Genomic DNA, 72,089 nt, shown 5'->3' on the forward strand with positions numbered 1-72,089 from the left:
AAACTCATGGATAACAAGCCTGAGTGGAGACAGTATGAAGCAGCAGGTCTGGTACAGGCAGCCAATTGAACTCAATTTAAAAATAAAAAGGACATAGCTCTGTTATGATAACACAAAACAGCACTGGAGAGACCAAATCAAAAAAGGGCACCCATCCCAAACATAACTAAGTGCCATTTTTGTGGTAAGCCTGGGTACTTTAAATGGGAGTGTAGAAAATTCCTCCAGCAGAAGGGTGGTGAGCAACCCACAAAGGCCCGAGTCACCACAGGAGAGATAGAAAAACAAGATTGAATAGCTGGTGCCCTTCCCCCTGAACAATGCAAAATAGGGTGTGGCCATTTTTCTAAAAGGGGAAGTACTCAATAAGTAAATAGCTTTCCTTGTTGATACAGGAGCAGCAACTTCAGTCATCCAAAGCCACCTAATTCCTCCAGAATACCGGCAAAATATAGCTCAAACTGTTGTAGGTCTTAAAGGAGTTCCTAAGAAACTTCAGGAAACAGTCCCTCTCCCCATAAAAATCAGAGACCAGACAGTTTTAACAAAACTATTGGTGAGTGGTGATTCCACTGTCAGTTATGGGCACAGACATGCTCTCTGCCCTGTCAGCTTCCATTCAGTTTACTGAAGAAAGAACAGTGCAGATTGATTTTGCAAAAACAAAGAACAATTTTGCCAGATGCTTCTCTAGATGATCCACAACCAATTTTCCTCTTAACTCCAATAGAAGTAATATTACAGGAAGTTCCAAAGGAACTCTGGGCCAAGTCCAAAACCGATATTGGTCATATAAATGTGACACCCATGGTAGTCACACTAAAACCAGGATGCATAGCCCCCCAAGTAAAACAATATCCATTGGATAGGCCCACAAATGACAGACTTACTTCAAATGGGGGCATTACAGGAAATAACATCACCAGCTAATACTCCCCTCTTTCCAGTTAAAAAGAAAATGCAAAAAGGACAAGTACATGATCTTTGGGAAATTAATAAACTAACTGTACTTGATACCCCAGTAGTACCAAATCCACATACGCTTTTAGCACAAGTCCCGCCCACTGCAACATTTTTCACAGTGGTACATCTCACAAATGCGTTTTTCAGTGTACCGATCCATCCGGATTGCCAATACCTTTTACCCTTTAAGGGTAAACAATATGCTTGGACTGTCCTGCCACAAGGTGCGCAGAATTCTCCAAACATGTACACCCAGGCACTCCAGTCTGTCTTGCAGGCCTGGTCTCCGTCTGATAAAACTGTGCTGTTGCAATATGCTGATGACCTTTTACTTTGTGCTTAGGATCTGAAAGCATGTCAATCTGCATCCATTTCTCTTCTAAAATTTTTAGCAGAAAATGGCTGCAAGGCTTCAAAGAAAAAATTACAGCTTTGTAAACAAAAGGTTGTGTTTCTAGGCCATTGCCTAGCTCAAGGGACCAAACATCTCACAGACGAATGCAAAACTGCAATTCAAGCCATTTCTGTACCTTCTGCTGCCAAACTCTGCACCTTTTTGGGACTTGTCTCATACTGCCGTCCTTGGATCCATACTGCCTCATCCCTGATGCAAACACTCTATCCACTGTATGACTGTCTTCCAAGTGTTCCTTTCTCTCCCACTCCTGAAGCAACTAACAACTTCCATGCCCACTAACATCTCTTTCCAATGGTGCACAACCTTGAACCCGACTACAGAGCTGAAGGCCCTTACTGAGGCATGTAGAGTGGCAGAAGGTAAGACTGCAAACGTTTACACGGATTCCAGATATGGATTTCGCATAGCTCATAATTACGGCCCAATATGGAAGGCCAGACAATTTTTAACTTCTGTAGGACAACCCATTAAAAAGGGTATAGCAGTACAGAATCTTATGAAAGCCCTACTCCTACCAGACAAAGTAGCAATCCTAAAGGTGAAAGCTCATACCAAAGCTGACACTGCAGAAGCAAAAGGCAACACCCTAATAGACTTCACAGCAAAGGCAGCAGCCCTCAAGCTGTGGAAGAAAGAAGAAAAGAGGATACTGACTGCACAAGTCAGAAACTATGATTTGGACATTGATAAAAATTTGGACATTGATGTTCTAAAGACATTTCAGTCACAAGCCAGCAAAGAAAAACGGACAAATGGACTAATATCAGAGCAGCAGAACAGGATGGCGTATGGCAAACAGTCAGCACAACTTGCCTACCACAATCCCTGTACCCCATCATGGCCCAGCTTATCCATGGAAAGACTTACCTATTGAAGGCAGCTATGCTACTGACGCTTGAGAGAGAATGGGTGGCCCCTGGGTTCTCTGTAGCTGCTGCATCATTTGTCCAATCTTGCATGATCTATGCCATAAGCAATCCAGGACAGAAGGTAAAGGTCTCGCAAAAACACTTGCCCAGGCCACTCTAACCATTCAGAGATTGCAAATTAACTACATTCAGCTCCCACGTGTTGGGAAGTATGAATATGTGCTTGTTGTTGATATCTTCTCAGGTTGGGTTGATGCCTATGCCATCACCAATGCAACTGCTCAGGCAACTGCAAAGAAGCTCATGAATGAGGTAATCTGCAGGTATGGGGTACCAGAGGTAATCGAGTCAGACAGGGGTACACATTTCATGGGTGAAATAATGCAACACATCGTGTCTGCCCTGGGTATCTCCCAGGCATTTCACACCCCTTATCCACAAAGGATTTGGAAGATAGAAAGGATGAATGATACACTAAAGCTAAAATTACAGAAAGCAATGAAAGAAACAGGCAAACCATGGACTGAGTGCCTCCCATTGGCCCTTTTCTTAGTCAGATATGTGCCTAACAGAAAGACAGGGTTATCACCATATGAAATCTTGTTTTGGTGTGCACCCAGGTTGGGTCTGTACTTTACACAGCTGCTGCAGGCCCAGTATGGTACTCTGACTATGCTATATCCTTAAATGGCAACACACAACCAAGTGTTTTCTTCAATTCCAGATCCAAATTCTCTTGAAGGAATGCATGATCTTCAGCCCGGAGATTGGGTAGTGACAGAGACACATGAGGAGGACATTGGAACCAAGTTTTGATGGCCCGTATCAAGTGCTGCTTACAACCAGTACTGCCCTCAAACTAAAGGGTAAAACCAATTGGATACATGCCTCACATTACAAGAAGGTTAAGAGACCACAACCTGAGAGAAATGACTGTTCCTAGTGCTGGGAAATCTCCTGCTTATCGTCAGGGCCTGGACCCTGACACCAGGGGGAAGGTTGAAATGGACACAAGCTAAGGAAGGAGGTGTTGTTAAAAGCTACTGGGGATGGGTAAATAAAACTAAAGCCAGACAGCAAGATGAGTTCATATGTGAAAGCCATCATAGGTGCACAAAAGCTAACTTTACACTAGGAGAGACCAGTGGCTTATATGTCCCCTCTACTGAATTTAGAGGTCGTTCATATGTGATACAGGAAGGAGAGCATCCTTGGAAAAACATTATCAGTAGAGTAAATATCTCATGCTATTAACTAACCGAAGGATGTGTGGCTCATATAGATAAGCAGTTCACATATGAGCATCTTTCAAAGACGCTGATGTGCAAGGGTGAACAAGTTGGGAGAGGAGGCACAAAACAGACAATATCTTTTAAAAGATACATATACTCTCCTGTGCATAAATAGTACTCCTATAGCTAACACTCTAATGTGGTTAAACTTTTGGACCCTCCTGGAAACAACCCCTGTGGTACACACCCTCCCTCCCCCCCCTCCCCGGACGGCTCCGGTACCGCCAGTTACATTCTTTATATTTCCAGCCAACACATTAGCCTTTGGGTCGCTTGCGAACCCCGTGACCCTTGTGACGTCAACTCCAGCTCCTCCGAGCTTGGGAATACCCAAGACTCTGCCACCAGAACCCTTTCTGGCCTTGGAAATACCAGTACTCGCTTGTATGGTGCCAGAGGAAACTCGCCCCCACCAACCACCAAAATGCGATAACAGCCCGGCTTTCTGAGGGGCCTCTAGCTTCAGTTTCCTTAACACCTGCTGCAACTGACCAACATGCTGCGGCTGCTGTGACTGTTGTGTGCTCTACCCTGAGGTAGCAGGATCAACAACAGAACCTCTTCTCCTAGGGGACCCTGCTGGTAAAACTCTGTCACCACCGGCGATATAACAGGTGTTGCACTCTCGCTGCCTTCACCTTCCCCTGTCTCACTGTCCATAGCTGCAAAATGGTCAGGCTTTCCCCTCCAACTGTCATCTGAGGCTGTACTTACCTTTTCTCTTTTCTTGTCAATAAACTTCACCTTTTTCCTCGTTGAGCTTTTTAGGGCCTCCTTGCTACCCCACCACTACTAGGCCATTCATGACCAGTCGTTCCCTATCCTTCCTGGCTAATCTCCCCGGGGAGGTGATGGCTGCTCCAGGCTGGAGCTCCATACACAAGTTGCCTGCACTACCCCTGGAACAAGGGAGATGCGGCTCAGAGCTGCACTCACACGGACTAACCGAGACATGCCCACACACCAACAGCTGTGGAAATACCACTGCTGCTGGCACCAGACTTGGCCTCCAATGGATCTCCGTTAAAGGATTTAAAGTTTGCTCCTTCCAATTAAAGGGCCTCTAAAGAGTCCTGTATTGTTGTTTTCCATCATTACCTTGGAAGTGGTAGCTGTTTCTCAGGTTCCCTCTCCAGAATCGAACCCAGATTCCCTATTACCGGTGGTCACCATGGTAGGTGCAAAAAGTACCATTGAAAGTTAATAGAGCAGATGTCCGAATGGATTGACAGTGTGATGGGGACAGTGTGATCTGCTGAGGTTATCTTCTAGAGTTGCCAAGGCAGCTGTGGGGTGGTGGGCACCCGGGGGGGGGGGGGAAGACCCTTTTGACGGGGAAGACCCCCTCCCCCCTATCCTAGGAATGTGCCCATAGACCACCATGGGCCACACCCGGATTGGTTTTGGTCTGATAAAGGTACGCATCCCTGGGCGTCAGCACTCCTCAGCATGTATTAGCTCTATAATTACCACATTTATCTGAGTAAGTGGTTTGGAGCAATCAAAAGAACCATAACTAATTTAATGAGCTTTTCGTGGTTTCACTTTACCGGCCGTGTATACTTACATGTGCATGGCCTAACTTTTCAGACAAGCATATGCTTCTGGTAGGATCAACCAGGTAGATGCAGAGACTGGGTGTAACCATCTCTCTGTTTCTCACCATGGGGCCACAAGGTTCACAGATGAAAGGGACGCGCCTGAACAGGAACACAGCGGAGGCAGAGCCTCGCCCTGCCCGTGCAGAGCATTTCCCGGGGCTTCCGCCAGGGGCACCGATAAGGAGCAAGGGGGGCCTTTGTCAGGGGCCTCGTTCATCACGAGCCGTGAAGGACCAGACTCGATCCCGTAGCCTCCGGGGGGGACTGCATGCCATGCACCATTGACGGGCCGCCGTCCCCTTCCCCACTTGGGAACCCACCTCGGTCATGCCTGAGGGGACAGGCAAGGTTCTTTGCGCTTGGGAAAATGTAATACAGGGCCATGCGGCTCTCAGCTTCCCAAAGGCAGGAGAGTCTCTCTTTCTCTGCGTTGCCTCCTGTCGCCATCGCCGTGTTTTTTCCCAAGTGCTCCCGCTGCAGAGGGCTCCACGAGGCGCCCGGGCGCAGCTTCTTCCACCTAGGACTGTGTGTGTGAAGCCAGCCTCCCATGGGAGGGTAGGGGTCATGAATTGGCTGCCCTCACTCCCGTGGAAGTGCTGGAGCCGGACTTTGGATGGCTCCGCAACCGTGGCCAGTTGCTGGAGCCTGGGGGATGGGAGGAATGCCCGTGTGCCCCCATAGAGTCATACATGGGAGGGGACTGGCTCATCAGAGATGCACGGGGGGCTAGGCCCTTCAGGCCTGTCCCTGACCTGTGTGCAATGAGGGTCTCCCTCCATGCCTGCTCTCCTGTTAACCTCCTTGATTGCGTAGGATGGCACGCCTGCTCGGCTGCCTCATCCTTGCACCGCTGCATGGGAGAGGGACCTCCAGGGCTCATCTGGCGGTGGCAGGTGAGGGCACCTGCCTCCAGCTTGCCCAACTTCTCGGAGAGGGTGCCTGGGCGGGACAGCCACCTGTTGGCCTGACAGGCAGAGCAGGGACTCGAGGTGGCTCTGCCACAAGGGAAGCTGCTCCTTCTCTGCACTTTGAAAAAATAATTGTCAAAAACCACAGCTCTTACCTATTGGCCCTGACAAGGTGTTCATCGTGGCGTTTTGCAAACCCTTATTTTTACCCTTGTTGGTTCTATCGGGGAAAACCAGCCAACTCAGTCTTCCTTCCTGGAACCATCGGTCAGCCCAGACCGCAACAGATTTTCCTTATACCGGTTCTGTGACACCCACTAAGCCTCAGAGGCCAGGGGACGCTCCATCGAAATCGGCCCCAGGCACGACATTTCGGCGGCCCCTGGTGCATAGATTAAGCTTATCATAGGGTGTTAGTTGGGTTTTGTCCGTGTCCAGAACAGGCGGAGACATCATAGTGCCCAGCTGCTCAGAGGGGGTGCCTGAGCAGGCCTCCTGTCGGCCCCACAGCCAGACAGGCAGACTGGGGGCTCTGGGACTTTGCTCTCAACCAAGAGAGTCGGCAGAGGGGTGGCAGCATTGCGTTGACAAAGAGCATCCCCACTCCTTCTCAGTGCTTTGAGAAAAATTATCAAAGACCACAGCTCTTACCCAGTAGTCCCAACAAGCTGTGTGTCGTGACATTTTGCGAACCCTTATTTTACCCATATGGTTCTACCGGGATAAACGAACCAACTCTGTCCACCTTCCTGGAACAGTCGCTCAGCCTGCACCACCCAGGCTTCTCCCCATCCTGATTCTTTGACACCCACTGCGCCTCGCTGCCCTGCCGAGGACGCTCTGTCGAAATCTGCCTTGAGCTCGAGATTGACTCGGCCCCTGGCACAAAGAGGTCTGGAGCACAGCGGGGTGTTTGTCAGATGCTGTCCGCCTCTCTAACCGGCAGATGCATGCAGGTGCCAGGCTACTTCTCGCCCGGCTGCTCGGAGGGGGTGCCCGGGCGGGCTGGATGTCAGCGCCCCTAACCGACGGGCAGAGTGGGGCACTCGGTTGGCTCTGCCCCAAGGGAGGCAGCAGAGGGGTGGCTGGCATGCATTGACAGGCAGCATTTGCCCTCTCTCCTCAGCACTTTGAGAAAATCTGTTAAAGACCACAGCTCCTACCCAGTAGCCCCGACGAGCTTCTTCGTGACGTTTTGCAAGCCCTGATTATACATCTGTCTGTTCTACCGGGAAAAAAACAGCCAACTCTGTCCGCCTTCCTGGAACAGTCGCTCGGCCTGGACCGGCCAGGATTTTCCCCATCTTAGTTCTCTGGGACCCTACTTCACCTCAGCTCAGCCTAACCTCCTGAGACTCCCACCTGGTCATTGGGGCTTGGTCCCCACCTATCGCCCTACCAGCCCCACTCCTATGCCCACACTGCCGCATTGTAAGCCTGGGATAAGGAGCTCTTCAAGGACCACCGAGAAAAACTGATTCTCCTTCCGTCTTCCTGGAACCGCCGCACGGGTTGGCCAACCAGGTACGTGCCTGGAGCTTTGGGACTTTGAGATTTTTTCTTAGGTTTCTCTTGCGGTCCCTGGGTTAAGCCAGCAGGAGCAAATGGACTCCTGGTGCAGCTATTCTCTGGTCACAGTCCCTTGCTCCCTTCCACCCCCAGTAGTCTTGCCAAACTGCCCGTGGTGATGTTTCGTCAGCCCCACTTTTGGTCCTAGAGAGACTATCGGGGAAAAGCAGCCCCATTCAACCCGCCTCCCTGGAACCGCACCTTTCTCTGGATGCCCTGGATTTCCCTCATCCCTGTTCTCAGGCCCCCCCCCCCGCTTCACCTCACCTCTGCTGGCCTCCTGGATCTCCCACCTGGCTCCTGGGGCTGCAGGGGCCTGCTCCCATACCTGTACTGCCGCCACAGTAAGCCCAGAATAAGGAGCTCTTCCAGGACCGCTGGCAAAAGCTGATCCACTTTTCGACCTCCGGGAACTGCCACCCAGCATGGACACCCTGGATTTTTCCCATCCTGGTTCTCACAACCCTCATTTTCACTTGGCTCTAACCAACCTCCTGTAACTTAAATCGTCCACTCTTGCGGCTTTGTCCCGGTTTTCACTAAAGGCTGTGAGAAACTGAGAGGGGCTTGCCTGGCTGACCACCTGGAGCCCACAGCCATCGCCTAGTTAAAACCAAAGACTTCTTGGGACTTCCTCCACCATACCTCCCACCAAAGGCTCTTGAAACACTCAAAGTGGATTGCCGCTCATTTTACGCAGACTTCCTTGAATTCTGACATGGCCACTCTGACAGCTATCACCGGGTTTCCACCAAAGACTTGGGGAATGCCAGTGGGACTCGCTGCTCGCCCAAGCCGACCTCCTCGAACTCCAACCCGGGCACATGCAGGACTGTCACCCGGTTTCACCAAACACTAAGACGGATGACAGTGGGCTTGCTGCTCGCCCAGGCCGACAGCCTGGAGCCTAAATCACCCACTCTCATGGCCATCGCCCGGTTAAAATCAAATACTTGTTTGGACTTTGCCATTTCTCCACCATCCTTGCCCAAGGCAGCCCAGCAATTGCTTCCATGGGGAAACCATGTCTCTGCCAGAGGTGATTTTTTTTTTGTTGCTGACTCCCCCATTTTGGTAAATTGTCACTCTGAGGGGAAAGTCAGCAGATTCATGCCGAGCTCCTGGACCCCCAACCCAACTTGGGGACCTGGGATTTTTCCTATCCCAGTTTTTTAAACCCTCCGTGTCACTCGGCTATACCCGACCTCCTGGCAGTGCTTACAAAAACAGGAAAATACAGAAAGACAAAAGGACAGAAATACAAAACCATGGTTACATTTAGTAATCACTTAATGACAACAGGAGTGATGGGCTCCAACGAGCTTACATACTACAGATGATAGGGTGATACAGAAGGTATAGGGGCCGGGGATGTGCAAAGTAGATGTGCAAGATATGGCGAGGTGAAGAGTGAGTACATATAACCAATGGTCAGACATAAGCTGTGTGGTGGCTGAATCGGTATGACTTCAAGGAGAGATTAATGGTGGCTACCAGGGATTGCAGTCACTTGGACAGGGAGCATGTTATCAGGTAGAGTCAGGGATTGCCCGGATAGCTTGGGGTAGCTATTTTCCAGAGGACTGGTGCTGCTCTGGAGAAGTCTTGGAGGTGGAAAAAAGAGGTTCGAAATAAAGGGCCACTCAGTCTGATTTTGCTTCCCACATCTCAATCCATTAACCAGCCTGCACCCTCCGCTCCGCTAGCAATGTAGGGCGGTACGGTGCTATGAAAAGCTTTATGGATGAAGGTAGTTAGGTTAAATTGAATTCTGTATTTAACAGGCAGCCACTGCAGTGGCTGCTACATGGCAGAGGCATTCGAGTAGCGGCTGGACATGAACATGAGCCTTGGTTAGGTGGGAGGGTCTGGGAAGATACTAGGAAGCTTCACAGAGAAAGAAATGAGGTTATATTCTGAGAGTGGAAGAAGGTAATTAGTTAGGTGGGAAGCAGAGCAGAGCGGGAGGAAGACCAGATCAAGAGTATTGCAATCCTTGTGAGTATGAAAGGGAGGAGGTGAGCAATAGAAGCTGAGAGGAAGATGGGGTCCTTTATGGGGATGTTAAAATCACCTAAGATGAGGGTTGGAATTTTGCGGGATAGGAAGTGGGGGAGTCAGGTGGCAAAGGGGTCCAGAAACAGGCGAGAAGCACCTGGGGGTCCGTAGGTGACTGCTACTCGCATGGACAGCGGATGGAAAAGTCATAGCACATGTAACTCAAATGATGTAAAAGTGAGTGAAGGTACAGGGGAAATGACCTGGTAGGTACATTTTGGGGAGAGAAAAGCACCTACTCCTCCACGACGCCTGTTTTCTGGTCTCGGGGTATGGGATAACTGCAGGATGTTATAAGACAATGCAGCAGGGGAGGATGTTTCAGACTGCTGTATCCACGTTTCTGTGAGAGCTAGCAGTAAAAGAAAAGTCGTGTATGGTGGAAAGTTTGTTGCACGCTAACTGGCAGTTCCAGAGTGCACATTTAAAGGAGTCAGGATAGGGTATGCATTGGCTAGTAGTTGGGCATGAGGGGTGTCTTAAGTGAGGCAGATAGGGGGTGATGGTTAACAGCAGAGGAGAGATATCCCCAGCTGCTAGTAGTAGCAGGATAGAGAGGGTGAGCAGATAGTTAGGAGATTTTGAGGACAACTGTTATGTTTGTCAGTGGCATTAGGGGGGTTGAGGCTTAGTAAGAAAGTAAAGAGTACATGTGAATTGTGCATGGGTGAGGATAGGGGAGAGGGGCTGATGTGAATAGAAAGCCCCAGAGGTGGACATTGGAAGGAGCTTCTGAAACTCACAGCAAAGATGAGGACAGAGGTGACAGCACTAGTGATAGCTTTAAAGTGCAAGGCATTTAGGCAGAATTTGTGGCCTACCTGTCTCCAGCCCTGTTGAACTGCCATTTCTAACTGCGTAATGGAAGTGGAAAAAGTAGAGAGCGCCACAGGTGGATCCAATCCACACTAGCTCAGCTGTGTGGATGCGGTCACAAAATGTCTTTTCCTCAGTGCTCCAATCCTTCAATGTAAAGGAGAGCTGCAGATACAGGCTGGGGGGTCTAGATGAAGAACTCCCCCAGATGTAATAAAGAAAGAAAAAGAGAAAAAAAACGTCAGAAAAAAGAGATCCGCGCTCACAGGTGAAGTGCACTGAGGACAAATTCACGTGTAGACAGTGGTGAAATGAAACACTTACTTGGAAGGAGGGGGGTATGATGTACAGATGCCCCCTCCTCAGAGTGTCCACCACAAGGTATAGAGCTGTGCTCCAAGTAGCAAGATGCACAGCTCTATACCTTGTGGTGGACACTCTGAGGAGGGGGCATCTGTACATCATACCCCCCTCCTTCCAAGTAAGTGTTTCATTTCACCACTGTCTACACGTGAATTTGTCCTCAGTGCACTTCACCTGTGAGCGCGGATCTCTTTTTTCTGACGTTTTTTTTCTCTTTTTCTTTCATTTCTAACTGCGTGAGACTCTTGATCCAGCACACACTTTAGACAGCTTATACACGTGAGGCTGCCACACACGTGGCTATCATGCTTACACTGATTTTATAATGAAAGTTGAGATACAACAAGGAAACATCTTGGAGTGGCTATTTCAGTTACATTGACTAGGCAGCTGGAGTTAGCATTGCACACCTACTGACCAAAAGGGTAGTGGAGGAAGAATTTATTGCTCTCCTTAGATAAAGCAATACTGCATGAAGATGCCAGTGGAGGAGGTGAGTGGCAGAAATGACTAAAAAGTAAAGTTTTATTTAGCCAGGAGAGCGTACGAAATGCAGACAGAGTAAAAATGTAGTATACACAGGTCAAAGCACAACTGCAGCACAGAGGATTTAAGCAGAGTTTAGCAGAGTAGGTTCAGCTTGGAATGGGATGATACAGGGAGACGTACCAAATGCAGACTGAGAAATGACTTTACCCATCAAGAACAGAGCAGAGGAGAAAGAGGTACAGCAAGAAATGCCTCCACCCACCAAGAACTGTGTAATAAGCACAGTCCTCTTGAATAGAGAAAAAGTGCGGTTGTGTTGTCTGATACGCTGTCCTACAGAACACTATCCAACAAATGACACTGCAAAAAAGGACCTTGCAACTATCAGCAGAGACTTTGAAGACCTCGGAAAGAAGGTGAAGGAACTAAGAGCTCAGGTGGTCTTCTCATCCATCCTCCCAGTGTATGACCATGGAATAAGAAGATGGAATAGAGGAGAACTGGCTACGTCAATGATGCCATTAGCAAAGATTTGCTAAGGATAAAAAAGGTAATTGCGCACTTATCCCTAGACTAATGGAGTTACTGAGATCTTTTTATTGCATTCATATAACAAAAAACTGCAACTAGAACACTCATGCAGATAAAACCTACATGAAAAGAAAAATATATCTGGTAAAATGGATGCATTTCAGCACAACCTCATGCGCCTTCTTCAAGCATGCTTTTTACCTGCACTAGTTCTAATTAATTACAGTTTCACCATTAGTCTCAGGATAAGAGTGCAATGGCCTTTTTTACCTTTAGCATTTTCATACAGCACACTTTCTAAGTAAGAAATGGGCAATATGATCTATGCGCTCAACTTGTACTTTTAACTTGAATTCTCACAAGACCTTGGGCAACTGGATAAAAGAGCATCAAAGTAAACCGGAAGTCCAGGGTGCTAGTGAGTCAAGTCCTATACTAGGAACCCCACTTGGCTCTACATATCACTGTGCATATTATATATGTAGGCACTTTCCCACTCACTATTGTCAGCAAAGATTTGGATTTCTAGACCATGGAGTGAATTACCTATATAATGGACTGCTTGCTAGACAATGGTTGCACCTTACAAAAACAGGTAAGCATACATTTGGTGGGCACCTTGCTTCACTCATTAGGAGAGCTTTAAACTAGAACAATATGGGAATGGAAGTGAAAGGCCACGTAAAAATACACAGCCAATTAATAAATTTGAGAACCTTGTAAATAAACGTGGAAAGAAATAAGACAAAAAAATCAGAAGAAAAGTAGAGGAGCAAAAGACATCGATCACAAACTAAAATGTTTTTACATAAATGCACAGAGCATAGGAAACAAGGAGAATTGGAGCTCCTAACACAGGAAGAGATATGATGTCATCGGCATCACAGAAACTTGGTGGAATGATACACATGATTGGATACAAGGCTCGAAGGATACAATGTATTTAAAAGAAACAGACATAAAAAAGGGAAGGAGGTGGTGTGTTGTATGTTAGGAAAACTTTCATCTCCACTGACATTCAAGCTTCAGAGCTGGGAGTTCTGTAGGAACTGTTTGGGTAAGAGTACAAGGAGAGAACAACAGAAAGGACACCATTATAGGCATTTACAATAGGCCACCTAGACAAGCAGTCTGCAAATCATGTCCTATGAGGAATGATTAAAGGATCTGGGAATGTTTAGCTTGCAGGAGAAGGCTGAGAGGAGACTTAATAGCTGCCTACAAATATCTGAAGGGCTTTCACATTCTCATCTGAATAAGGAAAGATTTCACTGGTAGCAAACATAGTATCACATTTTATAAGGTGACCAGACATCCCAATTTAGGCAGGACAGTCCTACTTTGGGATCCTGCATCCTGCTTTTCAGCTGGACCCCAGCAGGACAGCCATTAGTCTGGCTTTCAGGACATTGGGTCACCAATAAAGTGATTACCAGCTGGAGAAAGGAGGAGGCGTTGCTGCCGGAGCACACTCTGATGCCAGCATCAGCGCTAAAGGTACTGGGGCTAATATGGGGTCACTTTTTGCTGGAGCTGGTATAGGGGAGCACTATTACTAGTGAGGTCACTCTGCATGTGGCAGCATACCTCAAGCTAAGTCAAAATCTCTACCATTGGTTCTGATTTTGACTGGAAATTAGCTGCATTTCCACAGCTGATTTCATACTTTGCGACACTCCCCCTCACCGCCTCCAATGGGTTCCTGCTGGCAGCACTCCCTGGCTTCTGTTTCCCAGTGGCCGGTAGTGGTCTCGCATGACCAGCATCACCTGACCAGTGGTGAAGGAAACTGGAAGCCAGAGAGTGCTGAAAGCAGCTGATTTCCAGTAAAAATCTGCAGCAATGGTAAATATTTGACTGTTTTTTGGATGCAGAATAGCTGCGGAATTTGCTCCGTCTTTATTTTTGAACCGGCCCTGTACTTTTTGTAACGACAGAAGAAAAATGATGCGTTTATAGGCCCCGCCCCGCAAACCTCTATGTCTCGCTTTGACCCTGGGAAAATCTGGTCACCTTACATTTTATCACGCAAAAGCCCCAGTACTAATGACATCAGCGGCTTTGGGTGTCCTTTAATGAAAGGAAGCACTTCCTACAGAGCATAAGGGACCAGTATAAAGATGGACAGTATTGTGAATGATGAAAAAGGCCCAAAAGTCATGCGACCTGCTGTGCGTCAGATTGAAGCAACAATTGGAAAAAGCCCCACTACTTATTAACCCCTTCGTTGCCAGAGGCTTTTGGACATTTTGTACCTCCAACAGGCGGGACAAGTCTCACACTATTGTAATTTAGGATTTATCTGTACATTTCAAAAGAAAAAAGTTATAATAATTCTCTGAACCGTATATGTTCTAATAATAGCCACCTTGCACATAGTATAAATGTCACTCACCACTTTAACTCCGTAGGAACCTCCATGCGTAAGTGTGATTTTAATAACATAAAAAAGTGCTAAAAATTGATATTAGCGGCTAAAAGTGTGACCCCACCCGCCAGTCTAGTGTCTACATAGACATATCTCCATAAAATCACTAGAACTTGAAGGACCAAAAATCTGATGTGAAGCTGGACATTTTAAAAACATAATCCATGAAATGGAAGAATTGCAGCACCTTGTAAAGTAAGTGCACCCATAAAACTCATATATTCCCAAAAGCAAACAATCTGATGATTGAAGTTGGATTAACAGGCTGCTCACTGCTATGTTCACCTTCATGTAACTTACAGCAAACAAACATATTTCTTAAATGCATTAAAAAAAACTTGTGCCTAAAGGCCCATTTAGATACAATTATCGCTCAAAAGATATTTTTTGATCGACTTTTGAGCAATAATCAGTGTCCATTTACAGCACAAGGTGATCGCTCAAACATTGTCTTCTGCATCCAGCTGTTCTCTGCTCAGACCGCCCGGCTGTTATACAGCTGAGTGCTCCGAGCGGGGTATGAAGAACGCACCTGTCTTCAGGGAGCGGGATACGGCTGAAACAATCGTATCAGTTGTATCCCGCTGTGAATTTACACAAACTGATTTCAAAGATGTTTTTATTAAATGGAAAGCAAATGAAAACCTTGACATTGGTGTCCTTTCTGTTTGGTTTCCATTTTTTGTACAGTTAGAAAAAGGAAAAGAAACAGAATAGAATCAAACAAATACGGAAAGCCTTAACGGAAGCAAAGCGTTATTGTGAAAAGGGTGTATATCTCACATCAACTTGCTGTATCTCAGGCTGTATTGCAGAACAAGCATTGATGTTGGCTCTGTTTCAAAACCAAGATTATTATCTTTAAAAGAGAACAAAATCAAAGCTTTATCTGAAAAATAGATTAACCCCTTAACGACGGCCCCATCGGGAAACTACGTCCTCAGAAAGTGGGCCTAAATCCTAGAGGACGTAGTTTTATGCATCCTCTTTGGATTGATGCCCACTGGCCTGAGGACGTGACAGCTCCATGCTGTTGGTGCCCGCAGGTAGCCGACAGCATGGAGCTGTCATCCCAGGATGCGGGCAGTCCCCCCCGGCATTGCGATCGGCGCTATAAAATGAATAGCGCCGATCGCAAAAAAGTTAATAAAACAGTGTAAAAAAAGTAGTAATTCAGCTGCTATGATGGATCGGATCCATCACGGCAGCTGAAAATACTCACACGGCTTGTCGGCGGTGTCCCCCGGAGATCTGGTCCTCCCGGACCCGCCGGCGGCCTTCTGCGCATGCGCGCCTGACGATGACGTCACGCGCACGCGCAGAAGCCCGGGTGTCCCCGGCAAATTTAAAATCTCCTGGCTCCCGGCTCCTGAAGGTAGCCGGGAACCAGGAGGTGTTACCGGGGACCACTGCGAGCGGTCCCCGGGCCCGCGATCACCGCTATCCATTGCGATAGCGGTGATCGCGAAAAAGTTTAAAAAGTAAAACAAAAGTAAAGTTTCACCTCCCCTCATGGATCGGATCCATGAGGGGAGGTGAAGATACTCACCCCCGGTCCTCTGCGATGTCCCGGTGTCCCGGGACCCGAAATCCCCGTCTGCGCATGCGCGCCCGATGATTGACATCGGGCGCGTGCACAGAGGGGCTCGAGCCCCGGGAAATTCAAAATTGCTCTGCTCCTGGCTGCCATGTGTAGCCAAGAGCAGAGGGATGTCACCAGGGACATGATCACTGTCATCCAATGGATGACAGTGATCATGTAAAGTAAAAAAAAAAGTGCAAAAAGTAAAAAAAAAAAAAAAAAAAAAAAAAGGGGTAAAAGGTAAAAAAAAAAAAAGTGCAAAAAGTAAAAAAAAAGTTTTAAAAAGTTAAAAAAAGCTTGTGTTTCATCTCCCCCCACGGATCATATCCGTGAGGGAGGATGAAATGACGTACCTAAGGCCTGCGGATTTATCCGCGGACCTCACCCCAGCTTCTGCGCACGCGCCCGTCACCAATGTGGCAGGCGCATGCGCAAAAGCTGTGGTTTTTTAAAATCTCCCTGCTCCTGGCTACAAAACTTAGCCGAGAGCCTGGAGATTTCACGGAGGGCCGCGGTGAGCGGTTCCTGGTCACGTGTTCGCCGTTATCCAAAGAATAATGGCGATCACGTAAAAGTTAAAAAAAGGTGAAGGTTCATCTCCCCTCACTGATGCGATCGGTGAGAGGAGATAAAAATTTTTACCGGAGGCCTCCATATTTGCACCCCGACGCAATCTTCTTCCGTGAACTTTCCCGTATTCTGCGCATGCGACCGCTGGCAAAACACCGGACACATGCGCAGGAGTCGGGGAGCCCAGGAAACTTAATATCTCCTTGCTCCCAGCGACCAACGGTCACCGAGAGCCTGGAGCAGTGACGGGTGGCCTCGTTGAGCGGTCCCCGGTCACGTGAAAAAATGGTAGCGATCTACCTTAGGCCGGTCTCACATGACCGGATAGGAATTACGGATTCCGCATGCGTCTGATCCGCGGTAATACGCAGATCAATCGCATTGGATTACACAATTCCGCTCACATTAGCGGGTTGGAATTGTGTAATCCACTCGCAGAAAAGAGAACGCAGCAGGTTCTATTTTACCGGGGATATCCGCAACATAGAGCCCATTGTGCTCCATGGTCGCGGATATACCCGCAGCCCATACGCAACTACGTTGCATACGGGCTGCGGGTACCCGCGTCATCGCTAAGCGACGGTGCGGGAAATACAAACAACAAAAAAAAAGTGTACTGCGCATGACCGCCCGTGTAAGTACGCAGTTATGCGCAGTACATTACGCGGCCGTACGCAGGGTCACAGCCGGGCTCACAGCCGGGATCCACCTACGGCTGTGTGAGCCCGGCGTTATTCAGACCGCTACCTGTAATACGCAATTTACAAGAAGCCCCGGGAACACTCGCCTTCATGCAGTTCCAGGAGCAGCTTGTTGAGCGCCTTCTGTGTGAGACCGCCGCACCTCGTCAAGCTTACGGAGACTCACCGAGCGCCACTTTTTACACCCCATCCCCGCCACTGAGGTCAAAAAATGACTCCCAAAAAGCATGAGAGGAGGGGGGATACCCGGTTTTATTGCCCCATGGGCCCATCCCAACCAGCCTCCATAATTACCCGTCTTTGGAAATACTACACAGTTCACATTATTACTTTTATCTAAGATTTGGGGAACGCCGAAAAGGGCGTGGAGGGGGGGGGGGATTTTAGGGAGTCAATTTTTATTCCGTACAAATGAGCAATGGGGCCTGGAATTTATTCAGTTGGGCCCTGCAATCCAACCGGTGTTCCCTCCATTACAGGCCTTGCCATGTTTCCTGTAAGTAGATTAGGGCCACAATGGGTATGTTTTTGAACACGGAACAAATGGGGGTATCCATTTGGGGGTGAACGTCTTCATTCCTATGTAAACTGTACAAAAAAAAAAGTTTTTAAATTGACAAAATTGCCAAAAAAATGAAAATTGTAATTTTTTTCTTCTGCTTTGCTGAAATTTATTCAAATACTGTGTGGTCAAAATACGCAGTACACCCCTAGATGAATTCGTTAAGGGGTCTAGTTTTTAAAATGGGGATATTTGTGGGGGTCTTTATAGTTTTGGACGCTCAATGACTCTATAAGTGGGCAATAGGGCCTGGAATTTATTCCGTTGTACCCTAAAATCCAACGGGTGCTCCTTCCATTATAGGCCTAGCCATGCGTCCTTTAAGTAGATTAGGGCCACAAGGGGTATGGTTCTGAACACGGGACAAACAGGGGTATCCATTTTGGGGTGAAAGTCTTCATCCCTATGTGTGCTGTACAAAAAAAACAGTTTTTAAATTGATACAACTGCCAAAAAAATGAAAATTGTAATTTTTTTCCTACTGCTTTGCTTAGATTTATTCAAAAATTGTAGGGTAAAAATACACAGTACACCCCTAGATAAATTCGTTAGGGGGTCTAGTTTTCAAAATGGGATCATTTGTGGGGGTTCTCTGTCATTTTGGCCGCTCAAGGGCTCTACAAGTGTGCAATGGGGTCTAAATCACCTTCATGCTAAATTTCTGTTCTGAAAGCCACCGACTACTCCTTTCATTTTGGGCCCCGTTGTGCATCCAGACAAAAGATTAGGGCCACAATGGGTATGTCTCTGAACAAGGGACAAACAGGGGTATCCACTTTGGGGTGCAAGTCTTCATTCATGTGTGTGCTGTACCAAAAAAGCAGTTTTTAAAACGACAGAATTGCCAAAAAAACGAAAATCACAATTTTTTCCTTTTGCTTTGCTTCAATTCATTCAAAAACTGTGGGCTCAAAATGGGCAGTACACCCCTAGATAAATTCATTAAGGGGTCTAGTTTTCAAAATGGGGTCATTTGTGAGGGTTCTCTTTGATTTTGGCCGCTCAAGAGCTCTACAAAAGTGCTATGGGCCTAAAACTCCTTCAAGGAAAATCTATGTTCTTAAAGCCACCGACTACTCCTTTCGTTTTGGGCCCCATTGTGCATCCAGACATAAGATTAGGGCCACAATGGGTATGTCTCTGAACACGGGAGAAACAGGGGTATCCATTTTGGGATGAAAGGCTTCATTCATGCGTGTGCTGTACAAAAAAAGCTGTTTTTAAAATGACAGAATTGACAAAAAAATGAAAATCACAATTTTTTCCTTTTGCTTGGCTTGAATTCATTCAAAAACTGTGGGGTCAAAATGGTCAGTACACCCCTAGATAAATTCGTTAAGGGGTCTAGTTTTCAAAATGGGGTCACTTGTGGGGGTTCTCTTTGGCTTTGGCCACTCAAGAGCTCTACAAAAGTGCTATGGGGCCTAAAACGCCTTCAAGCAAAATGTATGTTCTGAAAGACACCGACTACTCCTTTCATTTTGACTCCCGTTATGCATCCAGACATAAGATTAGGGCCACAATGGGTATGTTTCTGAACACGGGAGAAACGGGGGTATCCATTTTGGTGCGTAAATCCTCATTTTCATGGGCTCTATAGGAAAAAAATATGTCTTTAAAATGACATATTTGCAAAAATATGAAATTTTATTTTTTGTCCCCTAAATTGAACTAATTCCTGAAAAGAACTGGTGGTGTCAAAATACTCATGACACCCCTCAGTGAATACACTAAGGGGTGTAGTTTTTAAAATGGGGTCATTTGTGGGTGTATCTATTATTCTGACACTTATGAGCCTCTGCAAACTTGGCTTGGTGCAGGAAAACAAAGTGCTCCTCAAAATGCTGAAAAGTAATGTTAAATTTGTACGTCCTCTAAATGGTTAAAAAAAACACAAAAGTTTTTCAAGTGTGCATTCAGAATAAAGTAAACAGATGGAAATACATATCTTATCAAAAATTTGTAAAGTATGTTTGGACATATTTGAGATATTACGGTTGAAAATGTGAAAAAATGACAATTTTTTCAAAATTTTTCCAATATTGGTACTTTTAATAAATATACACAAATTATATCGGTCTCTTTTTACAATCTAAATGAAGTACAACATGTGGCAAAAAAACAATGTCAGAATCACTGGGATATGTAAAGCCTTTACGGAGTTATGCCACGTTGAACGACGCATGTCAGATTTCCAAAATTTGGCTCCGTCACTAAGGCGCAAACAGGCTTCGTCACTAAGGGGTTAAGATAAAAGCTGTAGAGATGCAGTTTGTAGTAAGAGCTGCAATGAGTACTGCAGATATACAAAATTCCCACTTCAAATGGCTCCATCTCAGACCATCTTTACTTGTAAGAACAATTCAGGAGTGTTAGGATATGATATGATCTGAGGAAGATGTATGCAGAAACGCAGTTATCTTGTTTGCCCCTAATGAATGTTGGACGTATGGTTTAATTTTTTTCTAAATGAACCAGAAGTTTTTTTATCCTGAAACCCCTGGATGCTGCATTGTTCTTACAATTGAAGTTTGCTGTTTATTCCTTGCACCTGGGATTGGATGTGTGCATGGAGTAGAGGAGGATACTTAGAAATCTATGAGCTGGTGAATTTGGATACTTGTTGATATATCTCTGACTATATTGCAGACAGATTCAAAACTAGATGGGACAATTATTGAACATGGGAGTTTGAACAATAATTGTCTTGCGTAAATGCATGCAACAAGAATTGTTCAACCATTCAGTTCCTGCATGTGCAAAACTGAAGAATGTGAAGAGCTCATCCTGTGTAAATGGACCTGAAGTATCCGTCTACACGGATACAGCCGGCAAGTCCTGGGTAAGGAAAGAGTTAGATCAATAGAAACATTTTCTCATTAGGCTAGTGAAATTGGAATCACTTACTGTTACTACGAAGGACATGGCTCAATATGTTGTCATGCATCAAATCTCAATCTCTGCTCCAACATGAAATGATTGATACTTTTTCATCCATCCTTCCAATCTTCTAGAGGAGTCTCACTATCATACTCAGAGCTGTCAGAAGCCAAATAGCCAGATATAGTACTTAGTAGAGAAGTCGTTGATATGCTGCTGTAGGAGACCTTTGATAGGGGACTTGCATGTGCGTCTTTCCAGATATCAGACTTTTGGTGACATTTCGAAAGCTCAAATTCGACAGATACATTTGTGGTATCTGCATCGCTTGAGGTTCCTTCAGAGGAGTCGATGATTTCTTGTTTCCAACATTCCTCCAAGAACAACAAAACTTCACCAGATTTACTCCTCTTACTACAGTCTATGGCTAAAAGACCATTGAACATCTTCAGAGCTCCAGGTGGAAATCTGCTCCATGGGGATGGCGGCTCAATATTCTCCATATTACATTGCCATTCAACAAAACTGCTATAATCTTTGTCTGTGGAAACTGCTGACTGCCAAGGAAATTCGCCTGTGAGCAAACAGTAGAGGACAATACCAAAGGACCATACATCCAGGGGGAAGTCTACAAGCAAAGAATCCTTATCGGTAACTGGGCTCATCTCTGGAGCCATGTATGAAACAGTGCCGATCCTGGTTTTAGCTATTGTTCCTTTAATACATGAAAGACCAAAGTCCGTAATTTTTATACAGTAGCAGTCCTCATCAAACACCAAAATGTTCTCTGGTTTGATATCCAAATGCACCAGCCCTTTACTGTCTATGAATTCTAGGGCACTGGAGATCTGCACCGCACACCTCTTTACTGTGTCTTCCGGGAGTCCATCCTGAAACAGGGAAATGCATGAAGTCAACAAAATGGAAATGTTTTTACAAGATGTAAGGCTATTGGCAATGTAGTTCTCAGGATAAATCAGGGATTTCTACTTACATGAGGTGTAATAAGAGAGCACAAATCGCCAATCGACAGTTCCTGGGCAAAGGCAAAGTAGTCCCAAGTCTTGAAGGCAGTGCCAAAGCTTCCAATAATATTGGGATGAGAGGAGAGGAAGAAGGACTTGCTGAACTCCATGAGGAAGGCAAATTCAGTTGTTTTGTTCCTGTCAAGCAGCTTTAATGCCATTTTCTGATCTGTTTATGTAGAGAACATTGTACTTTTATTACCTACAAGTAGTTATAGGATCATGTCTGGAAATATGGAAATACACAAAACTAAACCATAGACCCTTCCATCCTCTTACCCATCTGTTATCCCCCTGTGATTGCATCATATTAGGAAACAAAGACTATATTACGATATGTGAACTATTTTGTTGAATTTGTTCCTATTTGTATCATTTTGAAGATTCCCAAATATCGATATTCTGATAGTTATACAATATTCCCAAATCTCCCGCATTTAATCTAAACCTTGGAGATTCTGTCCTCTCACGATCTTCAGATTATTCCATAGCTATAGTATTAGATAATTGACCTCACTGACCTGTTTTCTTGTCTTGTACCATGAGCACAGAACCATAGCCACCATCTCCCAGCTTCTGTATCACACAGAAGTTCTCCTGAAGATCTATCTCCTGTAGACCCTGGGAAGCAAGGGAGACAAGTCCTTCCAGGATAAGCTGCGCATCTCGTGTACTGGAGGCCATTGTGTCCTGTAGAAATGAGGGGCAAGAAAATATTTAATGGTGACCATTAGATTTCTCTCTGACCTTTTCTAGAGTGAAGTATACTATCCAATGTGATGTATATAGCAAATGATTAACAGAAACAAAATCTAAAATCATTAAGAATAAGGTGAGAGTAAAATTGCACAGCTTACCTTGGAGAAATCAAATTTCAGTTGGGACTGTCTGAAAATTCTTCACAAAGAACAAAGTCTCGGGGAGGTTGAAGTCTTTGGAAGCAAAGAAGTCACTGACTTGAGAATGTAGAGGCCTTTTTATATAATTGGAGGTAAAGTACTTCCAAGGATCAATGAGCTCCTGATTGGCCAGGAGTCAATATGAACTTGTATACATAACATCATCAGGTATCAAGGGAATTAACATTTCTATAGCATCCCTGCAAACTGCAGCCATAGATGGGGTCAAGTGTTGAAACTTTCTTAGACACACCCCATTGTAAGGAAAGCTCTTCTTTATTAACATGTGGCCTTACCCTCCATTATTATAATGATTGCATGCCTTTTCTGATTTGCATTATCATTGAGACTCACTAATCTTTTATATTAGATTTTTATAAACTTTTATATATATATACATTTACTTATATTTTAAAGTTGAAACAGTAAAATCAGTGAACTTCCTGCACTTGAAAAAGTGCATTCAGTAGTATAGTCAGCATAATCAGTATTTTCTACATTTTTCTGGAATGGCCATGGGGCCAACATTCCACCTAAGGTTTGACTGAAATCGATATTCCACTGTATTCCTCCTTCATCCAGTAATGTCTTTATATATAACGAAGGGATATTGCATTCTCTCTATAACTCACTACAAATGAAGCTTGCATTATTATAAAGCTTGCTTTTATCTCATTTTTTATTCATAATAGAAGGAAAGTTAACATTAATAAACTCTTTCAAATCCACAGATTGGTTGAAATAGTGAAATCTAAAAAGTAAGCACTGAATAATTTTCCAAGATTACGGTGAGCCCTTCAGCAATTATCTCTGCTATCACCTTCAGACCCCTCTAAACCAAAATAAACAAGCTGAATATTATCGGTATCCAAGGCCCAATTTCCAGATGAGCTTTCAATTGTCACTTTCCTCTGGGCTCAAGAAAGAAAAGAATCATCTGAAGTCCAAATGACGAACTTTGAATTGCCTTAAATGAAGAAAAAGATTCAAGTAAAGAGAATTAGTGAGTCTTGTATCAAATCTGGTGCGGTCACATCCCCTCCTTCCTATTTGTGTAATCAAGTCTCAATCACTTCTCCAATATGAAAAGAGCGTGCAGAAAGCTTAAAACCATCCAGATTCAATTATCTCAAATATTTGTTCCCCAAAGTCGAAATTTGAACATTCATCATTGGAGAGCAGCCTAATGGATAATTATGGGACACTAATCTCAAATACTCTACCGTAGCCAAAACTGGACTAGAACAAACACTAATCCATGAGATCTTTAAGCAGGACCCTTTACTGAATTGGCGCCCAATTGGTCTGTCTTGGTCTCTTTTATTCTAATCATCAGATCTTTTGCCTGAACAACCAAGTCATCAAGCCTAAGACTAGAAGAATTCGTTCTGCGAGCTGAGACTACTTCATCCACTAAAAGTGCAGCAGGAGTGAAAATAAAACGGCTACTGAATTAGGCCGGATTCACACGGATGTATTTGCACAAAACCTTTTGCGAGTGTGATATGCGTAGAATAGAGCCCATTGATTTTAATGGGTGACAAAAGCATCAATAGAATGTGTGGTACAGCATAGGATAACTCGCTCTCTGTCAGCAGTAGTGCCATTGCCCAGATGCTCTGCTTCCAGCCTCACACTCAACTGCTGCCCCACCTAATCAGTGGCCACATGGGGCTCCCAATCAACATGGCAATCACCACCAAAATCACCGCAGACTGACTTTCTTTGTGCCATGAGTTTGGATCATGGCTGTAGTCTGCTATCACTCAGAGGATGGGCAAGTGTTCCCAACAATAGGGGCTCCACTGTAATCAAGACACAGTGAGGTGTGAACTCCCTTTCCCCATCTTCACCCGAGGTGTGTGTGTGTGTGTGTGTGTGTGTGTGTGTGTGTGTATATATATATATATATATATATATATATATATATAATAGCATCTATGTGTATAAAAGTATGTCTATTTTGTCCCTGTGTGTGTGTGATGTATGTGTGTATATAAGGGTGGGCCCCACAGGACATCTTGGGCAACTTAAACAAAATATTTCTGTCCAATTCATTTGACTCTGCTTTCTTTATCCCAGCATGCCCTATTCTTGTCCGATTTGTAGCTGAGGATAGCAGGCCAATATGTGGTGCCGCACCTCGGACAGAACATGGACGGGATATCAGTGTGACGACCGATGTGAGCTGCACCATAGATTCTCGGACACAATTATTTAGTCAGGTGGTAACAAATCCAGTATTGTCCAAAGAATTTATTAGTACAACGCGTTTCGTTGCATGCAAGCGACATTATCAAGTAAAGTCGCTTGCATGCAACGAAACGCGTTGTACTAATAAATTCTTTGGACAATACTGGATTTGTTACCACCTGGATGGTTGTTTTTTGAGACAGCGCAGGAGCATTTTTTATTTTTTCTGGAAATCCTTTTCACTACACTGTGGGTCTAGTTCAGCACTAGACACAGAAGCCTTACAGCAGACTCCAACCACCAGAGGCACGGATCGACATCGTTGGATAAATATCTTATATAGATCTGATAAGCGGACCTGGACAAGAAGGTGTTGGTGAGACTCTTCTCCACAGGAGTTCTTACCAAACACTGGGTAAGTGCCAACCATTTTTTATGTTCTTATACATTTCTAAACACCTAATTTGCTCTCCACGGTAGCCATCGGAAGCGCCTCCCTGACCATTTTTTTATACAATTATTTAGTCGTCCATGTACAAGTAGCATTATTCCCAGAAGAATGTTCATAGAGGATCCTCAGTAATGTCCGCAGTACATCTGCAGCTAGGTCCTGGTTTTACTCGTGAATTTTGACCTGGATTGTCAGCGGATTTCACTTCTCATCTGAAGGGGTTAAATCCCCAGAATAAACGGACATGTAGCTGTAATCTCTGCAGCTGAGGTCGGTATCCGTTGGATGTTCCCACAATGTATGGATGAGACTTCTAGAAATCCCCTCCATATTGCTGGTTCTGTCATATGCTGCATATACCCCCCCCCCCCACAAGGGAACATATGCAATGTATACGCTGTGTGGACACACCCAGGATGCAGCTCTCACACATAGCAGAGTTGGGGCAGATTTTTTGTACTGGAAAAAAAAATTGTCAAAATACGCACCAAATTCTATGAAAAAAAACTAAAACTTCCACGGAAGAGCAACAGACTTCACCCTTCAATTAAAAAGGCAAAAACTGCATCAAGCTCTGCACCAAGTGGATGGATTATGGTGGGGATCTGCGGATCTCCAGGGTACGTTCACACAATGCAGATATGCTGCACATTTTTTAGCAGAATTGGTTGTGTAAAATATGCAGAGTATTACAGTACTTATGTACTAACCTTGGTTCTGGTACCACATGTATGCAGTAAGCCTGGTTCTGGTATCATATCTATGTAGTAATCTTGATACTAGAAACGTGTCTACATGGTAAATTTGGTTCTGGTACCTTATCTACTGTAACAATGGATTTCTATTGTCTGTTCTTCATGAAGAGCAACACAACTGGATCAATCTGCACTAAATTTACTACATTGGTAAAGCAGGAGCTTCTGGAGGTTTTAGACTGGCTTTCAGCTCTAGAACCCACCAGTCTCAGCATATTCACAAGCAAATGGAGTAATCTGCACAAAATGAGATCAGGATGCAGCTCTCTAGGGTCTACATCCTACTAATGCTCATAATTGCAGGCACAGCTCTCATTGAAATCAATGGGACTCAAGCCTACAATTACAAGCTCTGGCCACTACACAGGGGTCAGAGCAACGGCCTCCGCTCCGACCACAGTGTATCCTGGCACTGACGGGGTGCTGCCTGGAGAACAGTTTTATAATCTAGACTCTAAGCCTTCTCTAATTAGCGCCCCCCTGTCTGGTGTACTTCTTGATGAGAACTCCACCATGTCCCTGGGGTCCGAGCCTCTCCATATCTGCTCTGTTGTAGAATGCTGCTGCTGATTGGGTTAGTCTATTTGTTAAGAGCAGACGTACGTGGGGTGTTTCCTCCATAATCCATGGTTATACCCATGGTTGGTTACCATTCACATTGTCTCATTGATTGCAAACCAGCCAGAACTATTTACTTGTGTCTGCTGCCTCAAATTATCTCAGACTACATAAGGTTGAGCCCAAATCTCATGTCTTGAACGTCCCATTTTATATTGAGGTGAACTCTTAGATTTGTGGGAACAAGCAAGTTCTATGTAATCCAAGGGATTGCAAGGCTTCTAATACATCAGTGTGCCGGGTCAAAGAGCGACGTTTATCTGCAATTTCTTTTTTAATGATGATCGTTCCATCTAAAAGCAGCTTTAGGCAGGAGATTCATCTTACTATCATAAAGCCACATGCAGCGGCCGCTGTTTGCGGAAAGTCTGGAGACCACCCATGACGTCATGCAGTCCCAGATGTTGGGGAAATTTTTAGGACATTTTCTGCTTTTAAAAACAATGTTTTCATTAAAAAATGATGGTATTAGCCATGTTGTGGCATTGAGTTATAGTTGGGTGTCGCCTGGCCATCCGTCTCATCGCTATTGTCTTAGAGTATAATAAGTGCTTCACTGAGGGTCACTCACACGGGTGTATGTCATCCATATATTACAAGCACGGGTAATACCCGGTACTAGAAGCCCATTCACGCACGTGTTACACACCAATATAGGCTACTGGGGCTTAAGATATGCAGCAATTATACATGTACATGCATAAAGTCTGTGTGCTGCGTATGCTATGCAAGTGAAATATGCATGTAATACGTGGGACACATGCACCATGGAAGTCCTCAGTAAGTTTTGTGTATGGTGATGCCATTGTCCAACATCTAGCAGACAGAGTAAACAAACTTGTGGAGTTTTTGGAACCAGGAGTCCGACTAATTGGCTTAGTAAGTCTGTCACTTCAGGCCAAAAAGATTGAGCCTCATTGCAATTCCATTCACAGACTGGACTAACTAAAATAATCTTTATTTCTGGATATATATAAAAAACACACAAAGGGTAACGAGGACGAACACAAACATACTGTGCAATTATTTGGATTTATCTCAGAGTATATAATATGTGAATGGTTCTCAGCATTTGGTAAATGTCCAATGGAAATTTATTAGGATACTGCACTCAAAAAGAATGTCAAGCGGTCCAAAATAATATCAATACTTCATTCTGGTGGAGTGTTAAGCGGTCCAACATGTTTTATCTGGAGGCCACAGATCATCAGGGGCCAAGAGATTGACCTCAGATGTAAAGATGGTCTGTTTATACATCAGAGACTGACTGATCCCCAATACGGACCTCTTCTTTATGGGCACTCAGTTTCCCCAATAGAAATACAATAATGCCATTAAGAATCTACTAAATGGCACACTAGTCTCTTTTGAATTTCTATATGGGGCTATGCAACAATCGCGTAGCTCACCCATGCATGAAGAGCTGAAGGAGTAGCACAGTGTCTGGACCCCAACTGTTACCGGCTCCCCTTCCAGGACGATTAAATATAGAGCAGGACTATATCCGATGCAGCAGACCTTCCCCGCTCAGTAAGTGAACGGTGCCAGAAACCTACCACAAACCCCTGATAGGTAGTGCATCATTGTTTCAGGTTGGTTCCCATATTCCCTGTGTTTATCTTGCTAAATAATGACGGCAGGCAGATACAGATCCTAACTAGAGGTTATCTCCGTGCCCAAAACAGAACAAAAAGGAAAATAAATAACCAGAACCCTGATGGTGGACAACCATCTACATTTAGTGAAGGAGATCCACATGAGGCGGTAAACCTCTACGATGCTGCGGGGGGGTCGTCTCCCCATGTGATGTCATTCAGTGGGGGGGATAGCACTGATGGAATATGTAATGTGGAATATGTTTATTAGCAGCTAGAGAAACCATCAAATTGGACTCCATGACATCAAACCAATCTTCATGTGTAAGATTGGGTATAAAGGATCTAAAGGTTTAACCCCTTCAGGACCAAGTCTCTGTGCCTTAATAACCAGACCAAATTTTGGAAGTCTGGCGTGTGTCACTATAACAGAGAAGAACTCTGTAAAGGTTCTACACCTCCAAGTAATAATCCAGTCCTATTATAATCAAAATCAAAAACTCAAATACCCAGCTTGGGGGGGCGGAGGGGGGGGTACTAAACTAACTACCTGAAAGTGCCAAGGAATAAGTCAGCGCTATGAAAGACACAGGATTCATTTTTTTTAGGTTTGCTTGACTCAGATCTCTGTGTGATGCTGTAAGATAATCTAAAACCACAGCATATTGATTTGTCACCAGTCTCAGTTGTTTAATATTCTTTTTCTCAATTTTTATTGCATCAATGTATCTGTAATATTGTGAAAACCATCCCCCAATGCTTCCATTAACTGAGTGTTTCTTGGTGGGTTAAACAGCATCCTGAAGGGACCTCCCATTGCTGCACCTGTCTTCCAAGCCCAATGAGTGTGAGTAAAATGCACCTTTTTATCTGCCCTATCATGCCTATACATCATATGTTAAGGAACGTGTTGGCAAGGAAATTGATCATTCTGCCGCACCCATGTTGCTGCTTCTTGGTTAATGTTCCCTCTGCCCCTTTTGGTATCCACCTATATGTTACCACATGACTGTATGTTGGAATCTCTTCTATCCTTAGGTGAGGTACCAAGTAGGACTGCAGTAACACTACCTGTGACTGGATGGACTAAACACCCCCTGGTGGCAGGTAATATAACAACTAGAGTGAATAGGCTTTTTGAATTAAAAGATGAAGATAGGAGATGATATAGTAAAGCTGTTACGGCGCGTTCACACAACAGTTTATGTTCAGTTTTTTGTCAGCCAACAACAGGGGTGGAGAGAAAGAATAATGGAGAGATTTGCATGCCTTCTGTATTTTGGACCCGCTCCTGATTTTGGCTCACAAAAAACTTTTTTTCACACTTGTTGTGTGAAAGCGCCCTCAGTCTGCTTGAAATGGGTAACATTCCTACAGAAGGGATGAGAATATGTTTTTCTGCTCAAAACCAGTTAGAGATTCTACAATCTGAAGCTAATTCAGGAACTACTGAAAGTAGGAAAGTTCCAACTATGTTTCTTCGAGAAATACACAACTCTACTTGGACCTATGCAACAAAATCCCCTATGGGAAATACCGAGCAGTGTACTCCGGGTACTCCATGCCTACAGACCACTGCTGACAAGATTTCCTTTGTAGCAGTTTTTGCATTTGCTCAAGGTCAACTTTCTGGCCACCCAATTACACATCAGTACAGATGACAACATATTCATGTACCCCACTCATTGTATGAAATCAATCTGCAGTCCTTGGAACGGGTACAAGGGCTATGGAGTGCATTTAAGTGGGACGTTTAACAGTTTTCCCAACATTATGGCAGACACAGATGACACAACCTTGCACAAACTTGTTTGAAAAATGTTGCATGTTTCTGAGCAATTTAGGGGGTTTATAAATGTACTTATATACTCAGACCTATAAATGTAATCTATTTACTTATATACTCCCACCTAGAAATCTAATCTATTTACTTATATACTCCCACCTATAAATGTAATCTATTTACTTATATACTCAGACCTACAAATGTAATCTATTTACTTATATACTCCCACCTAGAAATGTAACCTATTTACTTATATACTCCCACCTAGAAATGTAATCTATATATTTATATACTCCCACCTAGAAATGTAATCTATTTACTTATATACTCCCACCTAGAAATGTAATCTATTTACTTATATACTCCCACCTAGAAATGTAATCTATTTACTTATATACTCAGACCTATAAATGTAATATATTTACTTATATACTCCCACCTAGAAATGTAATCTATTTACTTATATACTCCCACCTAGAAATGTAATCTATTTACTTATATACTCCCACCTAGAAATGTAATGTATTTACTTATACACTCCCACCTAGAAATGTAACCTATTTACTTATATACTCCCACCTAGAAATGTAATCTATTTACTTATATACTCCCACCTAGAAATGTAACTTATTTACTTATATACTCCCACCTAGAAATGTAATCTATTTACTTATATACTCCCACCTAGAAATGTAACCTATTTACTTATATACTCCCACCTAGAAATGTAATCTATATATTTATATACTCCCACCTAGAAATGTAATCTATTTACTTATATACTCCCACCTAGAAATGTAATCTATATACTTATATACTCCCACCTAGAAATGTAATCTATATACTTATATACTCCCACCTAAAAATGTAATCTATTTACTTATATACTCCCACCTAGAAATCTAATCTATTTACTTATATACTCCCACCTATAAATGTAATCTATTTACTTATATACTCAGACCTACAAATGTAATCTATTTACTTATATACTCCCACCTAGAAATGTAATCTATTTACTTATATACTCCCACCTAGAAATGTAATCTATTTACTTATATACTCCCACCTAGAAATGTAATCTATTTACTTATATACTCCCACCTAGAAATGTAATCTATTTACTTATATACTCCCACCTAGAAATGTAATCTATTTACTTATATACTCCCACCTAGAAATGTAATGTATTTACTTATATACTCCCACCTAGAAATGTAATCTATTTACTTATATACTCCCACCTAGAAATGTAATCTATTTACTTATATACTCCCACCTAGAAATGTAATCTATTTACTTCTATACTCAGACCTATAAATGTAATCTATTTACTTATATACTCCCACCTAGAAATGTAACCAATTATTTATATACTCCCACCTATAAATGTAATCTATTTACTTATATACTCCCACCTAGAAAGCTAATCTATTTACTTATATACTCCCACCTAGAAATCTAATCTATTTACTTATATACTCAGACCTATAAATGTAATCTATTTACTTATATACTCCCACCTATAAATGTAATCTATTTACTTCTATACTCCCACCTATAAATGTAATCTATTTACTTATATACTCCCACCTAGAAATGTAATCTATTTACTTACATACTCCCACCTGCAAATGTAATCTATTTACTTATATACTCCCACCTATAAATGTAATCTATTTACTTCTATACTCCCACCTATAAATGTAACCTATTTACTTATATACTCCCACCTAGAAATGTAATCTATTTACGTATATACTCCCACCTATAAATGTAATCTATTTACTTATATACTCAGACCTATAAATGTAATCTATTTACTTATATACTCCCACCTAGAAATGTAATCTATTTACTTATATACTCCCACCTATTAATGTAATCTATTTACTTATATACTCCCACCTATAAATGTAACCTATTTACTTATATACTCCCACCTAGAAATGTAATCTATTTACTTATATACTCCCACCTAGAAATGTAATCTATTTACTTATATACTCCCACCTAGAAATGTAATCTATTTACTTATATACTCCCACCTAGAAATCTAATCTATTTACTTATATACTCCCACCTAGAAATGTAATCTATTTACTTATATACTCCCACCTAGAAATCTAATCTATTTACTTATATACTCCCACCTAGAAATGTAATCTATTTACTTATATACTCCCACCTAGAAATGTAATCTATTTACTTATATACTGCCACCTAGAAATGTAATCTATTTACTTATATACTCAGACCTATAAATGTAACCTATTTACTTATATACTCCCACCTATAAATATAACCTATTTACTTATATACTCCCACCTAGAAATGTAATCTATTTACTTATATACTCCCACCTATAAATGTAATCTATTTACTTATATACTCAGACCTATAAATGTAATCTATTTACTTATATACTCCCACCTAGAAATGTAATCCATTTACTTATATACTCCCACCTATTAATGTAATCTATTTACTTATAGACTCAGACCTATAAATGTAATCTATTTACTTATATACTCCCACCTAGAAATGTAATCCATTTACTTATATACTCCCACCTATTAATGTAATCTATTTACTTATATACTCAGACCTATAAATGTAACCTATTTACTTATATACTCCCACCTATAAATATAACCTATTTACTTATATACTCCCACCTAGAAATGTAATCTATTTACTTATATACTCCCACCTATAAATGTAATCTATTTACTTATATACTCAGACCTATAAATGTAATCTATTTACTTATATACTCCCACCTAGAAATGTAATCCATTTACTTATATACTCCCACCTATTAATGTAATCTATTTACTTATATACTCAGACCTATAAATGTAACCTATTTACTTATATACTCCCACCTATAAATATAACCTATTTACTTATATACTCAGACCTATAAATGTAACCTATTTACTTATATACTCAGACCTATAAATGTAACCTATTTACTTATATACTCCCACCTATAAATATAACCTATTTACTTATATACTCCCACCTATAAATGTAATCTATTTACTTATATACTCCCACCTAGAAATGTAATCTATTTACTTATATACTCCCACCTACAAATGTAACCTTTTTACTTATATACTCCCACCTAGAAATGTAACCTATTTACTTATGTACTCCCACCTATAAATGTAACCTATTTACTTATATACTCCCACCTAGAAATGTAATCTATTTACTTATATACTCCCACCTACAAATGTAATCTATTTACTTATATACTCCCACCTAGAAATGTAATCTATTTACTTATATACTCAGACCTATAAATGTACCCTATTTACTTATATACTCCCACCTAGAAATGTAATCCATTTACTTATATACTCCCACCTATTAATGTAATCTATTTACTTATATACTCAGACCTATAAATGTAACCTATTTACTTATATACTCCCACCTATAAATATAACCTATTTACTTATATACTCCCACCTATAAATGTAATCTATTTACTTATATACTCCCACCTAGAAATGTAATCTATTTACTTATATACTCCCACCTACAAATGTAACCTTTTTACTTATATACTCCCACCTAGAAATGTAACCTATTTACTTATGTACTCCCACCTATAAATGTAACCTATTTACTTATATACTCCCACCTAGAAATGTAATCTATATATATAAAGCTGAAAGCCCTCACAGACTCACTCACTGACTGACTGACTCGCCAAAAGTTCTCCAACTTCCCGATGTCAAATATCAAATTTCTATCTCTGCTCCAACATGAAATGATTGATACTTTCTCATCCATCCTTCCAATCTTCTAGAGGAGTCTCACTATCATACTCAGAGCTGTCAGAAGCCAAATAGCCAGATATAGTACTTAGTAGAGAAGTCGTTAATATGCTGCTGTAGGAGACGTTTGATAGGGGATTTGCATGTGCGTTTTTCCAGATATCAGACTTTTGGTGACATTTCGAAAGCTCAAATTCGACAGATACATTTGTGGTATCTGCATCGCTTAAGGTTCCTTCAGAGGAGTCGATGATTTCTTGTTTCCAACATTCCTCCAAGAACAACAAAACTTCACCAGATTTACTCCTCTTACTACAGTCTATGGCTAAAAGACCATTGAACATCTTCAGAGCTCCAGGTGGAAATCTGCTCCACGGTGATGGTGGCTCAATATTCTCCATATTACATTGCCATTCAACAAAACTGCTATAAGCTTTGTCTGTGGAAACTGCTGACTGCCAAGGAAATTCGCCTGTGAGCAAACAGTAGAGGACAATACCAAAGGACCATACATCCAAGGGGAAGTCTACAAGCAAAGAATCCTTGTCGGTAACTTGGCTCATCTCTGGAGCCATGTATGAAACAGTGCCAATCCTGGTTTTAGCTATTATTCCTTTAATACATGAAAGACCAAAGTCCGTAATTTTTATACAGTAGCAGTCCTCATCAAACACCAAAATGTTCTCTGGTTTGATATCCAAATGCACCAGCCCTTTACTGTCTATGAATTCTAGGGCACTGGAGATCTGCACCGCACATCTCTTTACTGTGTCTTCCGGGAGTCCATCCTGAAACAGGGAAATGCATGAAGTCAACAAAATGGAAATGTTTTAACAAGATGTAATGCTATTGGTAATGTAGTTCTCGGGATAAATTGGGGATTTCTACTTACATGAGGTGTAATAAGAGAGCACAAATCGACAATCGACAGTTCCTGGGCAAAGGCAAAGTAGTCCCAAGTCTTGAAGGCAGTGCCAAAGCTTCCAATAATATTGGGATGAGAGGAGAGGAAGAAGGACTTGCTGAACTCCATGAGGAAGGCAAATTCAGTTGTTTTGTTCCTGTCAAGGAGCTTTAATGCCATTTTCTGATCTGTTTATGTAGAGAACATTGTACATTTATTACCTACAAGTAGTTATAGGATCATCTCTGGAAATATGGAAATACACAAAACTAAACCATAGACCCTTCCATCCTCTTACCCATCTGTTATCCCCATCTGTTATCCCCTTGTGATTGCATCATATTAGGAAACAGACTATATTACAATCTGTGAACTATTTTGATGGATTTGTTCCCATTTGTATCATTTTGAAGATTCCCAAATATCGATATTCTGATAGTTATACAATATTCCCAAATCTCCCGCATTAAATCTAAACCTTGGAGATTCTGTCCTCTCACGATCTTCAGACTATTCCATAGCTATAGTATTAGATAATTGACCACACTGACCTGTTTTCTTGTCTTGTACCATGAGCACAGAACCATAGCCACCATCTCCCAGCTTCTGCATCACACAGAAGTTTTCCTGAAGATCTATCTCCTGTAGACCCTGGGAAGCAAGGGAGACAAGTCCTTCCAGGATAAGCTGCACATCTCGTGTACTGGAGGCCATTGTGTCCTGTAGAAGTGAGGGGCAAGAAAATATTTAATGGTGACAATTAGATTTCTCTCTGACCTTTATAGAGTGAAGTATACTATCCAATGTGATGTATATAGCAAATGATTAACAGAAATAAAATCTAAAATCATTAAGAATAAGGTGAGAGTAAAATTGCAAAGCTTACCTTGGAGAAATCAAATTTCAGTTGGGACTGTCTGAAAATTCTTCACAAAGAACAAAGTCTCAGGGAGGTTGAAGTCTTTGGAAGCAAAGAAGTCACTGACTTGAGAATGTAGAGGCCTTTTTATATAATTGGAGGTAAAGTACTTCCAAGGATCAATGAGCTCCTGATTGGCCAGGAGTCAATATGAACTTGTATACATAACATCATCAGGTATCAAGGGAATTAACATTTCTATAGCATCCCTGTAAACTGCAGCCATAAGTGGGGTCAAGTGTTGAAACTTTCTTAGACACACCCCATTGTAAGGAAAGCTCTTCTTTAATAACATGTGGCCTTACCCTCCAATATTATAATGATTGCATGCCTTTTCTGATTTGCATTATCATGGAGACTCACTAATCTTTTATATTAGATTTTTATAAACTTTTATATATATACATTTACTTATATTTTAAAGTTGAAACTGTAAAATCAGTGAACTTCCTGCAGTAAATTTACAACATATATTATTTTTTTAAAAAGTGCATTCAGTAGTATAGTCAGCAGAATCAGTATTTTCTACACTTTTCTGGAATGGCCATGGGGCCAACAATCCACCTAAGGTTTGACTGAAATCGATACTCCACTGTATTCCTCCTTCATCCAGTAATGTCTTTATATATAAAGAAGGGATATTGCATTCTCTCTATAACTCACTACAAATGAAGATTGCATTATTATAAAGCTTGCTTTTATCTCATTTTTTATTCATAATAGAAGGAAAATTAACATTAATAAACTCTTTCAAATCCACAGATTGGTTGAAAGAGTGAAATCTAAAAAGTAAGCACTGAATAATTTTCCAAGATTACGGTGAGCGCTTCAGGGATTATCTCTGCTATCTCCTTCAGGCCCCTCTAAACCAAAATAAACAAGCTGAATATTATCTGAATCCAAGGCCCAATTTCCAGATGATATTCCAATTGTCACTTTTCTCTGGGCTAAATACTATAGCTCCTACACCCTGATGACGGGAGAGCTGGTCTTTTAGCACAGAGCCTCATGCCAGACTCAGTTTACCTGGCAGCATTTATCAGTTCATGCAGGGATCTAATCACTTGCTGAATCTTCAGTATATAGCGGGGTACTGCTGCAAGGTAGCACACACCATTTGCAGCAATTGTTAGTCGTGACCCTGATACTTGTCCATAATTAGCAAAGCAGGATATTGTTTCTTTTAGGCTGTTTATGTCTAATGTATTATACTCATCCACACTATGTTAAGACTCATCTTTTTAATGCATTGCTATCACAATATATTTTACAACATATCAATTAAGGTTAGTTTTTAAGGGGACCCAACTGTTAGTTTCAGTCAAAGGCTGTGGTGGGATTGCTTTCAATTTAACCCTAGTGGGCTCTTGACCCCCCCCCCCTTCCCCCAATTTTCATTCGGATTCGGTTAGATTTGTACCCAGGACCTCAGTACTGCAAGGTAACAGTGCTAAACACTTTGCGAACATGCTTCTCCTTCCTCTTGCTCCTTTGTCTCCCTCCTCCTGTACCTCTGTGTGGGTTTTTTCTTAATAATAGTCACCTTTATTTATATAGTGCATACATTTATTGAAGAGGAGGAAAAAGAGTGAGGAAGATGTAGAAAGAAGAAGAATGGTGGCTCCGTGGTTAGCATTATGGACTTACAATGCTGGGCTCCTAGGTTTAAATCTGACCACAGGCAACAAAGGCATGTAGTTTGTACGGGTATAGGGTGAATGAGTCTTCTCTGCAGTATATACCGTATTTTACCGTGTATAAGACGCACCCCTGTATATGACGCACCCCTAGTTTTCCCTTTTAAAGCTTAGAAAAATTAGATGTTAAACATAGAATAGTACTCATGTTTATGTAGTGCTGTTCTATGTTTAAACATCACTAAAAGTCCCTGTTATACTCCCCAACTGTCCCCTCATGGCAGCCAGCAGGTCCTCTGCTGCTCTCCCCTTTCACTTACTGTTTACAGGTTGCTATGGGGACCAAACGCAGGAGACTACAGACTCGGTCAGCCAGCGCTGACAGGACATGGCTGGTGAGGATACAGTTGTTCTATGTGTGTGTGCTGTGTATGTAGTGTGTATGGGAGGGTGTGGGACAGCCTTGGGCATACTCACCTAGCCGCTGCACTCCCTCTCCCTGCAGCTGCTCTCTCTGCTCTGTATTGTGCCGGCATGTTAGTGTAAGTTTTCGCCGGATCACTTCTGATGAAAACTTACACCATAATGTTGTCATCCCATGTATAGGACGCGGGGGATTTTCGACAAAACAATGTGTCAAAAAAACGTATCTTATATACACCGAAAAATACGGTATCTTGTATCTGGCTTCATTTTTTGTGAGTTGTGCATTTTTTTTCTCACCTCTTTGATTTTATGTAGTTAATTGAGAGAGAGCATAGGTACTGACGGACACACAGTGGCCATAATGCTAACGAACACCCGCATTTATCAGTGTGTGTTTTTTGTGCATGAGACTTTCTATATAGGCTGGAGGAGGCCAGGATGGCATGCTGGTGTGGCACACTTTTTTAATGCAGAGCAATCCATTGCTTTGTCAGTGTGGATTGTAATCCTGTATTGTGTGGCTCACTTATTTATGGTGGTCATTCTTGCTATCGGTTCATATTGTGCACACTAGGTTTGTTAGCAGTCCCCCCTCCCCTGCCCTGCATTGAGCTGAGTGGCTGCCCAATAGTCTGCACATTAACATTTTGCTCCTCTATATTGCAATCTGGCTTGCTGCATGCTACATGGGTATATGGTGATTGAGCCTTCCCTGCAGTATATATCTTGTATCTGGCTTAATTTTCTGTGAGTTATGTCTTTGTGCATTTTTTCCCCAAACTTTTTACTTTATTCAGCTTCTAGGGTGGGGTTAGGGAAGAGTAAGGAGGGAGGGGCCCGGGAAAGTTGGGGGTAAGGGGGATTAGGATTCCAGGTTAGATTCCAACTCAAGGAAAAATGATTTATCCAGATAAGCAAATGGCTTGCTAGCGATTTCCAGCATAAGGCCTCGTTCGCACAAGCGTGGTTTACACACTGTTACAGCAGCATTCTGCAGTGAACAAGCTGCTCCGCGCTCTGTAGAGCAGCCTATTCACATGTCTGTGCTGCGAGCAGAGTGCTGTCATAGCTCCCAAAGTAGCCTGTGGTAAGCACCATGGACAGCGTCGCAGCACAGAGCTGACAGGCGAGTCGGCACTCGCTGTCCTATCTTATTTACCAGCACAGCTCTGTGTGAGCGCTTCTATAGCAACCTATTGGTTGCTGTAGTAGCATGGCTTACACACTGCTTTAGCAGCGTGTAAACCACGCTCACGTGAACAAGGCCGCAGAGGCCTAGGGATGGGTCCCAACCTTAAAGGGGGAATAATCAATTCATATCTATTGATTAACATCTGTGGGTTGAGAGCAAATCTGCCAGGATTTCCACATGGTACTGAATTTCCCATGGGTTCTTAAAAGCCCAGCTTTATAAGGGCTTTTACCCACTAGCATTTTTTTTATTGCTGCGATATCGCTGCACTTTTTTACTGCAAATGTGAATGAGACTTTTTAATGTTAAAATCGCATCACAAAATAATCGCAGAAGTGAACACTTTTCACAATTTTTGTGCGATGCGCTTTTAACAATGGAAAGTCCTATTGACATTTGCAGTAAAAAAAAACGCAGCGATATCTCAACAAGGTTAAGTAGCATAGACTTATCTAATTTTGGTGCATTGGTTATCATGTTCCAAAAACAAAAGTGAAGCCACTGACCAAAAAACTTAGCAGAGCACATAAAAATCTATGCTGCCATTTCATTATTTTGCATATTTGTCACTGCTATTCATATGAAAATTGCCTCGGATCAATTTTGACCCACACTTTAGAGAATCAAAAATAATTTCAATTCAGCCACATTAGAGGAATTCCAAGCATAAGCTGCCCATCTTGCCATAATCAACTGGCTTAACTTGAACTCTATTGAGATAAGTCAAGAAAAAATTATGCTTGCATGTGATAACAGAATACTATTATATAATACTACACAGTGATTTTATATATATATATATATATATATATATATATGTGTGTGTGTGTGTGTGCATATACATAGTGATTATATAATATTAGTAAATATTATTTAGGAGTTTCTAGTGAACAATAACAGTGTTATGATTGATGACCAGGAATTCTGCCTGAGGCCTTAGTCACACGGGCGTTTTTTCGCGCGATTTGCGGATCGCATGACGGATGCGCATCCGCAAATCGCGTGACCGGGGCCCAAAAATCGCCCGAAAATCTGCTCCTAGCCGCGTTTCATTAGAAACGGGCCGGAGCTGTCCAGTGCATTGCATTCAATGGAGCCGGCAATACAGCCGGTTCCATTGAAAGCAATGCGCTGCGGGCGAGCGCGGGATGAATTGTCGGGAAGGGCTTAAATATATAAGCCCTTCCCTGCAATTCATCCAGAAATGTGTTAAAATAAAAAAATATATATACTCACCTTGTCCCGGCAGACGGAGTTCAGCGCGGCCGGCCTGCAGTGGGTGTGAAGGGGGTGTGGGTCAGACCTGCCCCTGATTGGCTCAGCCTGAGCCAATCAGAGCCAGGTCTCACTCACACCCATTCATGAATGCTACTGTAACACAAATTACTGATAAACTATATGTTGGCTGAGGTTTACAAAAAAGGATCACAGAGCGCTATATTTAGGCCTAGTTGCAAAGTCCCGCATCAGATCACCGCCCTGGGAGCAGGAGCCGTACACAAATCTCCACAGGTCAGCTTAATCTGATAGGTTGACCGCGGAGAATTGGGGCAATTCCCAGCATGCTGCGAATTTCCCCAGACTTCTCTTCTCCACCAGCAGAGAGCAGCGGTACCTAAAGATGATTTTCTCTGCAACCGCGGATGCAAGCATTGTTCTCTATCAACGTAAAAAACGGGGACATTTACCTTTGTCAATCTGTGTATGATATTCATCCTCCCCCTCCTGCTATCTCACGTTATCACCCCGAACGGCCAATTTTTCAGTGGGCCAAAAAGCTCATAACTTGTGTAAACAATATTTATACGTTTCTATTCTAATTAAAGCATTGAAACTTCCACCTGAACTAATTTTTTTAACTGGGCTGCCTCCAGGCCTAGTTACAAATTAAGCCACAGTAAGCTCAGCGAGTAATGGGTTTCATCTGCCCTCTGGGTTGGACATGGGCAAATTTTCTGGGGTACATTTGTACTGTTGGTACACAAATTTTTTGGGCCCTCGCCTACAATGTAATCCAAGTAATTTTTATGGGCTTCGCCTGCACTCATGGTACACCAATGTGTCTGGGGTTGGCCTACACTTTTGCTACAGAAATGTAACTCAGTTCTGCCTGCCTATACTTCTGCCACAGTAATGCTACAGGGGTCTGCCTATACTTCTGCAACAGAAATGTAACTTTGGTCTGCCGATACTTGTGCTCCTGAAATGTTACCGTGGTCTGTGTATACTGTTACTACTGTAATGGTACTAATACTGGCCTCTGCCTATACTGCTGCTACAGAAATGTTACTGGGGTCTGTCTATACTGTTACTACAGAAGTGTTACTAGGGTCTCCCTAGACTTCTGCAACATAACTGTTAGTGGGGTCAGCTTATACCTTTGCTACAGGTGTATTACAGGGATCTGTGCATACTATGGGTGCACTAAATGTTTTCCCATCGCGGTGTTCAACGTACCTGCCCCACTCCCCCCCCCCCCAAAAAAAAAAAAAAAAAACAACAGACTGACTGGGGCATGCAGTGTGGGCCGAAGCCAACCTGCATTTAATCTCGCGTAACCTCAGCTTTAATGGAGGCACTGCAATGGGATTAATTTATGTACCGTCGGTGGTTTCCAGGGAGCCACCCATGCTGTGGGTGCACACAGACTTCCCATTGAGGAGTTCTACCTACCTGGGACAATGAAAATTACCAAGACTGACTGGGGCAAGCAGTGCATTTCATCTCACGTTACCTCAGCTTTAAGGGAGGCACTGCAATGGGATTTTTTAATGTACTGTCGGTGGGTTCCTGGGAACCACCCCTGCTGTGGGAGCACACTTAATTCCCATCGCGGTGTTTGACCTGTCCGGCAGAAAGACACTGACTGACTTGGGTAGGGGGCAGAGTGCAGATGGCTTTCCCTTACGGTGTCGATTGAGCTATGCGACACCTAGACAGAATGAATACTGTGTGGGAACATGGATTCCCGTAGCTATGTAACTCATGCCTATGCTTGCAGCTCCTGACGGAGGTGGCACAGAATTGGAATGAAGATCGAACGTCAATTTCTCATTGATTCTCAATAGCATTGTGGGCTATCGCCCCACCCCTTTTAAAGAGGGTCGCTACCTGGCCCTGCCAACCCTCTGTAGTGTGTGACTCTGGTTCTTCCTCATGGCAGACACACTTATAAATAGACATGAGGGTGGTGTGGCTATGCAGCCAGCATGTGGCATGAGGGCAGCTGAAGGCTGCGCAGGGACACTTTTGTGTGCGCTGCGGACGCAAGGTCGTGCGGGGGGATTGGGCAGCATGTAACCTAGGAGAAGAGGCAGCGGTGTGTCCCACAGACAGTGATTGTGCTTGGTTGGAGATAGTGTGGTGCTTAGCTAAGGTGGGTTTGTCCGAAGTAAAAATTGTTAGGGGGGGGCTCACTCTTGCCGCTATTGTGGCTTAAAAGTGGGACCTGGGAGCCTGAGATGCAGCCCAGCATGTTGCCCCTTGCCTGCCCTATCCGTATCTGTGTCTTTTCCATCACTTTCGTAGGTTTTGAGGATTTTCACAAATGAAAACCTTAGATGAGCATGGGTCATATAGAAAAATGCTCGAGTTGCCCATTGACTTCAATGGGGTTCGTTAATCGAAACGAACTCTCAAGCATCGCGGAAAGTTCGACTCGAGCAATGAGCACCCGAGCATTTTGGGGCTCGCTAATCTCTAGAGAGAAGTATTAGATGTCAAGCAGTGGGAAATGTTTGCAGACAGTCATGCTGGGTGGGCAAAAGATAATGGATTACAGGAAATGTTGAATAGTTGGGGGGAAAAAGTAGAGCTAAAGAAGATGCATGATACCAGAGAAAAGAATTTAAAGGACAGGTCTATTATGTTCCCCCATTGCGTCTGGTCAGTTCCCTCTTCCACCTCCACCCCCTCCTTCACCTCAACTCCAACCATCGTCTCCTCCCCCACCAAATGCCAAGCCATCCACTCCAAGGTCAAACATTGGACCGGAGGGATGGAGCTGCTGGCATTGTGGACAACAAAATTGGATTTTGGACCGGATTGGCAAGAGAGCTGCCTGCTTGCAGAGGTCCTCGGCACAAATCGCCTATGCCGATGCTCACTAGATCCAAGGCTAGTGAGTGGAAGCATGAGGAGTACAAGGAGGGGACACAGGGAGCGGAAGGTGGTACAGCAGTAGATAAAGCACCTGGGGAAAGTAGAAGGAGCCAATACGATGCAGCATCACAAAAAGTCAAATATAGACCATGGACGCACCAAGAGCATATGTCGCTCATACAGCAATTACAAGACCCCATGACCAGACCTATGCCTTTCTTTAGACAGATAGCACAAATACAAGACACAAACTCTGCAACATAGACTGATCTGGGTACTCTGGTTATGTTAAAAACAGGGAAGGCAGTGGGAACTACAATCTTAAACTATGTGAAAGACTATTGTGGCACAGATTGGGATAAAATTGAACAGAGAATTGAGAAGTAGTAAGATATTTTGTAATTGGTCTAGAATGTTGGGCAAAAGAAAAATTGAAAGAATCCTCCTAGTCTCTTTCTAATATCACACAAGAGAAGGATTAAAGTGTAGAACAATTCTATGCCCGCCTTCAAAAACATTGGTCAGATCTGGGGTATAGAGGCATACAAGAATTGGGCGACCATGTGCTTAGCATGGCCTTTGTAGAGGGGTTGCGAGAACCCTTGAGGTCTAAACGCATGGATAACAAGCCTGAGTGGAAACAGTATGAAGCTGCAGGTCTGGTACAGGCAGCCATTTGAACTCAATTTAAAAATAAAAAGGACATAGCTCTGTTATGATAACACAAAACAGCACTGGAGAGACCAAATCAAAAAAGGGCACCCATCCCAAACATAACTTTACATGCCATTTCTGTGATCAGCCTGGGTACTTTAAATGGGAGTGTAGAAAATTCCTCCAGCAGAAGGGTGGTGAGCAACCCACAAAGGCCCGAGTCACCACAGGAGAGAGAGAAAAACAAGATTGAATAGCTGGTGACCATCTGCCCTTCCCCATGAACAATGCAAAAGAGGGTGTGGCCATTTTTCTAAAAGGGGAAGTACTAAATAAGGAAATTGCTTTCCTTGTTGATACAGGAGCAGCAACTTCAGTCATCCAAAGCCACCTAATTCCTCCAGAATACCGGCAAAATATAGCTCAAACTGTTGTAGGTCTTGAAGGAGTTCCTAAGAAACTTCAGGAAACAGTTCCTCTCCCCATAAAATTCAGAGACCAGACAGTTTTAACAAAACTATTGGTGAGTGGTGATTCCGCTGTCTGTTATAGGCACAGACATGCTCTCTGCCCTGTCAGCTTCCATTCAGTTTACTGAAGAAAGAACAGTGCAGATTGATTTTGCAAAAACAAACACAGAACAATTTTGCCAGATGGTGGCTTCTCTAGATGATCCACAACCAATTTTCCTCTTAACTCCAGAAGAAGTAATATTACAGGAAGTTCCAAAGGAACTCTGGGCCAAGTCCAAAACAGATATTGATCATATAAATGTGACACCCATGGTAGTCACACTAAAACCAGGATGCATAGCCCCCCAAGTAAAACAATATCCATTGGATAGGCCCACAAATGACACTTACTTCAAAGGGGGGCATTAGAGGAAATAACATCACCAGCTAATACTCCCCTCTTTCCAGTTAAAAAGAAAATGCAAGAAGGACAACCGGATGTTTATCGCATGGTACATGATCTTTGGAAAATTAATAAACTAACTGTACTTGATACCACAGTAGTACCAAATCCACATACGCTTTTAGCACAAGTCCCGCCAACTGCAATATTTTTCACAGTGGTACATCTCACAAATGCATTTTTCAGTGTACCGATCCATCCGGATTGCCAATACCTTTTACCCTTTAAGGGTAAACAATATGCGTGGACTGTCCTGCCACAAGGTGCGCAGAATTCTCCAAACATGTACACCCAGGCCCTCCAGTCTGTCTTGCAGGCCTGGTCTCCGCCTGATAGAACTGTGCTGTTGCAATATGTTGATGACCTTTTACTTTGTGCTTAGGATCTGAAAGCATGTCAATCTGCATCCATTTCTCTTCTAAAATTTTTAGCAGAAAATGGCTGCAAGGCTTCAAAGAAAAAATTACAGCTTTGTAAACAAAAGGTTGTGTTTCTAGGCCATTGCCTATCTCAAGGGACCAAACATCTCACAGACTAATGCAATACTGCAATTCAAGCCATTTCTGTACCTTCTGCTGCCAAACTCCACACCTTTTTGGGACTTGTCTCATACTGCCGTCCTTGGATCCATACTGCCTCATCCCTGATGCAACCACTCTATCCACTGTATGACTGTCTTCAAAGTGTTCCTTTCTCTCCCACTCCTGAAGCAACTGACAACTTCCATGCCCACTAACATCTCTTTCCAATGGTGCACAACCTTGAACCCGACTACAGAGCTGAAGGCCCTTACTGAGGCGTGTAGAGTGGCAGAAGGTAAGACTGCAAACGTTTACACTGATTCCAGATATGGATTTCGCATTGCTAATGATTACGGCCCATATAGAAGGCCAGACAATTTTTAACTTCGGTAGGACAAGACATTAAAAATGGTATAGCAGTACAGAACCTTATGAAAGCCCTACTCCTACCAGACAAAGTAGCAATCCTAAAGGTGAAAGCTCATATCAAAGCTGACACTGCTGAAGCAAAAGGCAACACCCTAATAGACCACAGCAAAGGCAGCAGCCCTCAAGCTGTGGAAGAAAGAAGAAAAGAAGATACTGACTGCACAAGTCAGAAACTATGATTTGGACATTTATAAAATTTTGGACATTGATGTTCTAAAGACATTACAGTCACAAGCCAGCAAAGAAAAACGGACAAATGGACTAATATCGGAGCAGCAGAACAGGATGGCGTATGGCGAACAGTCAGCACAACTTGTCTACCACAATCCCTGTACCCCATCATGGCCCAGCTTATCCATGGAAAGACTTACCTATTGAAGGCAGCTATGCTACTGACGCTTGAGAGAGAATGGGTGGCCCCTGGGTTCTCTGTAGCTGCTGCATCATTTGTCCAATCTTGCATGATCTATGCCATAAGCAATCCTGGACAGAAGGTTAAGGTCTCGCAAAAACACTTGCCTAGGCAACTCTAACAATTTCAGAGATTGCAAATTGACTACATTCAGCTCCCACGTGTTGGGAAGTATGAATATGTGCTTGTTGTTGATATCTTCTCAGGTTTGGTTGAGGCCTACGCCATCACCAATGCAACTGCTCAGGCAACTGCAAATAAGCTCATGAATGAGGTAATCTGCAGGTATGGGGTACCAGAGGTAATCGAGTCAGACGGGGGGTACACATTTCACGGGTGAAATGATGCAACACATCATGTCTGCCCTGGGTATCTCCCAGGCATTTCACACCCCTTATCATCCACAAAGGATTTAGAAGATAGAAAGGATGAATGATACCTTAAAGCTAAAAATACAGAAAGCAATGAAAGAAACAGGCAAACCATGGACTGAGTGCCTCCCATTGGCCCTTTTCTCAGTCAGATATGTGCCTAACAGAAAGACAGGGTTATCACCATATGAAATCTTGTTTTGGTGTGCACCCAGGTTGGGTCTGTACTTTACACAGCTGCTGCAGGCCCAGTATGGTACTCTGACTATGCTATATCCTTAAATGCACGCCTAAAGGCAACGCACAACCAATTGTTTTCTTCAATTCCAGATCCAAATTCTCTTGAAGGAATGCATGATCTTCAGCCCGGAGATTGGGTAGTGACAGACACATGAGGAGGACATTGGAACAAAGGTTTGATGGCCCGTATCAAGTGCTGCTTACAACCAGTACTGCCGTCAAACTAGAGGGTAAAACCAATTGGATACATGCCTAACATTACAAGACTACAACCTGAGAGAAATGACTGTTCCTGGTGCTGGGAGAATCTCCTGCTTATCATCAGGGCCTGGACACCAGGGGGAAGGTTGAAATTGGCACAAGCTAAGGAAGGTGTTGTTAAAAGCTACTGGGGATGGGCAAATAAAACTAAAGCCAGACAGCAAGATGAGTTCATATGTGAAAGCCATCATAGGTGCACAATAGCTAACTTTACACTAGGACAGACCAGTAGCTTATATGTCCCCTCTACTGAATTTAGAGGTCGTTCATATGTGATACAGGAAGGAACGCATCCTTGGAAAAACATTATCACTAGAGTAAATATCTCATGCTATTAACTAACCGAAGGATGTGTGGCTCATATAGATAAGCAGTTCACATATGAGCATCTTTCAAAGACGCTGATGTGCAAGGGTGACCAAGTTGGGAGAGAAGGCACAAACCAGACAATATGTTTTAAAAGATACATATACTCTCCTGTGCATAAATAGTACTTCTATAGCTAACACTCTAATGTGGTTAAACTTTTGGACCCTCCTGGAAACAACCCCTGTGGTACACACCCTCCCTCCCCCCCTCGCCGGACGGCTCCGGTACCGCCAGTTACATTCTTTATATTTCCAGCCAACACATTAGCCTTTGGGTTGCTTGTGAACCCCGTGACCCTTGTGACGTCAACTCCAGCTCCTCCTCCGAGCTTGGGAATACCCAAGACTCTGCCACCAGAGCCCCATCTGGTCTAGGAAATACCAGTACTCGCTTGTATGGTGCCAGAGGAAACTCGCCCCCACCAACCACCAACATGCTTTAACAGCGCGGCTTCATATATTGCAGACAGATTCAAAACTAGATGGGACAATTATTGAACATGGGAATTTGAACAATAATTGTCTTGCGTAAATGCATGCAACAAGAATTGTTTAATCATTCAGTTCCGGCATGTGCAAAACTGAAGAATGTGAAGAGCTCATCCTGTGTAAATGGACCTGAAGTATCCGTCTACACGGATATAGCCGGCAAGTCCTGGGTAAGGAAAGGGTTAGATCAATAGAAACATTTTCTCATTAGGCTAGTGAAAGTGGAATCACTTACTGTTACTACAAAGGACATGGCTGAATATGTTGTCATGCATCAAATTTCTATCTCTGCTCCAAAATAAAATGATTGATACTTTCTTATCCATCCTTCCAATCTTCTGGAGGAGTCTCACTATCATACTCAGAGCTGTCAGAAGCCAAATAGCCAGATATAGTACTTAAATGAAATAAAAGAGAAAAAAACCTCAGCGCTCGCACCGTAGAATAAATGAAAATGGAATGTACTGAAAATACTGAAGTTATGTCACTTACTTCCAGGAGGCGCCTTTAGGGTAGGCGCCTCCTAATCCAAATAGGCGTATCAGAAATGGCACCGATCAACAATGATGAACAGGTTCCACGATTTTAATAAAATAAAATAAAATAATATATAATACACAACGCGTTTCGGCCGCACGGCCTTTTTCAAGTGTACATAATATGAATAAAACTGAACATATATAATGATAAAAGTACCTTGTAATCTTGTGACAAATGAGGGTTATCAGGCTGCCAAATCCGGACCGGCATCTGTTGTATCAGCGTCAATGCATATTGCAGAGGGAAGTGAATGGAAAGGGGAGGGGGAGGAGGGAAGAGGGAGGGAGGGGGGAGGTCACTATTAGCATATAGCACTGTGTAATTAGCAAACTATTAAGTTCATGCTGGCATTATTTGTCAATATTAATGCCAGATGCCAGTCCGGATTTGGCAGCCTGATTACCCTCATTTGTCACAAGATTACAAGGTACTTTTATCATTATATATGTTCAGTTTTATTCATATTATGTACACTTGAAAAAGGCCGTGCGGCCGAAACGCGTTGTGTATTATATATTATTTTATTTTATTAAAATCGTGGAACCTGTTCATCATTGTTGATCGGTGCCATTTCTGATACGCCTGTTTGGATTAGGAGGCGCCTACCCTAAAGGCGCCTCCTGGAAGTAAGTGACATAACTTCAGTATTTTCAGTACATTCCATTTTCATTTATTCTACGGTGCGAGCGCTGAGGTTTTTTTCTCTTTTATTTCATTTATGTCTTCCTCCTTCATGCCATGATTGGAGTTTCCCTCTAGCTGCTCTCTCTTATGAGATTGTTTACAGCACCTACGAATATTCATCTTCACCTGGGAATCAAGACCACTCATCTACTACACTCTCCAGTATCCTTCTAGTGAGCGCCAAATCCTTACTCATCACCCCAGATATAGTACTTAGTAGAGAAGTCGCTGATATGCTGCTGTAGGAGACCTTTGATAGGGGACTTGCATGTGCGTCTTTCCAGATGTCAGACTTTTGGTGACATTTCGAAAGCTCAAATTCGACAGATACATTTGTGGTATCTGCATCGCTTGAGGTTCCTTCAGAGGAGTCGATGATTTCTTGTTTCCAACATTCCTCCAAGAACAACAAAACTTCACAAGATTTACTCCTCTTACTACAGTCTATTGCTAAAAGACCATTGAACATCTTCAGAGCTCCAGGTGGAAATCTGCTCCATGGGGATGGCGGCTCAATATTCTCCATATTACATTGCCATTCAACAAAACTGCTATAAGCTTTGTCTGTGGAAACTGCTGACTGCCAAGGAAATTCGCCTGTGAGCAAACAGTAGAGGACAATACCAAAGGACCATACATCCAGGGGGAAGTCTACAAGCAAAGAATCCTTATCGGTAACTTGGCTCATCTCTGGAGCCATGTATGAAACAGTGCCGATCCTGGTTTTAGCTATTGTTCCTTTAATACATGAAAGACCAAAGTCCGTCATTTTTATACAGTAGCAGTCCTCATCAAACACCAAAATGTTCTCTGGTTTGATATCCAAATGCACCAGCCCTTTACTGTCTATGAATTCTAGGGCACTGGAGATCTGCACCGCACACCTCTTTACCGTGTCTTCCGGGAGTCCATCCTGAAACAGGGAAATGCATGAAGTCAACAAAATGGAAATGTTTTTACAAGATGTAAGGCTATTGGTAATGTAGTTCTCAGGATAAATCAGGGATTTCTACTTACATGAGGTGTTATAAGAGAGCACAAATCGCCAATCGACAGTTCCTGGGCAAAGGCAAAGAAGTTCCAAGTCTTAAAGGCAGTGCCAAAGCTTCCAATAATATTGGGATGAGAGGAGAGAAAGAAGGACTTGCTGAACTCCATGAGGAAGGCAAATTCAGTTGTTTTGTTCCTGTCAAGCAGCTTTAATGCCATTTTCTGATCTGTTTATGTAGAGAACATTGTATATTTATTACCTACAAGTAGTCATAGGATCATCTCTGGAAATATGGAAATACACAAAACTAAACCATAGACCCTTCCATCCTCTTACCCATCTGTTATCCCCCTGTGATTGCATCATATTAGGAAACAAAGACTATATTACGATATGTGAACTATTTTGATGGATTTGTTCCCATTTGTATCATTTTGAAGATTCCCAAATATCGATATTCTGATAGTTATACAATATTCCCAAATCTCCCGCATTAAATCTAAACCTTGGAGATTCTGTCCTCTCACGATCTTCAGACTATTCCATAGCTATAGTATTAGATAATTGACCCCCACTGACCTGTTTTCTTGTCTTGTACCATGAGCACAGAACCATAGCCACCATCTCCCAGCTTCTGTATCACACAGAAGTTCTCCTGAAGATCTATCTCCTGTAGACCCTGGGAAGCAAGGGAGACAAGTCCGTCCAGGATAAGCTGCACATCTCGTGTACTGGAGGCCATTGTGTCCTGTAGAAGTGAGGGGCAAGAAAATATTTAATGGTGACCATTAGATTTCTCTCTGACCTTTTATAGAGTGAAGTATACTATCCAATGTGATGTATATAGCAAATGATTAACAGAAACAAAATCTAAAATCATTAAGAATAAGGTGAGAGTAAAATTGCAAAGCTTACCTTGGAGAAATCTAATTTCAGTTGGGACTGTCTGAAAATTATTCACAAAGAACAAAGTCTCAGGGAGGTTGAAGTCTTTGGAAGCAAAGAAGTCACTGACTTGAGAATGTTGAGGCCTTTTTATATAATTGGAGGTAAAGTACTTCCAAGGATCAATGAGCTCCTGATTGGCCAGGAGTCAATATGAACTTGTATACATAACATCATCAGGTATCAAGGAAATTAACATTTCTATAGCATCCCTGCAAACTGCAGCCATAAGTGGGGTCAAGTGTTGAAACTTTCTTAGACACACCCCATTGTAAGGAAAGCTCTTCTTTATTAACATGTGCCCTTACCCTCCATTATTATAATGATTGCATGCCTTTTCTGATTTGCATTATCATGGAGACTCACTAATCTTTTATATTAGATTTTTATAAACTTTTATATATATACATTTACTGATATTTCAAAGTTGAAAACTGTAAAATCAGTGAACTTCCTGCAGTAAATTTACAACATATATTATTTTTTGAAAAAGTGCATTCAGTAGTATAGTCAGCAGAATCAGTATTTTCTACATTTTTCTGGAATGTCCATGGGGCCAACAATCCACCTAAGGTTTGACTGAAATCGATACTCCACTGTATTCCTCCTTCATCCAGTTATGTCTTTAAATATAAAGAAGGGATATTGCATTCTCTCTATAACTCACTACAAATGAAGATTACATTATTATAAAGCTTGCTTTTGTCTCATTTTTTATTCATAATAGAAGGAAAGTTAACATTAATAAACTCTTTCAAATCCCCAGATTGGTTGAAATAGTGAAATCTAAAAAGTAAGCACTGAATAATTTCCCAAGATTACGGTGAGCGCTTCAGGAATTATCTCTATCACCTTCAGACCCCTCTAAACCAAACAACCTAAATATTATCGGTATCCAAGGTCCAATTTCCAGATGATATTCCAATTGCCGATTACCTCTGGGCTCAAGAAAGAAAAGAATCATCTGAAGTCCAAATGACGAACTTTGAATTGTCCTAAATGAAGAAAAAGATGCGAGTAAAGAGAATTAGTAAGTCTTGTATCACATCTGGTGCGGTCACCTCCCCTCCTTCCTATTTGTGTAATCAAGTCATTAGCGAGACTCAACCCTCAATTGCTTCTCCAATATGAAAAGAGCGTGCAGAAAGCTTAAAATCATCCAGATTCAATTATCTCAAATATTTGTTCTGCAAAGTTGAAAATTGAACATTCATGATTGGAGAGCAGCCTAATGGATAATTATGGGACACCAATCTCAAATACTCTACCGTAGCCAAAACTGGACTAGAACCAACACTAATCCATGAGATCTTTAAGCAGGACTCTCAAGCCTAAGACTAGAAGAATTCATTCTGCGAGCTGAGACTATTTCATCCACTAAAAGTGCAGCAGAATTAGGCCGGATTCACACGGATGTATTTGCACAAAACTTTTTGCGAGTGTGATATGCGTAGAATAGAGCCCATTGATTTTAATGGGTGACAAGAGCATCAATAGAATGTGTGGTACAGCATAGGATAACTCCCTCTCTGTCAGCAGTAGTGCCATTGCCTAGATGCTCCGCTTCCAGCCTCACACTCAACTGCTGCCCCACCTAATCAGTGGCCATATGGGGCTCTCAGATCAACGTGGCAATCACCACCAAAATCACTGCAGACTGACTTTCTTTGAGCCATGAGTTTGGATCATGGCTGCAGTCTGCTATCACTCAGAGGATGTGCAAGTGTTCCCAACAATAGGGGCTTCACTGTAATCAAGACACAGTGAGGGGTGAACTCCCTTTCCCCATCTTCACCCGAGGTGTAGGAGTGTGTGTGTATATATATATATATATATATATTAGCATCTATGTGTATAAAAGTATGTCTATTTTGTCCGTGTGTGTGTGTGTGATGTATGTGTGTATATAAGGGTGGGCCACACAAGACATCTTAGGCTACTTATACATAATATTTCTGTCCAATTCATTTGACTCTGCTTTCTTTATCCCAGCATGCTCTATTCTTGTCCGATTTGCAGCTGAGGATAGCAGGCCAATATGTGGCGCCGCACCTCGGACAGAACATGGACGGGATATCTGTGTGATGACTGATGTGAGCTGCACCATAGATTCTCGGACACAATTATTTAGTCGTCCGTGTACAAGTAGCATTATTCCCAGAAGAATGTCCATAGAGGATTTTGCCGCGATCCTCAGTAATATCCGCAGTACATCTGCAGCTAAATCCTGGTTTTACACGTGAATTTTGACCTGGATTGTCTGCGGATTTCACTTCTCATCTGAAGGGGTGAAATCCCCAGAATAAATGGACATGTAGCTGTAATCTCTGCAGCTGAGTCGGTTTCCGTTGGGGATTTTTTTCCCACAATGTATGGATGAGACTATTAGAAATCCCCTCCATATTGCTGGTTCTGTAATATGCTGCACATAGCCCCACCCACAACATATGCAATGTATACGCTGTGTGGACACACCCTGATCGTATATTCACACATAGCGGAGTTGGGGCAGATTTTTTGCACTGGAAAAAAAAAATTGTCAAAATACGCACACAAATGCTATGTAAAAAAAAAATAAAACTTCCACAGAAGAGCAACAGACTTCACCCTTCAATTAAAAAGGCAAAAACTGCATCAAGCTCTGCTCCAAGTGGATGGATTGTGGTGGGGATCTGCGGATCTCCAGGGAGCGTTCACACAATGCAGATATGCTGCACGCTTTTTGCAGCAGAATTGGTTGTGTATAATATGCAGAGTATTACAGCACTTATGTACTAACCTTGGTTCTGGTACCACATGTATGCAGTAAGCCTGGTTCTGGTATCATATCTATGTAGTAATCTTGATACTAGTAACGTGTCTACATGGTAAATTTGGTTCTGGTACCTTATCTACTGTAACAATGGATTTCTGTTGTCTGTTCTTCATTAAGAGCCAAACAACTGGATCAATCTGCACTAAATTTACTACATTGGTAAAGCAGGAGCTTCTGGAGGTTTTAGACTGGCTTTCAGCTCTCTAGAACCCACTAGTCTCAGCATATTCACAAGCAAATGGAGTAATCTGCACAAAATGAGATCAGGATGCAGCTCTCTAGGGTCTAACGTCCTACTAATGCTCGTAATTGCAGGCGCAGCTCTCATTAAAATCAATGGGACTCAAGCCTACAATTACAAGCTCTGGCCACTACACAGGGGTCAGAGCAACGGCCTCCGCAACGGCCTCCGCTCCGATCACAGTGTATCCTGGCACTGACGGGGTGCTGCCTGGAGAACAGTTTTATAATCTAGACTCTAAACCTTCTCTAATTAGCGCCCCCCTGTCTGGTATACTTCTTGATGAGAACTCCACCATGTCCCTGGGGTCCGAGCCTCTCCGTATCTGCTCTGTTGTAGAATGCTGCTGCTGATTGGGTTAGTCTATTTGTTAAGAGCAGCAGGACGTCGGGTGTTTCCTCCATAATCCATGGTTATACCCATGGTTGGTTACCATTCACATTGTCTCATTGATTGCAAACCAGCCAGAACTATTTGCTCTTCTGTGCTGCCTCAAATTATCTCAGACTACATAAGGTTGAGCCCAAATCTCATGTCTTGAACGTCCCATTTTATATTGAGGTCAACTCTTAGATTTGTGGGAACAAGCAACTTCTATGTAATCCAAGGGATTGCAAGGCTTCTAATACATCAGTGTGCCGGGTCAAAGAGCGACGTTTATCTGCAATTTCTTTTTTAATGATGATCGTTCCATCTAAAAGCAGCTTTAGACAGGAGATTCATCTTACCATCATAAGGCCACATGCAGCGGCCGCTGTTTGCGGAAAGTCTGGAGACCGCCCATGACGTCATGCAGTCCCAGATCTTGGGGAAATTTTTAGGACATTTTCTGCTTTTAAAAACAATGTTTTCATTAAAAAATGATGGTATTAGCCATGTTGTGGCATTGTTATAGTTGGGGGTCGCCTGGCCATCCGTCTCATCGCTATTGTCTTACGGAGTATAATAAGTGCTTCACTGAGGGTCACTCACACGGGTGTATGTCATCCATATATTACAAGCACGGGTAATACCCGGTACTAGAAGCCCATTCACACACGTGTTACACACCAATATAGGCTACTGGGGTTTAACATATGCAGCAATTATACATGCACATGCATTAGGTGTGTGTGCTGCGTATGCTATGCAAGTGAAATATGCATGTAATACGTGGGACACATGCACCATGGAAGTCCTCAGTAAGTTTGGTATATGGTGATGCCATTGTCCAACATCTAGCAGACAAAGTAAACAAACTTGTGGAGTTTTTGGAACCAGGAGTCCGACTAATTGGCTTAGAAGGTCTGTCACTTCAGGCCAAAAACATTGAGCCTCATTGCAATTCCAGTCACAGACTGGACTAACTAAAATAATCTTTATTTCTGGATATATATAAAAATACAAATAGGGTAACTAGGACGAACACAAACATACTGTGCAATTATTGGGATATATCTCAGAGTATATAATATGTGAATGGGTCTCAGCATTTGGTAAATGTCCAATGGAAATTTATTAGGATACTGCACTCAAAAAGAATGTCAGGGGGTCCAAAATATTATCAATACTTCATTCTGGTGGAGTGTTAAGCGGTCCAACATGTTTTATCTGGAGGCCACAGATCATCAGGGGCCAAAAGATTGACCTCAGATGTAAAGGTGGTCTGTTCATACATCAGAGACTGACTGATCCACAATAGGGACCTCTTCTTTATAGGCACTCAGTTTCCCCAATGGAAATACAATAATGCCATTAAGAATCTACTAAATGGCACACTAGTCTCTTTTGACTTTCTATATGGGGCTATGCAACAATCGCGCAGCTCACCCATGCATGAAGAGCTGAAGGAGTAGCACAGTGTCTGGCCCCCAACTGTTACCGGCTCCCCTTCCAGGACGATTAAATATAGAGCAGGATTATATCCGATGCAGCAGACCTTCCTCGCTCAGTAAGTGAACAGTGCCAGAAACCTAGAACAAACCCCCTGATAGGTAGTGCTCAGTGAGAAAGCATCTTTGCTTCAGGTTGGTTCCCATATTCCCTGTACGTATCTTGCTAAATAATGACGGCAGGCAGATACAGATCCTAACTAGATGTTATCTCAGTGCCCAAAACAGAACAAAAAGGAAAATAAATAACCAGCACCCTGATGGTGGACAGCCGACCACATTTAGTGAAGGAGATCCACATGAGGCAGTAAACCTCAAAGGTGCTGCGGGGGGGGGGGGGGGTCGTCTCCCCATGTGATGTCATTCAGTGGGGGGGGGTAGCACTGATGGAATGTGTAATATGTTTACTAGCATTAGATTCCATTACATCAGACCAATCTTCATGTGTAAGATTGGGTATAAAGGATCTAAAGGTTTAACCCTTTCAGGACCAAGTCTCTGTGTCTTAATGACCAGACCAAATTTTGGAAGTCTGGTGTGTGTCACTATAACAGAGAAGAACTCTGTAAAGGTTCTACACCTTCAAGTAATAATCCAGTCCTATTATAATCAAAATCAAAAACTCAAATACCCAGCTTGGGGGGCGGAGGGGGTACTAAATTACCTACCTGAAAGTGCTACGGAATAAGTTGGCGCTATGCAAAACACAAGATTTATTTTTTTATGTTTGTTTGACTTCCGTGTGATGCTGTAAGATAATCTAAAACCACAGCATATTGATTTGTCACCAGTCTCAGTTGTTTAATATTATTTTTCTCAATTTCTATTGCATCAATGTATCTGTAATATTGTGAAAAGCATCCCCCAATGCTTCCATTAACTGAGTGTTTCTTGGTGGGTTAAACAGCATCCTGAAGGGACCTCCCATTGCTGCACCTGTCTTCCAAGCCCAATGAGTGTGAGTAAAATGCACCTTTTTATCAGCCCTATCATGCGTATACATCCCCCTATATCTTACCACGTGACTGCATGTGGGAATCTCCCTCCTTTATCCTTAGGTGAGGTACCAAGTAGGACTGCAGTAACACTACCTGTGACTGGATGGACTAAACACCCCTGGTGGCAGGTAATATAACAACTAGAGTGAATAGGCTTTTTGAATTAAAAGATGAAGATAGATGATATAGTAAAGCTGTTACGCCCCGTTCACACAACAGTTTATGTTCAGTTTTTTGTCAGCCAACAACAGGGGTGGAGAGAAAGTATAATGGAGAGATTTGCATGTCTTCTGTATTTTGGACCCACTCCTGATTTTGGCTCACAAAAAACTCACCATAAAAACTGTTGTGTGAAAGCGCCCTCAGTCTGCTTGAAATGGGTAACATTCCTACAGAAGGGAGGAAAATAAGTTTTCTCTGCTCAAAACAAGGTAGAGATTCTACAATCTGAAGCTAATCCAGGAACTACTGAAATTAGGAAAGTTCCAACTATGTTTCTTCGAGAAATACACAACTCTACTTGTACCTATGCAACAAAATCCCCTATGGGAAATACCGAGCAGTGTACCCCGGGTACTCCATGCCTACAGACCACTGCTGACAAGATTTCCTTTGTAACAGTTTTTGCATTTACTTTGGCTCAAGGTCAACTTTCTGGCCACCCAATTAGACATCAGTACAGATGACAACATATTCATGTACCCCACTCATTGTATGAAATCAATCTGCAGTCCTTGGAACGGGTACAAGGGCTATGGAGTGCATTTAAGTGGGACGTTTAACAGTTTTCCCAACATTATGGCAGACACAGATGACACAACCATGCACAAACTTGTTTGAAAAATGTTGCATGTTTCTGAGCAATTTAGGGGGTTTATAAGGCCGCCTGCAGATGGGCGGATCGGATCCGGTGGTGAGAATTCTCGCCACGGGACCCGACCCCAGCGCCTGCAGTGAGGAGCGCGTACTCACCCGCGCCTGGCGGCCCTGGCTCTTTCATGTGCCGGCTGTCGGCGGCCGGGTGAGTGACGTTTCTGTACGAGGCTCTGCGAGTCCCGCACAGAAATAGGTCATGCCGCGGCCGTCTGCATAGGAGTGCGTATTGTAATGCACTCCTATGCAGACTTTCAGTGGTGGAAATCCTGGCGGCCTAAATGTACTTATATATACTCACACCTATTAATGTAATCTATTTCTGGATACATTCTTTAAAGTGAACCTGACACCATCCAGTCCCCTGTAAGAAACTATCTAGTGTAAGTGATAGGAATAGAAGGGGTTAATGTCTACTTTTCGTTACACAGTAAGCTCTCCTTATCTCACACTGACAGGAGAGGGGGGTCATTTAATAAGTGTATGTGCCCTTTTCAGCAGGTTCACTTATTTGTTTAGTATTTATGTGGTCACTTATTTTATCTGCGTCTTGTTGACATTCTCATTACCAGCACAATGGCGGGCGGGTATCACTGGGCATCTCATTACATAATAACCCCCCTCCCTGCTGCTGCTTCTATTGTCTCTGAAGGAACTTTCCCTCCTCCACCTACTCCTCACCACTACAGGGAGGGCGCTCTGTATATCCATCACTAGTCCTTCCCATATATGCTGCTCATATTTCTATATCTCCATGTAGCAGAGATGAATGCTATTTACAGGTTATTATGTCCCCGTGATAACTCAGTGAGGCAAGATCATTCCACGTGTTTACCTGATGTCCAGATTACCTGTGGTGCAGAGATATAGGGCAACAGAAATGCAGTCTTTAGCTCTCGCTCATGACTTGTGGTTTTGTGGGTTCAATCCTTACTTGAGTCAGGTATTAGGCTCAGGGTTGACTCAGCCTTCCATCCTTCTGAGGTTGGTAGGTAGAATGAGTACCCAGCTTGCTGGAGGGTAAAAGATGACCGGCAAAAACCGTGTGACATCACCCTAGGAGTCGGCTATGACTCAGCGCTTGCACCAGGGAGCATTACCTACCTGATGTCCACCAGTACCACTAAGCACATATTGTGATAACACCCCACCCATGTTCAGTGCCATGTTACAGGAAGGGGAAAGGTTTCAGTTACCCTTGGACCCCGCTATCTGCTCTCCATTTTACACAAACCACACTGGATCTTTTATCCAGTTTAATAATAATCTTATATAGTGCCAACATATTTCGCAGTGCTTACAAAGACAGGGATACAGAAAAACAAAAGTACAAAAATACAAAAACCACGTTTACATGTAGTAATTAGATGATGTAGCCCATAATGGGGTAATACAAAAGGTAGAGGGCTAAAGATGTGCACAGTATGGCAAGGTGGAGTGTGGGATGCTATACACATGAACAATGGTCAGACATTAAGCCGTGTGGTAGCTGAATCGGTATGACTGCAGAGGGGTTTTGATGGCGGCTGGCAGAGGTTGCATTCACTAGAACAGAGAGCATGTTATCAGGCGGAGTACAGATGGATTTGGTTTAGGAGATCTGGTATGCCTCACTGAAGAGGTGCGTTTTTAGAGCACGCCTGAAATTGTGAGAGTCATGGATTGCCCGGATAGTTTGGGGTAGCGCGTTCAAGAGGACTGGTGCTGCTCTGGAGAAGTCTTGGAGGCGGGAATGAGAGGTTCGAATTAAAGAGGCACTCAGTCTGATTTCGCTAGCGGAGTGAAGGGCCTGGGCTGGGTGGTGGATTGAGATGCAAGTTGGAGGCCATTATTACGGACACAAGATGTTCCAGATGTAAAGGGTCTCTAATGTCTCCACCGCGGAGCGGGTTCATTCCTGGAGGGAGAATGCTGATGCATCTACACCAAAATCAGTATTGATAAAGAAGAGACATCAAGGTGAGAGATCTCACGTTTATTTAGGCTCAACAGAGGGGAATGGTGGATTCTTTGTCGGAGACGTCAGAAGGAACGGTTTATATCTCACGTGATAAGTCTGATGATATCTTTGAGGGGGAATGTTCTGCTGTAATTGTAAAGTAGACTGGGAAGGTCTTACAAAAAACGCACCGAGAGTGGGGGTTAAACACCATAGTTGAGCCCTGCTATCCACTAAGGACGAAAAATCACTAAAAGTGGTTAATTTGTCTACTTGCATTGAGCCGGAAGACCCGAAGCAGGTTTTGACAAAAGGGTTTCCATTCTCCCCTATGAAACAGATCAATTTGTTTGACGCTCTTCTAAATATCAACAAATTTGGTCGTTCATTAACAATAAAAAAACATTTTTTGAAGAAAATGGTCGGAATATTGAGGAAACTGCCCAGACAAGGCCTACTGAAGACGTACTTAATTCTTTGTTTTTTTCAGGATGAAATGGCTGGATGTGATTTACAAGATCTGAGCGCTCAGCCTGCAACGTGAAGAGGGAACTAATCTAAGTCTAAGATTAAGAAAATCTGTAGTCCAGAACAGACATTCAAGATACTTTTCAGAACATATTGGAGCAGAATCTGACTATTTTGTACAATGAAGAGGCAGGAAATCTGTTTGTAAATAAAATCTACGAAGGGATAAAAATACAGCGATGACAGAGTTACAATGTAATGCTGATAATATTAGGGAGCCGGTAACACTAAGGGCGATGGTCACACTTGACAAAGGTTTATATGAGCAGCAGAATGAATTATTATAAATGGTATGTCTACCTATGGAAAACTGATAAATGACCAGACCGGGGGATACAAAGTAATATTACACAGGCGTGTAAGAAGAGGTAGAGATAGATGTGAGTGATGATCAAGCTGATCTGATGGCACCTCCATTTCCTGTGACCCCAATATTTCATTCTCTGCCACCCCCCCCCCCCCCCCACACACACACACACACACACACAGACAGCTGTAATCTCCTCCATCTATGAGACCGACAGTGGCTGGAATAGGTTCATTGAGTGAGAACTTAGGAGCTTGGCTGGACGGCCTGCTCCATCACTAGTGAAGGTAATCCCTGGTTATATTATAGATTCCAAGCAGGTTTTGTCCCTATTCTCAGGAATCGCGTGGATGTCGACCCAGTCGTGGATTGTGGGTGACGTTCAGTCACTTTACACATCCATAACCCATAATTTAGCATTGCAGGTACTGGGTTGGTTCCTGGATAGATGTCTTCCATCCCATTGCAGCAGTTTGTGATTATTGCAGTGGAATATTTACTTAGAAATGTTTTTGTATTTCTTGGGCAATTTTCATAAAATTCATGACCTCATCATGATTTGGGGTCAGCGATTAGATGGCTATGCCATATTTCATTGATCACCTGTACAAAAACAGGAGCTAGCAGTTTTGGATTTGTATCTTGTGGTGGATCTGGCTTTGGCTGTAGTGGTCTCTTCTACTTACTGTACGCCCATTGTTCGAAACAGGCTCCTTCCTGCCAGGTGATGCGTCCACCTGTCAGTGGGTGTGAGTGCCATCATGGATGATCTTCAATAAAATGGCCGCAATGGTCCAACCATGCAACTATGGATGTGTGTCATGCCACAGCCACGTGGCCTGAATTCGTAGATCACCAGGATCCCAATAATAAACTATTAGATCACGGGCCAGAAGCACATAGCACTGCAGTCATGTGGACAGCAAGCATGCTACCATCATGCGGTGATATGTCACATGACAGGGGGGGGGTAGGATGTAGGATGTAGGATGGTCACGGATATAAGATCACATGACCGCTGATCGGAAATATGTCAATCCCCAACCACGTGACCCTGCTAATGATACTAGACCAACATATTAATTATGCAGACGAACGAAGGGGAACAAAAGGACAATACATCAAATTAATAAGAGAATGAAAATGTAATAAATATAAATACACGGCCCCCCGCACCAGACTCTACCCCTTCAATCCATCCTGCATGTGGCAGCCAGGCTCATCTTCCTGTCCGGCCGCAACTCAGATGCCTCTGCTTTGTCCCGGTCACTGCACTGGCTGCCCCTCAAATACAGAATACAATTAACAATCACCACCCTAATCCACAAAGCTTTCCACAGCATCGCTCTACCCTTATCTCAATTCTCCACCTAGCCCGTGCTCATGAACCTCTCATTCTGCCTCCGAGACTTCTTCAGAGCAGCACCCATCTTCTGGAACGCGCTACCCAAAACTATCTAGGCAATCCCCAATACACAAAACTTCAGGCGTTCTCTAAAAACACACTTCTTCAGGGAAGAATACCATATTCCCTAAACCAAACCCCTTTCTACCCACTGATAACATGCTCCCTGTCCTACACACGGCAATCCCTGCCAGCTGTTAAAAACCGCCCCCTGCAGTATACGGCCCAATTTGACTATTGTCTGTGTATAGCATCCTTTACTCTCCACCTCAACATATGGTGACCATCTTCAGCCCCTTTACCTTCTGTATCCCCCATTAGCTGTAGTATGTAAGCTTGTTGGAGTCCCGCACCCCTACTGTTTCCATCAATTGATTACTTCATGTAACCTTGGTCTTGTTTTTATTCCCCTTGTCTAGTAAGTGCTGCGGAATATGTTGGCTCTATATAAATAAAGATCATTATTATATTGTTAATATCCTGGAAAATATGAACGCCGGCCCTTATTTATTAATGTGTTTACCACAGATTTGAGTCTATGACTGGGCCAGAATTAAAGTGCTCAGAGCTTCAGACAAATTTACAAATAGTTTGTACCAAAAAGAAAAAAATTCCACAAGCTTGGACGTGGCGAGTCTGTCTACTCTCCAACACATTTCTAAAGTGTTCTTGCAAGAAAGTGTTAGTAAAAAGTGGCACTAAAAAAAACTAATTAGAGTTAGTGTAAATGTGGCGCAAATTCAGTTACATGAAGTTTATTTTCTTGATTTACCCCATCTTTTGTTTTATTATCATTATTTTGACTTTTGACTAATTATATATTCGTAGATGATCCAGAATAACATTTTTGGAGAAAACCATATTTCCAAATGCAAACTGGTGCAACTTTGATGCATGTAATAATGTTATACAGAAATTGGTGCATTTTGTTGTACAAATTAACTACGTGGATCGGGAGGTTTTTCATGTATGTGCCATTCTATGTGATAATATAGTAACTAGACTGCTGACTTATCTTTATATCACTACATAGCTCAGATTTTCATGTATGGTACAAAACATTTCGGACGATAAGTTGGCACATATTTTTGGCCCATGCAGCACTGCTATGGGAGAATTGGCAGTGTAATCTGTACATGATTTACAAGTCCATGCACCCCTGTTGTAAATGTGGCCCCATTTAAGACTGTCAGGTTCTATAAAGAATTGGCGCAGTTTACACCAATATCCATAAATAAGGGCCGCTGTTCTTCTGTGGGGGTGTTTATTACACAATATCCTTCAATAAAATGAGATCAAAAACAAATCCCAGAAACCTGTTCCACACTCGGATCCCCTAGTTGTAGGATCTCATTGGTATTAGCCAGTGTAGTTTATTACAGAGACCCCCATAATGTACAATACATGAGCCGCACCCACAGGCCCCATCACCCACCCTCCAAAGACTCATCAGTGCCCATTCATATGGAAATGAAGACTCCATGTGTTGGCCAATGACAATGTCCCATTAATGAGTCACCTTCAGCCCCCTGCCAGATATAAAGGTCTCTTCCACTCAGTGGCGTCTATTTCACCCTGCGGATTACATTTGGTCAGTATCGGCCACTGAGGAGCAGCTCTTGGTGTCCAGGAGAAGTTCATCATTATCATCTTGAAGGAGCAGCGGACGTCTTCATCTGTAAGGTATGTGATTGTGCTAATAGTACAGGGGTTGTCATGTATTTACAGTTCAGGCTTCTTTAGTTTTGTTTCTTTTTCTCTTTCTCGTTCTCCTCTTTGCTTTATTACTTATCAGTGTGTCTGTCCCTGTCCTCCTCACTGCGGGGTTAATGCACACCCTACAGGAGACTGAATAGATTGCTGGTCGCACAAGCACAGTAGTGCTCCATTCGGTTTGATTGGGATTGCTGAGATAGCTGAGCATCACCCATTGGGCTATTCCCGTCAGCTCCATTGAAATGAATGGAGCACTCACTGTGTATGTTGGCCACCGCTCCCTGCATGCTGATGTCACTGGGAGAAGCGACAGGCAGAACAAGACACGCCTGTCCAGTTCTTGACATTTCTTATTACAGATCTTGGTATAAGTTTTCATTGGATTGTATTTTTGATGACTAACTGTGGTTAATGAAGGATGAGATAGGAGGGAAAGATTGGGAGTTTAGATAAAACAGAAAACAACTTTATACAAAATGACGTTAGAATTCCAAACGGCTAATTTGTAGCGCCATCTATTTCAAGAATAGAGTATATACAGTATGTATTAATGCAGCACATAAAGTTTTCTCACCAATAGATATTGCACCTGGGACCAGAATTGCAATTCCCTTTGTACAGGATAACACTGAAGTCACATGATATAATTATCAGGGAGGCGGAGTCTATAACAGAAATTATATGAGTACTTTATAGGGAATTCATGAATTAGCGAACATTTTGAGTTTTACACTTATTACTCATCTCTAGTGCGAAGTAACAGCCCCTGGGAGCAGAGTGCCACTAGTATACATAGACATTTTGTATAAGGGGGTTGACATAATTAATAGATTGGAGATGGCAGATAAAGGATGACCTGGAGTTATCTGTATATGAGCCTACTCTTGTATACAGAGGATACAGAGGTCTCAGGTAGCATAGTATAAGTCAGCCTCCTGTGGTGAGCTTCTGCAATACAATGTAATGCTAATAATCAGGAGAGTGCTACATCCCTGAGACACAATACACCAAGCCATGAAGTCCGAGTGCTCCTCAACATAGATGTGTACTGATTTAGTAAAGTAAGTGTTATATGTTTGTGTTTCCCTCAGAATGGCCACCAACATCAAAGAAATGAACAAGAACATGGCAAAACACCTTCTGCAACTGATTTCACAGACTTCACAGAACCTGAGGATGATGGAAGTGAGCGACCATTTTGAACTCCTGCAAGAACTTGGAACAGGATCTTATGGAAAGGTCATCATGGGCAAACACAAGCATTCAGGTGAGAAAATGGTAATGTATGATGACTATGATGGATATTGTGCCAACAATCTGGTTTTGACTTTTGGTGACCATATAGATGACATCTCTTTAGAATTTAATGTGTTGCTGTTTTAGGTTTCTCTTCTGAGCTCAACTGTCTTTCCCAAAAAGCTGGGTCCCAATATACAGTATGGACTACGATGAAGATTCAGTTTGTTCATTTTGTGCTTCAGACTGAAAGCTTATTGTGATTTCTTCAATGATCTAGTTTCTTTTCCATCACCTTAAGATTTTCTCAAGTCTTTATGGTGAAATAGTGGTCTCATTTTGGAGATAACATGCTGTAATTCCTATATTACTTTGGTCTGACTCCTGGCCAAAGTAGTCACATTTTCACCATTATACTCCATGTTTAAGGTATAAGGCTATTTAGATTGTGAAGGAGGAGCCATTACTTGCCTCCGTTACCTGGGAATAAAAAATAATTTTTTATTCAGAAAATTAGATACAGACGGGCCGCTGGCTCAAATGGCATTCCACCCAAACTGCTGAAATGTGCAATTGAGCCGATAAGCTCAACTATTTCTGTGCGTCTGGTCTTGTGGGAAAGTCCCCGTGGAATGGAATTGCGCATGTTCTACTCTCAAAGGTACAAAAACTCCTGACCTCCAAGCGGAGACCCCAGCAGTCAGGCTTCATGGCAGGCCGCTCCACCATGGATGCCATACTCGGTCTTAGGCTCCTCTCAGAGATACATAGAGAATTTAACAAACCGCTCCTCGTCGCGTATGTCAATCTCAAGGCGGCGTTTGACTCGGTCGACAGAGAAGCCCTCTGGAAGGCCATGCGTGGCATTGGCTTCCCCACATCCCTTCTAAACCTACTAAAAGACATGCATCAGGGCACATCCGCCAAAGTCCGTATCAATGGTTCAACCTCTGCTAGTCTTGAGACCTCGTCTGGTGTTTGACAAGGTTGCATCTTGGCTCCTGCACTCTTCTGCAGGGCCATGGACTCAATTCTTCAGCGTATTGTCCAACGTAATGAGGTCACTCTTCTGGAATACCACTTTACCAAACTGGACTGCGCCGACGATGTAGCACTTTTGGATGTCACATCTAATAATCTGAGACACTCATTTGAACAGTTCCATTTTGAGGCATCCTTTCTTGGGTTTCACATCTCTTGGCAAAAATACAAGCTGCAGAATCTTGGAGCTGGCGCAATCCCTCTGGACCTAGATATAAACGGACAGAGTCGACGCTGTTAGTGAGTTAGTGTACCTCAGCAGCGTTCAGCACACAGATGGGAGCGCGCTTTCAGACATCCTGTGAAGAAAAGCGCTGGCAGCCTCAGCGATGAGGTCCCTGGATAAACTCTGGTGGTGGCAGAGCATAACACTCAGGACCAAGATTTGATTCTACCAGACCTGTGGTATGCCAATAGACTTGGAGCTTGCTGTCGCACAGCACTGGGCATCTGGAGTCCTTTAACATGCGATGCCAATGCCAGATTCTCCATGTCCGTTGGTTTGACTTCTCTAGAAACAGCGAGATACAGGCTTGCATGGGCTTGAGTCAATCACAAAAACAATAAGGAGACGACCTGCACTTTTTGGTCATGTTGCACGCTTGTTAGAAGCTGTTCCAGCCCACGGTGCTCTAACTGCAGCAATTGCTAGGAAAATCGAGAGACAACCCCCTGCCGGATGGCGGAGGCCCCCTGGTCATCCGTGGCACTCATGGGTGCAACAGATAGGTAACGGTACCTCCTCCGACATCAACACCGAATGGAACAATGCTCTTGGTCATGATCATTCTAGATCGGCACTACGGACCCTTGTCGTCCAAGCGAGATAACGAAACTAATTAACTAACTTACCTGAGACAAAAGGTTACCTCCCTGCACTGACCTGTCTCTGATTACCCTTTGTTGCTGGTTGGTACTTCCTTTAGAACCTGGTAGGCCCCCAGCTAGCTACACTTCCTATTTTACCCCCACATCATCATGTAACTTCCATTCAGTATCTACATATGCGTTGCATTCTGGTGTTACTTCTGTTTAATGTTCTTGACCCATGTTCTGTTTGGAAAGTGTCATGGAATCTGATGGTGACCTATTACTGATAATGACTTCACATTAACAGATCAGATGGTGGCTCTTAAAATGTTGGCAAAGGAGAAGACCCTAGCTGATAACTTCCTCCTGGAATACAGCATTTCTCTCACGCTCAGTTGTCACCCGCACATCATCCGAACTCACCAAATGGTCTTCCACACCAGAAGGGATTTTATGTTTGCCCAAGAAGTGGCTCCAGCAGGAAATCTTCAGTCTGTCATGAAACCAAAGGTGAGATTATATTATCCAGCAATTTTTCACTTCTCTTCCATTGTACATACATCAGAATATTCATCATTGCATTCTGAGCATGCTCAAAGCATGAAAAATATAGAAACCAAGACTGGGGAAAGGTGGAGTACAGCCAGGAGTTGGATAGAGCGCCGACAGCAATCAGTGCCCAGTACTACAGTCCCGGTTCCTAAGTTTTCCATGCTCTGAGCATGTTTGGATTGCATTGATGAATATGGTCATAGTCTACTCATCAGGTTCTGGGAAAGCTGGTGACCATTATTACAGTTGTGATAAGACTTATCATCCAACTTCCCTAGCCACAAATACTCTATGTCCATGTTCATAGCAGTATGGGATCCCAATGACTACCATAAACAGATTCACCATACAAGAGACTGGTGAAAGACATCCTTTATGTGAGTATGGATAGCATATTGGGTAACATGATATTTCTTATAATCATATATACAGTGACTAATGAAAAGCTGGATTGATAAGAAATTGTATCTATTGGTGAACCTTAAATACAAGTCTTTAGTACTTTTTTATATGACAAGGTGTGATCTCTTGTATTGTCTTCTGCTCAGGTCGGGATGCAGGAAGACATGGTGAAGCGATGTATTCCTCAGATAGCCAGCGCTCTAGACTTCATACACAGCAGAGGCATGGTCCATCGGGATATCAAGGCGAATAACATTCTTCTGATGGACCTAGAATGCCACAGCATAAAACTGTCAGACTTTGGACTCACCCGGCTCCAGGGCACTGATATCCCTTCTGTGTCCTGGTATAAACCTCACACACCTCCTGAACTCTGTGCCTTAAAAAAAGGAAAGCATCTCTTACTCCATCCCAGTCTTGACATTTGGGCTTTTGGTATTCTTGTCTACACTGCTCTTACTGGAATCTTCCCTTGGTATGGAGCAGTGGGCAGTGACCAAAAGTATAGGGCGTTTGCCTGGTGGCAGGTGAAAAAAGATCCACTGAATGCTCCCGAAATGTGGAAGAAGGTCTCAGTGGGAGCCAGAGAAATGTTCTGGGAACTGTTGGCACCAAACGCCTCTGAGAGGTGTTCAGCTATGGACATCCTCAGATATATTCACCTGCCATGGAAATCAGAGGTCTCTGCAGAGCACAGAACGAGCGATGCCAGCGTATTATAGGGGACATGTAGCGGAGTCTCTTTCTATTGACCATACGATAGACAATGCCTATTGCTTTTAGCAAACCTTTATCATTTCATAATGTTTTCATAACATTGTAATTCTTTTTTTAAAATTGGTTTTATTTATTGGCAAATGATTTGTGAAATACAGAATAAAGAGACATTTTGTTCGACACGTAGTGATATAGATACAGTTCTAACAGGTTAACACAAAGATTTTTTTCTGTCTTTCTTAAGCTGCTTGGTTATTCATTTATAGCAATAAACTTTTAAACTTTTTTAACAAAAACAATCGAATACTGTCCTTCCTTATTCTAAATCCTAATGAGAGAGAGTTACAAGTTTTCAAGCGCATGTCAATAGGAGATGGGGGGGGGAATGCAAGGGGGTGAAGAGAGAGGGGGGGGGCTTGGTGTAGATAAGGCCTAGGGTTCAATCGATAAGCAGAGTAGAGTAGGAGTCCATCCAAGCTCCCCATACTTTTTGGAATTTAGTCGGACAGCCTCTATTTTGCTATATGATTTTTTCATATGAGGCTACAGTGTTTACAGTTTGGATCCAGTGTGGGACTGAGGGGGGTTCTATCACCATCCATTTCATGGCTATCTCCTTACGGGCTAGAAATAGCGTCCTTTCAAGAAAGACGCGAGTATAATATGGCCACACCTCCTCCTCCAGCAGGCCGAGCAATGCCACTTTAGGGTCCAAGTCGATGAATAGTGGGGGGCGTAAGAGTGAGTTGATAAAATCCGTCACTTTAACCAGAACTCATTAACAAGAGGGCATTCCCAAATTAAGTGCCAGAAATCCGCCTTCGGTTGGCGGTATCTCTGGCAGGAATCTGAGGTGGTATTACGCATTTTATGTAGACGGTTGGGAGTAAGATAGGCTTGATAAATAATGTATAGTTGAATTAATTTATTTACGGCCGGTGAGACTGACAAATGGGATTCAGAGATGTCTTGCCACTCTTCAGGTGTGAGAGATGGGATGACAAGTTTCCATTTGTCATATGTTGGGCGTGGATTGAGATCTATTTTAGCTGAAAGGAGGTGTGTGTACAGGGCCGATATTAGGCCTTTGGGCCCTTGGGATTTGAGGATGCCAATTGTGGGAAATTTGGATATACGGGACGAAGTAGGTGGGAATTGAGAGTTCAGTGCATGTCTCAGTTGGAAAAATCTAAATAGTTGAAGGTGCCGGGCCTGCAGCTTGTCGCGCAGTTGCATGAATGTAGGGAGTGCTTCATCTATGTATATATCTTTTAATGTGTGTACCCCTTTAGCAGTCCAGTACTGTGGATCTGGAACTGACTGTAGTGCAGTAAGACCAGGGTTATTCCAAAGGGGGAGTTCTGGCACCACATCCTGGTATCTCTGCAGTGTCTTTACTTCCTTCCACACGCTGAGAGCTAATCTGTGAAGCGGGACTAGTTCGGTTGACTTGGTACATTCCGGGAATTCCAAGAAACTCAAAAGGCTGTTCCCCGCCACTTGTTTTGCAAGTTGTTTATCTGCTATAGGGAGTTCTTTGTCTAAGACCCAGGCTCTAATATTTCTCAGTTGTCCTGCCAGGTAATAGAGCCGGAGGTGCGGGAGGGCCATTCCGGCTTGTTCCTTGGGTCTTTGTAAAGTTGATAGGCTCAATTTGGAACGGGAGGAGTTCCAAACGAATGTTATAATTAGCGAATTTAAAGATTTAAAGAAGTGTTTGGGGACACTCACTGGCATGTGTTGCAATATGTACAAGCATTTGGGTTGAATGACCATTTTAATGAGGTTTATGCGCCCAGCCACAGAGAGCGGCAGCTTAGCCCATCGCTTCAGTTTGTTTTATGTTCTCTAGTAGTGGGTTTATGTTGATTGCTATAGCATTGTTGTAGTCATATGACATAAACATCCCTAGGTATTTAAATGTTGTAACCGGTTTTAGTCCATATCTTGTGACACATGGATCGTTTTGGGGGCTAATTTCTGTGTAAAGGATTGTTGATTTGGACCAGTTAACATATAACCCGGAAAAATGGGAAAATCTATCTATGTGTGTCATAGCTTGGGCAAAGGAGTTTGATGGGTTCAATAAAAATAGGATTGTGTCATCTGCATATAGTCCCAATTTGCTTTCGAGGTCTGCCCATTTAATACCGGTCACGTTGGGGGCGTTTCTCAGCCGAATCGCCAGTGCCTCAATGGCTATGGCAAATAAGGCCGGAGATAGAGGGCAACCCTGTCGGGTGCCTCTTGCCAATTGAAATTCCGTTGATGGGATGCCATTTACGATTACGTTTGCACTTGGGGACTTGTATATCGTTTTGACCCATTGTTGAAAACTAGGTCCAAATCCAAAACGAATCAGACAGGCTTCCAGAAAGGCCCATTCCAAGGAATCGAAGGCTTTTGCCATGTCAAGTGAAACCAGAGCCCAGGGCATGTTATATGGTTTACCTAGTTGGATAGCTGTCTGGACTCTACGGATATTTATGGCCGTGGATTTCCCTGGCATGAAGCCCGTCTGGTCGGGATGTATAATGGAGAGGATCACCTGATTTAGCCTAGTGGCCAGGATTTTGGTTAGGATCTTGTAGTCTGTGTTTACCAGTGATATAGGCCGATAAGAACTGCAATCTGTAGGGTCCTTCCCAGGTTTCAAAATCACTACTATGGAGGCTTTGTAGAATGAAGGTGGGAGTTTTTTGTCTATTTGGGCTTGGCTTAATGCCTCAAGGAGTTGTGGGCCTAGTTGTTCGTAGTACTTACGGTATGTCTCGATTGGGAGACCATCGGGACCTGGTGATTTGTTAAGAGCCATATCCTGGATTATTAGTTGGATCTCCTCCAGAGATGGGACCTTCTAGGAGGTCAACCTGCTCTTCAGAGAGGGTTGGGAAATTGAGGTCGGTTAAGTAGTCTAGAATGTCCGCCACCGTGTTTTGTGAGGAAGAACTATATAAGTTGGCGTAGAATTCTTTAAAGCAGTTTGTAATAGACGGAGCATCGGTGAACTCTATTCCACATTGATTCTTAATCTTAAGGATAGTATTAGCTTGATTTTCACGTTTAATAAGGTTGGCGAGTAAGTGGCTAGACTGGTTTCCTAACTCAAAATAGTGTTGCTTGGCGAAGAATAGTTTGCGTTTGGCTTTGGCATGTATTTGGTGTCTACAAAGACGAGATAGACTGAGCCAGGCTTTTTTATTGGAGTCTGTGGGGGCAGATATGTATTGTTTCTCAGCTTCTAGGGTCTGGTTCTCTATCTCTTTATCGGCCTGGGATGCCGATTTTTTAATGTGCGAAATGGCAGATTTAAGGCACCCTCTGATATAGGCCTTAAGAGTGTCCCACTTCAAGGCGGGATGGGTGTTGTCATTATGGGCATCTAGGAATAGGGAAATGTGGAAGGGCGTTTGGTCTTCTGATCCAATGAGCTTGAGCCAGAATGGGTGTAGTTTCCAAGTGGGCCTTATATTATGTTGGGGGAATTTTAGGGTTAGCAGTATAGGGCTGTGGTCAGATATGCCTCTCGGGCAATGTGTTATGTTTGAGAGATATACTGCCAGTTCTATGGAACTGAATATGTAATCAATTCTTGTCAATGCATTGTAACCCGGTGAATGGCATGTGTACTCCCGCGTTTCAGGGTGATGGAGTCGCCAAAGATCAACCCATCCGACGCTTTCGATTAGCTGTCTCAAAGGGGAGTTTGAGGTGGGAGTGGCGTTAAAGGGTACATGCAATTTGTCTTTAGTGGGGTCCATTACCATATTGAAGTCGCCTAGGCAGATCACTCCTGCCAATGGGTATTGGTGTGCAAACGCTATAGCAGTCTGAAGAAGATGAAGATTGCTGTGAGGTGGGTTGTAGATGGATAGAATGACATAGGGTTTGGAGTCTATTTCTCCGTATACAAATATAAACCT

General features: G+C 43.0%; 3 protein-coding genes across 3 annotated transcripts; all 3 read right to left on the bottom strand.

Moving 5' to 3' along the window:
- Positions 1-20,710: 20,710 nt before the first annotated feature.
- On the bottom strand, positions 20,711-22,309 carry LOC136627237 (serine/threonine-protein kinase SBK1-like). Its single transcript, XM_066602167.1, has 3 exons — positions 22,147-22,309; positions 21,595-21,794; positions 20,711-21,490 (listed from the first exon to the last, which is right to left on the bottom strand). The coding sequence occupies exons 1-3, from the start codon at positions 22,307-22,309 to the stop codon at positions 20,711-20,713; spliced, it is 1,143 nt and encodes a 380-aa protein (XP_066458264.1).
- An 11,415-nt stretch (positions 22,310-33,724) lies between these two features.
- Positions 33,725-35,334, bottom strand: LOC136627238 (serine/threonine-protein kinase SBK1-like). The gene is made up of 3 exons (XM_066602168.1): positions 35,172-35,334; positions 34,609-34,808; positions 33,725-34,504 (listed from the first exon to the last, which is right to left on the bottom strand). Exons 1-3 carry the CDS (start codon positions 35,332-35,334, stop codon positions 33,725-33,727), a joined length of 1,143 nt encoding a protein of 380 aa, XP_066458265.1.
- A 13,578-nt stretch (positions 35,335-48,912) lies between these two features.
- On the bottom strand, positions 48,913-50,512 carry LOC136627239 (serine/threonine-protein kinase SBK1-like). Its single transcript, XM_066602169.1, has 3 exons — positions 50,350-50,512; positions 49,797-49,996; positions 48,913-49,692 (listed from the first exon to the last, which is right to left on the bottom strand). The coding sequence occupies exons 1-3, from the start codon at positions 50,510-50,512 to the stop codon at positions 48,913-48,915; spliced, it is 1,143 nt and encodes a 380-aa protein (XP_066458266.1).
- Between the last annotated feature and the right edge of the window lie 21,577 nt (positions 50,513-72,089).

Source organism: Eleutherodactylus coqui, chromosome 5 (assembly GCF_035609145.1).
Source record: "Eleutherodactylus coqui strain aEleCoq1 chromosome 5, aEleCoq1.hap1, whole genome shotgun sequence".
In the NCBI taxonomy this organism is placed as follows: domain Eukaryota; kingdom Metazoa; phylum Chordata; class Amphibia; order Anura; family Eleutherodactylidae; genus Eleutherodactylus; species Eleutherodactylus coqui.

Excerpts from the sequence above, each read along its gene's own strand:
- LOC136627237 (XM_066602167.1), bottom strand. The coding sequence starts at position 22,309 with ATGGCCTCCAGTACACGAGATGCGCAGCTTATCCTGGAAGGACTTGTC. Across the intron at positions 21,795-22,146 it reads GGTACAAGACAAGAAAACAG|ATCAGAAAATGGCATTAAAG; the intron begins GTCAGTGAGGTC and ends CTACATAAACAG. Across the intron at positions 21,491-21,594 it reads GCTCTCTTATTACACCTCAT|GATGGACTCCCGGAAGACAC; the intron begins GTAAGTAGAAAT and ends TCCCTGTTTCAG.
- LOC136627238 (XM_066602168.1), bottom strand. The coding sequence starts at position 35,334 with ATGGCCTCCAGTACACGAGATGTGCAGCTTATCCTGGAAGGACTTGTC. Across the intron at positions 34,809-35,171 it reads GGTACAAGACAAGAAAACAG|ATCAGAAAATGGCATTAAAG; the intron begins GTCAGTGTGGTC and ends CTACATAAACAG. Across the intron at positions 34,505-34,608 it reads GCTCTCTTATTACACCTCAT|GATGGACTCCCGGAAGACAC; the intron begins GTAAGTAGAAAT and ends TCCCTGTTTCAG.
- LOC136627239 (XM_066602169.1), bottom strand. The coding sequence starts at position 50,512 with ATGGCCTCCAGTACACGAGATGTGCAGCTTATCCTGGACGGACTTGTC. Across the intron at positions 49,997-50,349 it reads GGTACAAGACAAGAAAACAG|ATCAGAAAATGGCATTAAAG; the intron begins GTCAGTGGGGGT and ends CTACATAAACAG. Across the intron at positions 49,693-49,796 it reads GCTCTCTTATAACACCTCAT|GATGGACTCCCGGAAGACAC; the intron begins GTAAGTAGAAAT and ends TCCCTGTTTCAG.